The 72,089-nt window shown below is 34.5% G+C and overlaps 3 protein-coding genes and 2 long non-coding RNA genes across 7 annotated transcripts; 3 read left to right on the top strand and 2 right to left on the bottom strand.

The window, feature by feature from the left end:
* The first annotated feature begins 16,842 nt into the window (after positions 1 to 16,842).
* On the top strand, positions 16,843 to 29,084 carry LOC114177879 (phox domain-containing protein). Its single transcript, XM_028063468.2, has 15 exons — positions 16,843 to 17,274; positions 17,750 to 18,152; positions 18,238 to 18,415; positions 18,504 to 18,643; positions 20,408 to 21,239; positions 21,401 to 21,501; positions 21,809 to 21,953; positions 22,029 to 22,097; positions 22,239 to 22,284; positions 23,065 to 23,537; positions 24,341 to 24,420; positions 25,955 to 26,090; positions 27,855 to 28,047; positions 28,546 to 28,628; positions 28,740 to 29,084. The coding sequence occupies exons 1-15, from the start codon at positions 17,184 to 17,186 to the stop codon at positions 28,866 to 28,868; spliced, it is 3,099 nt and encodes a 1,032-aa protein (XP_027919269.1). The 5' UTR covers positions 16,843 to 17,183; the 3' UTR covers positions 28,869 to 29,084.
* Positions 29,085 to 34,866: 5,782 nt separating this feature from the next.
* On the top strand, positions 34,867 to 38,437 carry LOC114177020 (uncharacterized). Its single transcript, XR_003603093.2, has 2 exons — positions 34,867 to 34,999; positions 35,185 to 38,437. It is a non-coding gene; the product is annotated as an uncharacterized LOC114177020 (long non-coding RNA).
* LOC146887614 (uncharacterized) lies at positions 36,228 to 39,516 on the bottom strand. The gene is made up of 2 exons (XR_014993582.1): positions 39,214 to 39,516; positions 36,228 to 36,464 (listed from the first exon to the last, which is right to left on the bottom strand). It is a non-coding gene; the product is annotated as an uncharacterized LOC146887614 (long non-coding RNA).
* Positions 39,517 to 40,661: 1,145 nt separating this feature from the next.
* Positions 40,662 to 43,093, top strand: LOC114179450 (uncharacterized). The gene is made up of 5 exons (XM_028065796.2): positions 40,662 to 41,031; positions 41,441 to 41,680; positions 41,914 to 41,997; positions 42,107 to 42,236; positions 42,561 to 43,093. The coding sequence occupies exons 1-5, from the start codon at positions 40,739 to 40,741 to the stop codon at positions 42,729 to 42,731; spliced, it is 918 nt and encodes a 305-aa protein (XP_027921597.1). The 5' UTR covers positions 40,662 to 40,738; the 3' UTR covers positions 42,732 to 43,093.
* Positions 43,094 to 43,650: 557 nt separating this feature from the next.
* Positions 43,651 to 66,740, bottom strand: LOC114176036 (5'-3' exonuclease family protein). 3 transcript variants are annotated; one of them, XR_014993772.1, is made up of 15 exons: positions 66,472 to 66,740; positions 66,163 to 66,373; positions 64,481 to 64,560; positions 63,312 to 63,350; positions 63,130 to 63,148; positions 61,695 to 61,748; positions 58,709 to 58,836; positions 58,562 to 58,630; positions 55,192 to 55,277; positions 54,383 to 54,492; positions 45,340 to 45,390; positions 44,805 to 44,964; positions 44,624 to 44,668; positions 44,433 to 44,507; positions 43,651 to 44,116 (listed from the first exon to the last, which is right to left on the bottom strand). XR_014993772.1 is itself a non-coding variant. In XM_028060937.2 (15 exons), exons 1-15 carry the CDS (start codon positions 66,622 to 66,624, stop codon positions 43,997 to 43,999), a joined length of 1,299 nt encoding a protein of 432 aa, XP_027916738.1. In that variant the 5' UTR covers positions 66,625 to 66,735; the 3' UTR covers positions 43,651 to 43,996. The 3 variants fall into 3 exon arrangements, 2 of the variants coding, with proteins under 2 accessions (XP_027916738.1, XP_027916740.1); XM_028060937.2 differs by having other exon boundaries at positions 44,906 to 44,964; positions 66,472 to 66,735; XM_028060939.2 differs by lacking the exon at positions 61,695 to 61,748 and having other exon boundaries at positions 44,906 to 44,964; positions 66,472 to 66,735.
* Positions 66,741 to 72,089: the final 5,349 nt, after the last annotated feature.

The following is a 72,089-nucleotide window of genomic DNA, read 5'->3' as shown; positions in this document are numbered from 1 at the left end:
AACAAATGGTTTGATTAGCAAGTAAAAAACAAACCTTTGATTGATCTAAAAACGAACCTTTGATTGATCTAGCAACATGTGGTTATGTTCATGAACAAACCTAGTGACCCACCACTCACTTGAAAATATATCATGGTACTTCTGCAATGCAATTCATAAATGAGCTTTACATTCACATTTTGAGGAATCCCTTTTCCATTGTTCTTTTGATGGGTCTAAAAATTTCAATGAGACTCTTCTTTCTCGATAGCAAAAGAAATCACGCCTATTTATAATTCCATTTTGTTTAACAAATCTACCTTTTAAAACTGAGAACCCATGTTGATATGCATACCTCACGCGGGTGACCCGGGTTCGATCCCCAGCAACGGCGCCAAATTTGATAACGTTGTCGTTAAGCGATCAAATTAATACTACTTACCTATAACAACTTCAGTATTGTTAAGAAAGTAGCCAAAAAATTAGTATGGGTTAAGTTAACCCTAAGTTGTCTCCCAACGAACACGAAATTGATTCTAACAAATTAGTTCTTATAATATCTATACAAAAGAGTTAGTCAAATAAAATAATAAAAATATGAAAGATAAATATAAAAAGATAAAATAAGATAGAAACAATAGTAAAGAAAAATAGGTCGATTCCACTGCTTTTTCAAAATAGGATTCATCATTGGTTTCCTAAAGATTATTGTTGTTGATTTCTTGTTTAAGACTTCAAATTAATCAATGTAACTTCTCAATTAATTTGTTGGCATCCTTACTTTCAACCAAAGTAACTTCTCAATCAAAAGCAAGAACTTTGAGATTAATCTTAGTAAATTTAACCAAAGTAACTTCTCAATTAAATATTACTAATCCTAATCATCTCCATTCTTTTACCTCTTATATCTAGTAAAAAGCTAATTAACCAAATTAACTTCTTGATTAATTTTAATCTAAGTTTTCACCTTTAATCAAAGTAACTTCTCAATTATTAGTAAAAACTCATTCAATCATATGAAAGTTTCTAAAATTAATCAAAGTAACTTCTCAATTAAAATTTAAAAACTCTTGGACTCATACGATTGTTATGTTATGTAGATTTGACACCGTGCTAACTTGCTACGATGTAAAAATCATTACTTTTACTAAATTAAGAACCAAAAGACATAGATGAAAATAAATCTCAACAAGAATCAAAAGAACAAACAAATTAATTGATCTAACCTCAAAATCCAATTAAGAAATTACAATGGAATCAACCCAAGAAGTTCAGCACTCCATGAAATACAAAATAGAAGAAGAATAGAGAGAGAAAGGAAACAAAATTAGGCCCCCCTAAAGGTTCCTAAACTCCGAAGTCCTGAGCTTGTCCTTTATGTTTCTCCCTTGGCTCTTTATATAAGAATTGGACTGGGCTTTTCTGTTGCTAAAACCTCTCAAATATCTTTTTAAAATAAAGATAAAGATAAATATTCAAAGATATTTGGAGAGATATAAACTATTTGACAAATATAGTTGGTTAATAATTTATGATATAATTAAATAAATTAATTATTTAAAGATATCTGATAAATTATCACCAAATAATATTTGTATTAATTTTCTAAATAACCCATTTTCAATCTTGTAGTCCAATTTTGCAGAGACATCCAAAAATATCAATATTTGCAAATAAACCCCTCTCCTTTGACCAGTCTTTGACTTTTTGACCAGATTTGACCAACTTTTGACTAGTTGACTATTTGACTGTCCATTGACAGGATGACACGTCGTAGCCATCTCCTTCTCTCGTATCAGAGTTAGGGTTTTCGCCTCCATGTTTCTCCTTCCTCCACCATGGATTGCGGCTGACGGTGGTGTTGCCACGCTTGCTGGTGCAGATACGGTGGTCCGGCTCGGTGCGTGTTGCACGTGCAGGGAGGTTCACGGCGTTTCTGCTACGACGCAAGGTTTGTGCGTTTTAGTTGCAGGTCAAAGGAGTGGTGGAGGTACGTGGAGCAGAGGAGCATAGTTGCAGGTTGTTCACTGCGTTTGCGTGGTGGTTTGGAAGCTGTGTTCGCTGCTGTTTCGTGGTGGCGGCAGCGTGAAGATGTAGAAACAGTGTTGTGCTCTCCGTTTTCCGACAAGGATAAGGCTGCGTCAATGGTGGACGACGCGGTGGTGCAACTGCTGCCATGGCTGCTGCTTCGAGATATAGGTGCAAATCTGTCTCGCTGCAACGATGAAGATGGTGATTCCATGGTGGAGTTGCGGTGCCGGCGAGAGTGGCGACGACAGCGTGAAGAGGCAGGAACGGTGCTGCTGCGATTGCTCCGGCGAGAGTGGCGGCTACCGTGGAGGGTGGTCATGGTGGCTAAAATTAGGGTTAGGTTTCATGTGTGAGATGGAGGAGATGATGACGTGGCAATGTCTAATTGGTGCATATGTGTTTGCAAGGATCAATGTCACGTGTCAGCATATGGTTGGCCTGATTTGAAAGTTGAGGATTAAGTGGTAGGAGGGGTGTAAATAGACATATTAGGGGGTGCAGAATAAGTTTTTGGTGAGACCCATTTAAAAAGAGGGAAGTGTATAGGTAAAAATTGGGGGTGCATAAGTGATTTTTCCAGAACTTGCTAATTTCAGCTTTATTTAAAGGTGTTTTGTAATTTCAATCAATTTATTTTCCCACCTTGAATGAGCTTAATCTTAACTTCAGCTGCATCAACAAATGTTAAAATATCCAAAAATAATTTATGCAGCTAAAAATCACTTTTTAACACATTTTTATCACATAAGCTCAAATAGCCTAATTGTTAGAATTATCAATTAAATCACTCTTTAAGCACATAAATCCAATTAAATACTCAGAATTAAACACTGAATGAGGGCAAAATACGCACTCATCACATGCCTATTTATAATTCCATTTCGTTTAACAAATCTACCTTTTAAAACTGAGAACCCATGTTGATATGCATACCTCTTATAAAAGGAGTATGCTTCTTCCTCACTGAGAAAAATCTGGTGAACAAAAGGCACAACATTTGCGTCCTCAAAATTTCTAATTTCATCGATTTCTTCTAAAAACTCATCAACAACGGGATTTTGTTCAATTATTATTTCTTCTAAATCTTGAACATGCTTTAATATTCCTAAACAATCATTTCATGGAAAATTATCTTCTATAGGTAATTCATTCAAATTAAAATTTATTTCATTATTGCTCTTATATATACCATTATCTCCATCCAATGTGCAATTTACCATCTACAAAGCATATTCAAAACAAAAAAGGAAAAATAATTTGAAAGAGTAATAAAAAGACAAAATTTTTCCACAAAAAAGTGTAATAATTTCATCACTGAAGATTTTTTTTTTTGCAAAACTTAAAGACACACCTTTCAAAGGTTTACAGTCTTCATATTTGAAACTTTCACTCTCAAAATCTCTTGAAGTGCCACCAGAGATATTTCTTTTTCTTTTTAGCAGAGACATTAAAAAACATGTGAATAGTCTCCCACTTAAACCCACTCAAAAGGAAAAAACCCTTGTGCATTTGTTTTCAGCCCATCCCCTACACAAAGAAGCTTTTCATTCTTTTTTTGCGTGCAGAGCAAAAGTCAAAGCAAAATAGCAATGATTGCACCCATCCAAAAGGGACTCTTTTATTTTCTGGCAGCTTTATCTTGCGTCCCACATAGCAACGGTCTGACCCTCACTTCAATTTGATTTTTAAAATTAATATTAGACCTAGCGGGGGCCGACCCTCACTTTTTGTTTTTTTTTAATAAATATAATAAGAAGAGACCTTCTACCTCACTCTTAATTAGCTCTCACTTTTTGTTTCTTTTTTAAATAAATATAATAAATATCGAGGGCTTGACTCTCTACTTTTATTTTTTTTTTCTTATTCATTATGTAGTATTGGTTAGTGTTGCTTTATTACCATGTACACAATGTAATTTATTTTTATCCGCTAACCAGAATCTCCATTAAAAATTACATTTCACAAAACCTTAATTAACCACAAATTAGAATTATCTACAAATCTAATATAATTTATTTTTGGTTGATGATAAATAAAATTATAATAAGAATGCAACTTCATTGGGCAAACTTACATTTTAAGTGCAATTCCAAATTCCAAATTCACTATAATGGCAAACAATTAATTTCTATTTAAGACAAACAATAAACATAAATTTATCATAATTGAAAGGATATAACAGTGCAAGAGAAAATACTAAAAGTTGAAATAAGGCTACATGAAAAAGTATACATAAATATTACATAAAATAAGAGAACACAATGTTCTATTTGAAAGGTAGATCTCTGGGCAAACATCATAGTGGCCAGTGTGTTGAATTAGCTACAAAAACAATAAAAATACTTAAAATGAATACAATACACATAGAAATAATTACAATGAGTGATGATAATATGTGAAGAGCAAATTATCTAATTTCGTGGGAGAAAGATGATTTGGTTTGAAAAGAATGGTATTATTTGAATGTGTTGGGTCCATTATTGATGATCTTATGCATTTCCCCTTTGCACATAAAAGATTGTAGGGACACACTCTTACTAGACTCATGAGAAGTGTGAGAAATAGACACAAGTATAGTGCAAACTAGACTTTGCATTATGGATATTGTATAAATAGATCACAAGTCAAACAAACAAAACCTATTTGCAAAAAAAAAAGAATAACAAACAAAATAAATACAAAAGCATACCTAACAAATATTAAAAACAATACTTATTCATCTTCTTAACATAACAAATTCTTTAACCATATGCAAAAAACAAAATTTAAAATAATTTGCTCACTTTCGAGATAGTGCCAATGACCTCCATCATACACACTTCCTCTGCTCTGCACGACACATTCTTAGTGAGCTTCAACAATAACAAATCTAAATGCGAACAAAGGTATGAGAAGCATTTAATTCCAGATTTTATTTCCACAACATGACCAAATGGTTACAATGTACACTTATTTTCTAAAATGAAAGTATACTCTAATATAAAATTATAATCAAACTAAATTTTATTTTTTAAATTGTGTGATATAAATTATGTCATTATCACCAAATTTTACAATCTTAACAATTTAAACAAAAATATATTTTAGAATTTCTCCTCAATTTTAATTCCTTATTGTTTATTGGATTAATTATTCAAAATTTAACAATACAAACATGATGGTTTAGACCCTTACCATGAAACTTAACACAAACTGGAACACCCAGCTCTTTAGCAAGCTTTAGCAAAATCCGCCACCTTCATCGAGCTTTAACAACCTCCAAAGAAGCACAATCCAACTACAATAAACTACAATCAATCATCGGCTAATCACAATTTAGGTTTCTCAAACATATAATTTTTCTCAAACTCGAGATTGTTTACCTAATTTGGTATATTATAACTCAGATGTTAGTAGTAGCCATAAAGGACTGCAACTCTGGAAGCACAAATTCGAGGGGCAATTTTGAGACGACATCTTCGTGACAGAATGGTGGGAGCTTTCGCTTGCTTTTCTCTTCTCCTCCTCTAGCCTTTTTCTCCTCAATTCATGAACACTTCCTTGCCAAAAGAACCAGCAACCACCATGATATCTGCAATAGAAAGCAACTGTTAACTAAGATTAATAACATATTAACTACACATAGTCAACCAAACATACATATCGAAGAGGTCATCACGTAGTAGAAGGGAAATTTGGCTTCAACGTTATCAAAGTAAAAATATTCGGTCCCAACGAATCTTATGACTGCCTTAAAGAACCTAGTCTTAAACTTTTTAAGGGACTAGGTATAGGACGCCAGCAAGGAATGGTGGCTTTGGCCCACTAGGGATAACCAACTGACCAACTCTCTCGGTTGGGTGCTATAGTATTATAGAAACACTTGAGGAGAAGGTTTCAAATGGAACATATGGCAAATAAGTTTGGATGCTTGAATGGATGCCCAACTATTGGGATGTAGTTGGCTAGAGGCCACATTCAATACCCTCAAGATTCCCATTGTGAAGTCATCAAATGGCAGACATACATGTAAATTTGTTACTAAGGTTGAGTACATGTAGAAAAAGTCATGAGAATGACCTTCCCAGCCGTGACAAACATTATCCCCACTCTTGGCCTGCTTTATGCTTACAATGTGTTCATTTATAGTGCTAGCTATCATCTCAACTTTCTTACATAAGGCAACTATGGTTGAGGACTTTCGGAACCTAGACAATGGCAATTTGACTATAGGATCTACCCACTTATATCCTAGATGGTGTAATGCCGAAAACTCCTTGACACTAACGACGCGATCACTATTTCTGTAAGAACTAAAGCTACTAAGAGAGTTGGATACATTCCACTCTTCCTTTGAATCATTACGTCTACAGGAAAGAGAATAAGCAGAGGAGGATGACATACCTGGGGAGTGACTTAGTACAGTTTTTGAATGGGGGATGGCTCACTTCTGAAGCAGAATTCATGTTCCAACATGAGACCCCACCCCTATTTATAGTGGACCACGTGCAGACGTAATCTCCACTATCAGATCCAACTTCATTTAATGGTTGTCAAGGCACGACTTCCCATATTCCACTTACCACATCCTACCATTATGACCACAACCTTTAATTATGCGCTGGGTCAATACCTTTTCCATTTCTCTAACACAACTTGCTAGCTCCAGGAGGCATGATGGGATGGGAACATCTCGACCTCAATGCATAGTCCCTAGTAGGAGCAACCAGGCTCCCTATTCTCTCTCCACTTGACTACGCATGTCATAGACTCTTGTTTCACTTTGTTCACAACGAGCCTAGGGGCCTAGTGTATTACGAAGCCATGATAATCTCGGCCTAGTGGGGTAGAGGGAAGTCATGGAGCTAGCACATGGAGCAGTTCGGGTATATCTCGACCCAAATAGGGGAAAGGGATCGTCTCGGCCCATTTGGTGATGAAAAGGTCGTATATATCTCGGTCCAAACAAGGTTAAGGGAGCATTTCAGCCCATAACAGGGATAGTCAATGTACAAGTATGCAAGTGGGGACGCTCAATAATGCTCAATCCTAGGCGGTGAGAAATATAATGATCCTTGGCAGTTACAATGTAGTATCCATGAGGCATATCAGTTTTGATGAAAATAATAGGAACGATCAACAAGTAGTAATGATAAGATTGAGATCAAGTAATATAAAATAGGGTCTAGTGGATAAAGGTAGAGGTACATTTTACTCACATTCTTACATACAGATGATATTGAAGTGTTATCAATGTAACATCCCATCCGGATATTACGAATTTACTTAATAAACTAAGATAATAATATTATATGCTCATTTATTAAGCTCCATTTTCCAAAACATGGGAAATATAAAACTTTTATTCCATCTGAAGTTAACTCAAATCCATAAAATTTAAAACTCAATTATAATGTCTACGGGTAGTAATATGAAATATTACAAATTCTTTAAAAACTCATAAAATATAAAACTCTGAGAAAGTCCTCTCCCAACTAGCCCCGCTCTGGCTCTATGCCTCACCAAATCCACCTGCAACATCGACTACTCCCGTGTACCGCGTACACGATCATCGCCAAACACAAGCTGATAGGGTGAGCTAACAGAATAAAATATATGCATAAATTTATATAACAAAACACACACAAATCCAAGGATCATCATCCTTTGATCTCATATCACATGGCCACCACCATGTAATCCATGTTCTACGTCTTTGGTTGATAATCTCAAGCTATCGTTGTTGTCCAACCTACAAGCCACCACTGGTAGAACACATGCGGGAACACTCGTTATTTCCTGCCACAACTCGAAGAATGCTCGTGTTACGCTCCATCCTGAGTCACAACTACAGGAATACTCCAGCATCTGACCCTTGAGATATCGCCCAAGGCCTCGTAGACCACACACATCCAAAGCAAGCAAAACACGATGTCTGCTTCATCAAAAGTCGCCTGGCGCTCCACATGAGTCGCCAGGCGCAAAAGACTTCTAGATCGCTTGGCGGGGGATACGTGCCGCTAAGCGCCAAGCGCCTCTAATGCTACTGTTTCTACAACTATCATCTGGCGGGATAACCCTTATCGCCAAACGCCACACACTTCAATTCTCTACTGGTCTAGTAGCTTTCGCTTGGCGGTCGAACACCATCGTAAGGCGCTACACCAGTACTTGCGCAGTACTAGCTTTTAATCACCTAGAACAAAGTAAAATCAATCCATTCATATTTCATATATATTCTTCCCTTTTAAACCTATGCTAGCACTCAATTCTAACTTATGAATAACGCATGCTCAAACAAGTATAAGCAGCAGCATTCTAATAATTTAAGCACATGATCTTGGCACCAATGCAAATTAATATTGACACACACGCATTCACCAATAACCAATTCTCAACATGTGACTAACCTAAAGGGACATTCAAATTGATAGAGGTTTACCACACAACCCAATCCTGCTTCATTAGAAGTTACTTGAAATTATCAAGAGCTTATTCATGTATTTTAAATACTCCAAAATCAACAATATTGAGTAACGTATATCTCTGGCTACTGACCTCCAAAATAAATCTCCACCGTTCAAATTGAAGAACTACGTGTTGTGGACCACATGTCAAAATTTCACCTAAATTGCACGGTTAACGAACCGGGAAATGCAATTTTACGAAAATTGCGCGAACCAGAAAAATGGTGGCCCTTAGCGCCTAGAAATTAGGAAGGTAGCACCTGGCGGTACAAAAATGGCGCCCAACGGTTCCGGTAGTGCGAAAAGTACGAAAAACAGCGTTTTTCGTGAATAGAACACCCCTGCGTCGCCTGGCGAAAGCTCTTCACCACCAGGCGGTTTTTTAACAGTAACCCAAAAACTTAGTTGTTTTAACGTGAGTCGCCTGGCAACAATTCATGCGCCGCCAGGTGCTGCATACAATTCTGGAAAAAATCCCAAATTGTTCTACATCTGCGTAATCCCTAAAACCCCAAATCAACAATTCTAGCATTCGTCTTGACATAATTATATTGTTCCCACATCATATTTATTCAATTCGGATTATTTTTGTATAATTATCACGTGTAGAATTTAGCCTCATTCTCACAAAATCCCAAAGCGCGTCCCGTCAGTCACAGAATGTAATTTCCACTGCTGCAGCGTTTATCGCCTGGCGGCAAGTATGCGCCGCCAGGCGGCACATCAAATTCTGGGCAAACCCCAGATTTTTCCCGCACCCATGATGAACACTAAACCCCCAAATCTCGTTCTAGTCAATCAAGCGCATAAATTACAAACAAATCGATTTCATAAGTTTATACATTCAAATCATGCACATGCACCTTGCTCATTATCCAACCATCACAGAATCCATATTGAATCGTTGAACAAGAACACAAGGGTTCGTGTCGCTTGGCGGAGTCACCCTTGCCGCCAGGCGGTTCATCTCAAAACCTAGAAATGGGTGTCACTCTCAAGCATCGCCTGGCAGGCCTCCAAAGCCACCAGGCGGTTTTTGGAAAATTTTCAGAAACTCGACCAGTGGAAAATTAACGCAAAATAGGCACCCAAACATACATCATACAACTTAAATCATACAATTTCATATAGACAATTAAAGCAACTCCCCTAACCTGGATATCCTTGCTCCCAAGACAATTTGTTGCAATTCTTTATGATCTCCAATGGTCTCCCTTTGACTCTCCACCCAAAAACTCTAAATCTCTCTGTAATCCAAATCTAGTGCTCTCAAAATCTGCAGCCCATTACCCTCACAACAATACAGTGTTGTTTTCCTCTCTAATTCCCTTCTCTCTCACCATTAAAACCCAATAATTACCCCATTTACTCAAAAAAACGAAAATTACTTGGAGTAAGGTTAATGGTCATTCAAGAGCCATTATTAGATGGTTTTCCATCCCTTCCTTGGCTGCCTATTCAGCTAGGGTTTCCTCCACCCTTTCACATTCATGCCAAAAATTAGTTTAGCAAAAAGAAAGCTTAATTTGGGTTAACCAAGGTTTGAACCCATAACCCCTCAATCACAAAGAAAATTGCACAACCAATTCAACCAATTCATATTTCATAATAATTCTTATAATTCTAAGGTTTTGTTATCACTCAACATGATCATGCACATAAATAAAATATAACAATTAAATAACAGATAAATGGCATACATAATACTCAAACCTAAGTCCTCTCACATAAACCAAGCACTCTCAACCATTTGAACTAGTACTTTTCCACATCATAACAATCTCCATTAAATGCCATAAAGGCTCTCCTACCCGTATTTATTAAATAATTATTTATTTAATTATTTAAATTTCACGGGTCTTACAATCAGCTTGAGCGTCAGAATACCTATAGGTATCCATCCTCCAGATGCATCACCAGGCACAGTCCAAAGGCAAGTCCTGTTGACAAAAGGTGGAAGGTCGAAAGTTCTTGAAATTGCTTGGTTTCATACAAGAACAAATATATTGTTGTGGTTTTTCTTATATGATATATCTATGCTCTATTAATATTTATTAATACTTAATCATTTATGAAATTCTTGTTTCAAAGAATCACTCGAGACTAATATCATAATACTCATCAAACGTAAACGTGTGAATTTGTAAGAAATATATTGTTTCAAATAAACACACTCTTGAGCTAACCATTATCACTCAAAGGAACTTAATATATGATTGGTAGGATCCCATGGAAAATTGTGTCAGTCAATTTTGGTTTTAGCCTTAATTAGTTTTGATGTTTGTCTTTGTTAATTTTGGTACTTGTCCTAATCAATTTTATTTCTTATTCCAGTAAGTTTTTGTTTGCTCATGGTTCAACATGTTTAACCACATTATTAATATGCCTAACCATTTTAAGAGTAACAATTACCTCCAATAGTTAAACTACAAGCATTCATGTCACTCTTGGCTGCTAAACCACCTTAAAAACAACAATTAGCTCCTATGATGCAACTATCAACATTGTGGTCGCTCTTGACTATATGAATAAAATGATGGATGATACTCACTTAGTTCTAAAGACACTTGCGTTAATGTTTATACTTATTGTATCACTTGTGAAAAATCATCATCTTAACGATCATAGTTACATATAACAATTTAAGATATAATAATAATAATAATAAAACATCAAATTGGTTTAAAACAACATTAACATACTATTACTAGTTATAAAAGATAAGAATATTACATCTCCAAACAAGAAAAAGAAGAAAATTTCAAAACTTACTTAATATTTAATATAAAATACAAGTTTGGACAAAGAACTAAAAAGCAACAAGTAATAGAGAGGGAATGTTAAACTGATAGATGCTAGAGAACAAAGATGAATTCTCATTAGCATTTGTGTAGAGTACATATGGTGTTTTATACTGAAACAAGAAACTACTATAACTAATTGTAATAGACAACTAGTTTCTAACAGATAATATTTGGTTTATAATAACACACCCTCCTAAACCATATTATCTAGAAATATTAACCCCAACATGCTTCTCAACTTCTCGAATCTGTGGTGTCTTAATGGCTTAGTGAAAATGTCAATTCTGTTCTTCATGACTTGATCACACAGGAAGTGATATTTTGTCTCAATATGTTTGCTTTTTCTGTGGCATACTGGATTCTTTGATAAGTCTATGGCAGACTTATTATCTACGAACATTTGAATAGGCCTTTTATAGTTTATCTTCAAGTCTTTTAACACATATTCCAACCACAAACATTGGCACGCTGCCTCTCCAGATGCAATATACTCAGCCTCACATGAGGAGAGAGTAACTACACTTTGTTTCTTCGAGCACCATGACAATAGCGTAGTCATATACTTGAACTTCCTTTCAACTTTGTCACCACATCAATCTGCATCTGATCATGCTTCCAACATAATGTCACACTGTTTTATTTTCCTTGGGTAGAATAGAACCAATTTGGTTGTTCCTTTCAAGTATCTTAGGATGTGCTTTGATGTAAGAAGATGTGGAGTCCTTGGATCAGTCATGAACCTGCTCACAAGACCAACCCCGTAACTAATGTCAGGTCTGCTATTGGAAATGTACCTGAGTAATCCTAGAAGTTGTTTGTATAGTGTTGCATCAACATGTTTTTCATTCAATTCCTTTGTCAGCTTCAAATTTGCTATGACTGGTATTGGGACAACATTTCAATTTGTCATTTGGAACTTCTTCAACACTTCTTTTATGTATCTCTTCTGATGCAACATGACTCCAGTAAGTGTGTGCACTATCTCAAGACCCAGAAAATAGTCAATAATTTTCAGATCTGTCATTTCGAACGCAACCTTCACATTCTCCTTAAATTGCTCAATCTCAGCTTCTTCATCACTAGTCACCATCAAGTCATCAACATATAAACACACAACCAACAACTTCTGTTGTGAGCCTTCCTTTACATAGATTCCAAACTCAACACTGCATCTATTGAATCCTTGTTTCAACAAGAATGAGTCTATGCATTTATTCCAGGCTCGAGGTGTCTGCCTGCTTAAGTTCATAAAGTGCCTTCCGAAGCTTGTAAACCTTGTTTTCTACTCCAATAACCTCAAACCCAAGTGGCTGCCTCACATACACTTCTTCTTCTAAAGGCTCGTTCAAAAACTCGAATTTGACATCTAGTTAGCATATTTTCCAACTCTTCCAACTAGCTACTACAAGTAGTAGTCTTATTGTCTCCATATGTGCCACTAGTGCATAGACTTCAGTGAAGTCAATCCCTTGTCTCTGCAAAAAAACATTTAGCAACCAACCTTGCCTTGTATTTGGAAACTGTTCCATCTGGTCTGGATTTGATTTTAAAGACCCACTTCACATCAATAGGTTTCTTGTGTTTTGGCACATCTACAAGTTCCCATGTTCTATTTTTTTCAATAGCCTCTAAGTCCTCAATCATAGCTTTCTTCCATTCTCTAACATCAATAGCTTACTTCCATGAGATTAGTTCCATATCCGCAAGAAAAGCTAGATGTGTCAGTTTTCCACTGTCAGTGACTTCACTATCATGAAGAATTTCATGATCAGTGAGCCTTGTTGAAGGAAAACGAATACACTGAGACCTTCTTACTCCTGCACTAGCTATACTATTTTTTGCATTCCCTCGAGGTTTAGTAATTGCATCCTCCAAAACACAAGGAATGCTCGAATGATCTTCACCTTTTCAATTCCACTTGGCAGTTTCAATAACTAATGTGTCTCTGCTAATTACAACAGAATGTGTCACAGGATTGTATAAAATGTATGTGCCAGTTGGGTGGTAGCCAATGAAGATGAGGGCCTCACTTTTATCATCTAGCTTTTTCCTCTTCTCATTTGGAACATGTCTATATGGAAGAGACCTAAAAACCCAAAAATGATGTACCATTGGCTTATCACCAGCCCAAGCTTCTTTAGAAGTGCAATTCTGTAATCCTTTTGTAGGGTAACGATTCAGAATATACCCAATAGTAGAAACTACTTTAGCCTATAAATAGTGAGGTAAATTCTTTCCTCTTAGCATGCACCTTGTCATGTCTAATAGAGTTATGTTTCTTCAATCAGCCAAGCCATTATGCTGAGGGGTGTAGGGGGCTGTCACCTCATGTTCTATGCCTTTGTGTACACAAAATTCAAAAAACTCTTTGGAATTGAATTCACCTCCCCCATCATTCGTGAGAATCTTCACCCTCCATTCAGATTGTCGCTCAAACAAACTGCAAAACTTATTGAAATAGGAGAAGGCTTCTTACTTCTCTTTTAACACATACAACCATATCTTCCTAAGTAAATTCATCCACGAAAATGATGAAATACTTGTTTCCTCCGATTGAAGTTTCACTTAAAGGTCCACACAAATCTGAATATATTACTCCAAGTGGTTGTTTAGCCCTATGAAATTGTTTTCTTGAACTCTTTCCGATGGTGCTTGCCTATTACACATCCTTCACAAACCTTCTTGGGAGATTTTATGGTTGGTATCCCACTCACCATCTTACTGTCACCAAGCAATTGTAAGCTTTTGTTTAGGTGACCTAACGATAATGCCACAACCAATCTTCTTTATTGGTTTGGACAACATTCATACACTGCACTATTGTTGTATTCAGGTTAATTTTGAATGTTCGATTCTTTGACAAGGGTGCTGCAAACAACAACCGTTTTGTCTCATCATATACCTTGATACACTTCTTCTCCATACTCATCGTGTACCCCTTTTCCAACAACTTTCCTAAACTCAACAAGTTGTTTTTCATGGTTGGGACATATAGTACGTCGTTCATAACTGTAATCTTTCCATCTTTCTTGGTTAACACAACCTTCTCAATACCTTCTACATTTATTGAACTATTGTCAGCAAACTTGATGGTGCTCTTGGTACTAGAATCCAACTCCACTAGCCACTATTTGTTGCTTGTCATATGATTAGAGCAACCCGTGTCGAAGTACCATGTTTGATCACCTTTTTCATTATCCATGGTGGTCACCATCAGTACGACCTGATCTGAATTGGAGCTCTCTTCATCATGTACAAGTGAGCTTCTTCACTCTTCTTGCCCTTCTTGCTTTGAGAGGAATCATTGTGCCAACACTTAAACGAGTAATGTCTGAATTTATCACAGACATAGCACTCACTTTCTTGTGATCAACATATTTCCTCTCTCGACCTCCTCTGTATTGTTTACCACCTCTGTATTTGGAGCCTTCCTTCTATTCAGAAGCGTTATCAGCTTGATCTGACGTCTCTCTAGCTTTGCTCGAGCCTCTGCCACCTTTAAATCTTCCTCTATTCCCTCTTCTTCCTCTTCCTCTTGATCTATTACTTGTTCTTCTGGCCTGCAAAGCCTGTTAAGTCACTGTATCAATATTCTTTCTCTCAAGAATCCATTGTTCATGGGCTTTTAGGCAATTATGTAATTCTTCCACCGTCATCTTCTCCAAATCCCTAGTTTCCTCAATAGCAAACTTTATGTGATCATATTGAGGGGTTAGGGTCCGCAACATCTTTTCCACCATTTTGCTATCTTCAACACTCTCATCACAGGCCCTCATATTATTGACGAGAACATGGAGCCTCCTGAAGTATTCAGCCACCGTCTCGTGCCCTATCATTGCAAGTAACATGTCCCACGCTTCTTTGGTCGTGGTTGCCTTTGAAATCTTCTGACACACATTGGTTGTTACGCATTGGTGCAGTAGCATTCTTGCTTTGCAATCCAGCTTCTTCTTCTCTCGATATACTTTCTTTGCTTCGTCGTAAACATTCTTTGATGGTTCTTTAATTCTGACTTTGACAATCTCGTCCACTTCTTGAAAACCCAAGATGGCTTCCATCTTTACACACCAGTCGTTGTACCTCGTTCCATCAAAGACAAGAAGAGTACCTGACATCACACTGCCTGCAACCATAATTGTTCTATGCCGAACACCTGTTCTGCACCTTACTACTCTTGCTCGATCCCTCTTGGGAACCTTGCTCCTGATACCACTATGTTGGGACAAAGAACTAAAGCAACAAGTAACAGAGAGGGAATGATAAACTGATAGATGCAAGAGAACAAAAATGAATTCTCATTAGTATTTGTGTAGAGTACATATGTTGTACTGAAACAAGAAATTACTATAATTAACTGTAATAGAAAATTAGTTTCTAACAAATAATATTTGGTTTACTACAACAATACAATGTATACAAAACGAGTTTTTTTTTTTTCGAAGACTAAAGATGTAAATTTAGATATACAATATCTATCCCTAATAAAGTTCCATATTTTATTTTAAAATATTTCAAGTCCATATATATATATATATATATATATATATATATATATATAGAGAGAGAGAGAGAGAGAGAGAGAGAGAGATTTATACCAAATTCTAATGGATAATTTCAACAAATTTGATAGTTCAAATTAGCTAATTTAAAAGCAAAATAAGTAACAAACATAATGTGCAATTTAAGATTCTTTTTTTAATTAAACAGAATCATTGATTTTGATTAAAAAAATCTAATTAAAAAGATATATTTGTACAAATAAACTGTTTAGATAATAACTAATTATTCCTAAATTTGATGTGAGTTGGTTTTCTTGTTCTTTTTTCAATTAATGAATTATTTTTTCCCGTTTAAATAATTTTGCATATTATATTTAAAAAGATAAAATTAAACTGTTTATTTTTTTAATATTAAACCTAGGCTATACCATTAATATGTTAAAGTTGAATCCTAGCTTTCGCCAACAATAATAGAGAAACTTAAAAAGAATGGAGAAAGAAAGAATAATTAAAGAACATACACCAAATAAAAAAGAAAAAGAAAAAGTATCCCATTAATTTAAAAAGAAACAATTTATTTGACCACTATTAAGTACATAGGAAAAATAAAATGGTTTTCATAATCGTATGTGTTACAAACATTTTATTGGAAGAGACAAAAAGATCACTTGGTGTTTGAATCAGTGAATACAAAATTGTTCTATTAAATGCTTAAAATAGGAATTTATAATAATCCTAGTTGATCGAGCATAACTACTTTGTTTTGATTACGATCGTTAGAAAAGATAAGAAAAGAAGAGATAAAAAAATGGTTTGGAAAGAGATTTGTAGGTAATTAATAACTGAAATTCAAAAGGTGAAAATACCCTAATTGTTAAAAAATAAAAAAAAGGAGAACAATGTAACAGATAACAGTATACCATAATAATGATAATAAGTTTAAATAATTATAATTTATAATCAATAACAACGTAGATTATGGAAAAGTAAAACCAGTTAACCGTATACCAATAATAATGATAATAAATATATAATTATAATTTATAATCAATAACAACATAGATGGTGGACATGAATTATTGCCAAGCGAGAAGGAAATTATAATTTCCAAAAGATATAGACTTTGAAATTTTGTTCGCAGTATCTTCACCGTATGTTCAGCACGTTATCTTTAATTTTTTTTTTTTTTCTCATAGCTAGCTTCGATCGATGATCTTGCGCGAGTGACCAACTCATAAAGTCGTAAATAATATAAATTTATATTTGTTATAAACGTTTAATTGTTGGTGGGGTGAGGAGATATCAAATTCCAGCTGTTCTTGTTGTTTATCGAAACCCGCGAAGGAATCGAAATTGAAATCGAAGCGTGAACACAAGAGAACACAGAGGGTGATTTGTTTGTTCCAATCGGTGTTGTCGGGGGCATGGAGAGTGTGAATGATCTGATCCAAGAGGCCAAGCTCCGCACTCTCTGGTGGGCCCTATGTATATTTGCTGTTTCTTATTTCCTAACTCGTAAGTTTTCCTTCTTCTTCTGATTTCCTTTGATTTCATCTCAGAGTTTTCTCTTTAGTATAGTATTAGTGTGAAATTAGTGAATTAGTGAATGAATTTTATGTTTCCACTCTCAATTTTGATTTACTTTTTGGAACTAGTAGCTCCAGCTTTACCAATTTTGCTTCCTTGGACTGTATTAATGCTGCTTGAGTTCATTGGTAATGCTTAGGAGTGTGGACCTGAAATTATATGGATTATCTGAACTCATTGTGATTCTGTATTATATTTTGTTTTCAAGTGTGTAACTTGTCGTGTTCTGTAGAGAGTGGCTGTTTATGGTGTTCTTTTAGTTATGATTTCAATTGAAGTGTTTCTGTGATCTTGTCTTTGTTAATGGGAAAGGAGGGAAGAGTGTGCTATGATTCTTATTTAATGGGCCTGCTTTTCTTTTTTCCTTTGAGCTTATGTTCTGTATGGTGATTATGTGTTGTAGATACAAGTAAATCAATGTGGATGAATCTACCCATGTCGATCATATTTGTTGCGGGGCTGCGTATTCTTTTTAATAGGGTGGAGTTCCGTTGGAAGGTTCAACAGCCTAAACCGCTGACCTATTTATCTCATTTGGAGAAAAAACAGTTGTCTTTGAAGGATTCACGCCTCACTAGTTTACCTCCCCCTGCAAAATGGAAGAGAAAAATCGATTCCCCTGTTGTGGAGGCTGCAATGAGAGAGTTCATTGATAAGATTTTGAAGGATTTCGTGGTTGATTTGTGGTACTCAGAAATTACTCCTGATAAGGAGTTTCCGGAGCAGATTCGGGCAATAATCATGGATGTTCTAGCTGAAATATCTGGAAGGGTTAAAGAGATAAACCTGGTCGACTTGCTGACAAGGTATCTGGTTTTCCACTCCTGTATTTGCTGGCAGGAAAAGTATTATAAAAACTACTAATTGTCTTGTCTTTTATTTACATTTCAGGGATTTAGTAGATTTAGTAGGTGATCATATAGAACTTTTCAGAAGAAATCAAGCTGCTATAGGTGTTGATGTTATGAAAACATTATCTTCTGAGGAGAGGGATGACAGATTAAAATTTCATCTATTGAATTCTAAGGAGCTACATCCGGCACTAATATCTCCTGAGAGTGAGTACAAGGTGTGAGTGGAGTGTTCTTGTGTTATAATAATTTCCTTTTATAATGATGTCTTGTATCATATCTAATGAATGCTTCTTTTTTTTTCAGGTTCTTCAGCAGCTAATGAGTGCTGTTTTAGCTACAGTACTAAGACAACGGGAAGCTCAGTGTCCTGTGATTCGATCTATAGCTCGAGAATTATTAACTTGCTTGGTAATGCAGCCTATTATGAATTTGGCCAGCCCTGGGTATGTTGTTGAGTATTTTATCTTATATTTAACAATTCATTTTTGCTGAGGTTTGGTGGATCGTAACAGTATCTATTCTTTTGAAGGGTTGCTTCATTCAAGATTTAAAGTTGTGCGGTTTTGAGAAAAATGGTTTTTTTCCCTAGTCTTTGTTGATATCATATTTAAGTTTACTCGGTTAAGTAGGTTGAAAGTGGAAGTTGTAAAATGTAGGATGGAATGATAATTATGTTTCGAACTGTGTTAGGGCCCTTTAATTGCCAACCTTCTAATATTTTTGTATGTTATACCAAGCATGTGTAACTGTAAAGTGATTTTGTTTTGTGCTGGCTTTGTGCTTTTGAAGTTGTAGATTTAAAACTATTGGACTAGAAATGAAAGGGTAGTTATCGGGACAGTACCAAGCACGTTCATTCTGGACGTCTAAGCATAGGTCAAGTGGAAAGTATTATGTGATTTAAGGGATCTAATAGATCGAGTGATGAGTCTTTTTAGTATGAAAGGAAAATGAAAAAGAATATAATGACCTGTGAATTAGCACTTGAGATGAGATATTTATGAACCCAGTCTAACATATACTAACCATAATAATCTGTGTTTCCATTTTTAAACAATGATTTTGGGTTTTCCCTGTCTTTAAAGATTTGTATGTGGAGCTAAAAAACTTAGTATTGTGGAGTTCAAGTTAGAGAGGTGAAAGAAGTTCTTAAGAACTTGAATAATGGTTAAGTTGTGGGTCTTGATTGTATGATTTGGCTCACTATGTTATTTGATAAATTTTTTTTTTATCTAAGATTGTGTTAGATGAGTGAAGATGCACTTTGGTTTCTATATACAAAAACAAGGAAACATTCAAAATAGTATAAAGTATGAAGGGATAAAACTTTTGAGTTATATTATGAAATTATAAGAAACAGCAATTGAGCATAAAAGAGATTAAGCTTCTGGAGAATCAATTTGTACTTGTGTAAGGAAGGTCTTTGTCTTCTGTGGAGGTTAATGGAAAGGTACCACAACAAAGGAAGGATTTCATATGATTTTAATTCACTTTAAAAAAAATATGATCCAGTACCTAGAGAAGTGTTGCGGATGACTTTGGGAAAGAAAGGTATTAACGTTACTTATATTTAAGCTATACTGCCAATAATAATGTGATAACAAGTTTGCAAACTTTCGGAGACAAGACTTAATGACTTACTATAAGAATAGGTTTCTATCATGATTTCCTTTAAGGACTTCCTATAAGAAGGCATAGGATACAAAGTGATTGTATACAAGAATATGGCACTTGTTAAGTAAAAAATGAAAAATAATTGCTTAGGATGTGCAAATAAGGTATTGGAGGCACATGTAAAGAGAGTAAATTGAACGTTTTTAACACTGTGAAAACTGGTACAGGGGAGACCAAGAAATAAATTGGAGGAAGTTATTAAAACAAATCTCATAGTTAGTCATATCCTTGAGAATTTCATTCTTAATTAAGCCAAATATAGTTAGTGTGATTTGTGTAGTTGGCCTTACCCAGTAGGATAAGATTACTGTCACTGTTTGTTATATGTTGTGTTAAAAGGGTAAAGCATATTGTTTACCTGAGACAATTGAAAACATTTTATGCACAAATGTTGTTGAGCATTTGCATCTTAAATAATATATTGCGTTGTCAGTCATCTACAAGACTGGAAAAAATTGGAGTTATTTTAATTGCATTTCTTTATAATTTTTGTAATTCCCATTCATAATAACATTTTTTATTTTGATAATTAGGTATATTAATGAACTGATTGAAGCTCTTATTCTTCTCCTTCATGATGATGGTACGGAAGGTACGGATAGTAATCAGTCAACTAATGTAGCAGGTCATCATGGACATTCTGTTACCAATGAGAGTGGACACAACAATCTCACACCCTCTAATAAGCATTCATCATTAAATCAAGGAACTGATATGGTACTGGCTAAAATTAGTGATCAAGAAGGAGGGACATCATTACAAGGTAACGCTCTCCATCAAGAATCTTCACAGGCCAGGCCTGCTGATTGGGCACGAATGTTGGAGGTTGCAACTCAGAGGAGAACTGAAATTCTTATGCCTGAGAATCTGGAGAACATGTGGACAAAGGGAAGGAATTACAAAAGGAAAGAGAACAAAATTATCAAAGCTGGCTTTCAGGATCTTCCTGCTAAGAGTCCCTCTACAGACAGTTCACTGCCTCAGAGAAAATTGGCTCAGGAAACATCAGCAAGTAAACGTGGAAAATTTGAAGTTGCAGAGGGCAAGTCTTCTCTTCCACCATTGCATGCCTTGGGTTCAGATGCCCTACAAAATGTTGCCATTGCAAAAATTTCGGAATCTTCTCAAAACCCTGACAAGGAATTATCTTTTGCGAAAGATCTTGCTACTGATGGTTATAAAAGTCCACTGAAGAGGTCCAGTAGTGCTTCTTCCTTGGGAATGCTAACTAATAAAGGGGGTCCCATAATTCCAGAGTTTTATAACCCCGAATTTGAGAGGCATGGTGAAGGATTTTGGGGAAAAAGTTCTTCTGACATGGTTGTTAGGAAAGAAGGGCCGTTGGTTCCTAAGCTCCGGTGCCGGGTATGCACTTTTGGCTGTAATAGTTTTTGGATATAGTATTCTAAAATGTATTATTAATAGATATAGAATCTCTTTAGTCAGTTGGATAGCCTTTTATGAATCGGAATGAGTTTTGAGTTCTGTTGGTACTTGATTGTTGTTTTTGATATTTAAAATTGCAGGTGTTGGGAGCATATTTTGAGAAACTTGGCTCCACATGTTTTGCTGTTTATTCAATTGCAGTGACTGATGCACAAAATAAAACTTGGTTTGTAAAAAGAAGGTATACTTCTTTCATACTTTTTTTTTTATAACAGCAGTTGTTAACAATTTGTCTATGTTTGGTTTTGAAATTTAACAGACAGTTTAATTATACAAGGTGTAATTATTTTTACTTTTTAAGGTTGAAGCCCACAAAATTAAATGCAAGAATCTGAAAATAATATTTTTTTTTTTTCTCATCGTTCTTTCCACTATTGAGTTTAAACTGCTTCTTCATGGAGAATAAATTTGTTCAATCACAAAATTGTTTTATTCCATCCTTTATATCTGTGCTTTGACTTGTCATATTTTGTTTTGGTGATATTCAGATACAGAAATTTTGAGCGATTGCATCGGCACCTTAAAGATATTCCCAATTACACACTGCATTTGCCTCCTAAAAGGATATTTTCCTCAAGCACAGATGACGCTTTTGTACATCAACGTTGCATCCAACTTGATAAATATCTCCAGGTATCTTATTCCTAGTCCAAGAAATATTCTTAAGTTTCCCTTTTTACATGTTTTTAATAATTAATCTTGCTTCAGGATCTCCTATCAATAGCTAATGTTGCTGAACAACATGAAGTATGGGATTTCTTTAGTGTTTCCTCAAAGGTGTGTATCTGCCTGGTATTTCTTATCACAACCTCTTATGAGGGACCTTTATATAATTTTTGCTAGGCACTATTGGATGTGAAAATTGACAATGACAATCTATGATCTAACAACTATTTTTGTTCTGCTTTATCCCTGAAGAACTACTCATTTGGGAAATCTCCTTCAGTGATGAAGACCTTGGCAGGTATCTGGTTCTAACATTTTGATTTTATGCCATAATGCTGTTAAACGCTCAGGATGTGTAGCTATTCTATATAGTAGCCCTTACTGTTAATCTTCTAGGTTAATGGAATTTTTATTGGCAAATTTGTTTTTTTAATTTTTGAAGTCCTAAACTTTTGATGTTTGGTTACCATTAAAAAAGTAATTAAAGGAATACTACACTGACTTGTCCTGAGGTTAGCAGCAAATAACTTACACATTACTTGTTTCATAAATTACACAAACTTCCCTTGCACATTCCTTGCTTTGTTACTTTTAAGGGTACTATGTGTATTACATAAAAATAGCGGACATGTTTGCAATTTTAAAAAAATAAAAGGCGTCTATGCCAAAGATAATATATAAAATAAGGGATGCATGTATTCTTTTTGAATCAATTAGGGTCTTGGTGGAATTACTGCTAACCTTAGGGAAGTAAGTTCAATGATCCCCAAAAGGAAAGATTGAATAGAAGGGGGAGAAAAGCTTCCTGCTGTACCTATCCAGTGTGCCTTTTCTGGGTTATTTGAGGATTCAAGCCCATGAGTTGGAAACTTTTCTGTCATTGTTGTGGGTTGGTTGGGCATGATAGAATAGGGGACTAGGCAGCTATTCTATTGTAAGGTTGAGTAAGGTCCAGACTCACTTTCTATGTGATGTTTTAACTTAATCCTAATTTGAAAATGGTCTTTTACATCTAGACGTTATTTGTGCATTGCGTTGATTCAAAATTGAATATTTGAATTGAATTTTATTTTAACAGTCAATGTAGATGATGCAATGGATGATATTGTACGCCAGTTTAAAGGGGTTTCAGATGGTTTGAGGCGAAAAGTCGTTGGTTCATCATCCCTCATGAGTGAAGGATCTGCTACATCTAGTGTCACATGGAACTTGACCTTGAATTCAGATGAAATTGACAAAATCATTCCAAGGCAAGGTACTGCAGAAAGTGTGTTAAGCTCTGATAATGAGGAAGCTGAAAAGAACAACAATTTTGACGATGAGAGTATTGTTAGAGAAGTAGCACAAGATAGTGGATCGCATTATGACAATGCATTGATCTTAAAGGGTTACTCATCTCAATTAAACAACCGTGATGAAGAGTCCAGTAACTTGGATTTTGATAGAAAGCATGATATGGTGGTGGAAGCTAGGGTTGGCAATGATGTTCCTACTACGAATTTCATTCTGATTCATGATAATTCGGAGGATCCAGTTGGAGGGCCACCTGAGGTCTGTCTAGTTAGCCAAGTTTGCTTTTCTTTCTGATTTACAATTTGCACTTTAGCTGTTGACTGAGAAATTTGGATACCTGTTCTGGTGCTTGCTGATGTGTGCTTAGTATATTTTATTAGCTGGTCATTGTTTTTGGGACTAAGATGCATGCTAGAATACTGCCCATTTGGTCAAGCTGGGAACAGCCTTTACAACTGATAGTCTGAAACGTGATGAAAACCATAGAACATAGTACTTCTCTTTCTCTCTTTTCTTCCTTTTTGAAAAAAAATCTGATGATTCCTTAAGAAGTAAAAAGAGAAGATTCTACAGTTTTACTGGGTTCATTAATTAGTTGGAAAAATGCTAGTTTTATTCTCTTAAGGGGTTTTGTTTGTGCCAATAGGTTTATCCTCCAAATATTTTAAGCTTAGCTATTACCATGCATCCTAGCTTTCATGGACTTGTTCAGGTCTTAAATATTCTGTTACCTCAAATGTTTGAAAAGATTTTGTTTTCTGTAACTTTTTCTTTCATTATGTAAAAACGAGAAGCATGAAACAAACATATTGGTGTTCAAGAACTTACTGGAAGCGTGCTTAGTGGTCTACTGTAGCTGCTCACTCATTTTTGCTCCCTCCTCCTTTGGAAAGAATAGTTTTTTGAAAACTAGAGAAAATGAGGACTGTTTATTTACTTGGATTTTCATGAAGCAGAACATTGTCTGGATCCTTTCGTTTCATTCATTGATGAGAACCTTTTTATTTCTGGTTTAAAAGACATTAAGAATATTAACAAGTTTGTTATTTTCCTTCTTGCAGTGGACCCCATCTAATGTTAGTGTCCCTATTTTGGATTTGGTTGACAACATATTTCAGCTTAAGAAAAGAGGATGGATAAGGTATACCACTCTATCTGGTTGTTTTGTAACTTCCATGTAAGTAAGTGCTAGAAATAATGTCTGTAACTCTGAACATTTTCCAAAAGTATTTAATCCTATACCAATTTGAAGAATCTTATGCTTTGTCTATGTGTTGGTGGTGGAAATTTGTTTTGACTTTATATGTTTTGATTTAAATCAAATCTTGATGATGCCCTTCCACTTTTGATTCTAATAAATATATTTTCAAAACTTGTGAGTTCTTTTTGGTAAATTCAACTGTGGTTAACTTTCCGGTGAAAGGCATGCAATTATGTCAAAATCTCAATTCAATAAATTCTATTAAGAGTTTAATTATAACCTGGATTTTGTGTTTACAAGTATATATTGAATAAGTTTCGAGATAAACTAACCCTCCCTTTAAGACTAGTTGTTTAGGGGGGAGAACCAAACATTTGACTACTATATTGAGTCATCCCACACTATTATAGCGCCAATGCCTGGGCAGTTGACACTTCACTAGCCCTTTATCATCAGTCCCTTTGTAGGTAGCACTTTTAGAGACATTGACAATTTGCTCTAAGACCAACTTGTAAGTACTTCGAGAACCCTTCCTAAAAAGCTAGTTAAGGGAAGGGAAGAGAAGAGAATTAAGCGCTTAAATACTCTTTGGAGCATCCCATGCTACTCAATGTGGGACTAAGGTACCCCATAATGTCCAAGTCCCTATGAAGTAATTCAAGAAGTTGTAAAGAAATTAGAGCTTGTACCAATATTAAAGAACTGAAAATTAAATGCATAAATAGGCAGGAATAGTTTAAAGTGATGCTTTCAGAACTTGAAAAAATTCTTGACACCAACACCATGCTTCAAGATGAAAGGGCTCCCCCACCTTCTATTTTGAGGTGGGGAATGAGTCTAAATGCATGTAGGGAAAGATTCTAGATTAGGGTTCTACCAAGGAGTAGAGATTGATTGAGAGAAGAACGAGACACACACGACAAAAGGTTGGGTTCTTCTTGCACAAGAAACCAGGAAGAAATAAAGATTCTTGATAATTGTAAGTTTTATTTATGTTAAGGGCCGGTGAGGTAAAGAAGCCTTGTGATGGATACCTAGGTTGTATTTGTTATAAAACTTTCTAGACTTTTAGCTTACACCAGTTCTCTCAAACTTACACATAGATACTAAATCCACAATTATCAAGGAGTTCTGTTTTTACCTGTTTTGTTAAATCAGATGATCGAGCCCCTTGGCTTCCACTCTTTCTCCTCTCAGTTCCTCTATTTACTGATAGAAATCCTAGTGTTACCTTTCACCACCTTCATTCCTTTAACCCCCTGACTTGAAAAGAATAATTTACTAATTGAGCTGCTCATGTTAGCTTATTGTACATGCCCAGTAACCATCAACAGGTTTCAACATTCATAGCATGCCTTAAATTGTCTCTTAAGATAAACTGATTGACATTATAAAATATTAGGCAACATCACATTTTCAAATTGTTTTAATTTAGGGTTTGCAACTTGCTAAATTGCCATTTATGTTCATGCAGAAGACAAGTCTATTGGATGTCAAAACAGATATTACAACTAGTGATGGAAGATGCAATTGATGATTGGCTCGTGAGACAGATACATTGGCTTCGGAAAGAGGAAACGGTTGCCCAGGCGATTCGGTGGGTCCAAGATGTAAGTATTGAGCTTAAACTTCATAAACATTTTTAGATGACATTGTATACCAACTCAGAAAAATGAAGCTTTTAATACAAATAGAAAGTAGTGAAACTAGGCTTGGGTGTTCATGGCCTGATTAAATAACCATTTCTCTATTCGATGGGGGATATCTAAAACACCGGATATAGTTGTAATGGGCTAATTGCTGTTTGTTAATGGATATCATAATACCATAATTGAACAAAATGTTTGTCATATCCGTAGTACCTAAAAGAGAGCCACGATGACACGTTATACCAATTAATGAATAGTGTAACTGATTCGCTCCTTTTTAAGAAAACACAGAAGTCCCAAGAAAGCATAGATAGAACCCCTTTACACTGAATATTCCTCAATTAATCTGTTCAACAAACATCTATAAAGGAAACAATCTTCCTTTCATAGGGCATTCCCTGTTTACAATATTACAATCCACCCTATTCCCACACCCCCAAGGAATAAGACTATATATAGACTTTACAAAAGTCTCTGCCTTGTAATGTAACAGCTAACTACGTGTTATTCTTAAATCTCTTTCTATAGTATAGATTCCAAACCCTATCCTTTTCCCTGTCTATCCCACTACGGCTGGAACGTTCTACACATTCGGGTGTGCTCTAAAAGTGTAACGGCCATGCACATTTGGGTTGGCCTGTAAATCTTCACAAATTTTCTTTAAAATAGGGACGTGGTGCACTTAGTCATCAAATCTTAGTCATCAAATCATTGAACATCCTACCAGAATGGTTTAGATAAAACATTCAATTCTGGTTCTTCCCCCTCTAAATCTTCAATTATTTTTGTGACAGAACATCGATCACTTTGATTCTTGTGACACCTTTATATACTATCTAGCACGATCACTTTGATTCTTGTGACACCTTTATATACTATCTAGCACAGGACCTTAACTTCGCCAATGCTGCTAGCCATGTTACATCCAAGATTAAATCCACTCATCCTAATTCAAACAAAATCCTTGAACTTGTACTCTTGCAACTCTGCAACAGCCTTGTGTTTGCTTTTGGTATTTGTCTCCTAATCTTATATTGTATGGTGGTGTGGTTTCTACTTGCAGACCGAGTGACCACACCAATCCTAATGAAATGAAGATGTGACTTGCCCCGCTATCGATCAAAACCATCATTGGTCTTCCTTTAACTTTTTGCTACAGCTTGATAGCTTGGGGCTGGGTCATACATCCAGCAGAAAAAATGGCAAGTTCATTTGCTGACATTCTTGATCAAAGTGCTCCTTCCGTTTTTTCACCAAATACTCCCCATCCTCATTTGATCTTTCATCCATCATGTCTCCCAATTCCTCATCTTCAACCAAGATGATCACTCTCAAAATTTTTTCTGGGCAACAGTGCCCTGGGCTGGAAGCCCATTTGCAATGAAAAAATCTTCCTTCTTCTGTTCTCTGCACATACATGCATATGGCAGGTTTCTTGTTCCTCGGTTTTTCAGTCCCGTGGTTTCATTCCCTCCATTCTTGATCCTTGTGAATGCCTAGCGTTCCAATGCTCGTTGTTCTGCCCTTGAACAAGCTGTTGAGACTAATTTGGGCACAATTCTTTTCTAATAATACTCTTGTGCGAAATTTCTTTATATGAATTTACAGTTACCACTTGAATTTGGATGGAATAATCTACAGAAGACAAAGAAAAAAGGATAAAAAAAAAAATATTATTTACGCTAGTTTGTGCAAATATTTCATGTTGTATGGTCATGTTCTCAGGTTCTCTGGCCAGGTGGTACGTTTTTCTTAAGAGTAGGGACTCCTCGGACGATAAGTAGTGACAGTGATCAAATGCCTTCTCAAACAACAAGCAGATCAGGTGGAAGCAACATCACAAAATCTGAGTCTGGCTCTTTTGAGCAACAACTTGAGGCTGCTCGTAGAGCAAGTGACATCAAGAAACTGTTGTTTGGTTAGTTTTATTTCCTGTGGAATCATATATTGGTTAATTTGGGATTGCTGGTTACTTGTTAGATATCATTCTACTTTGAAATTTTATTCAACAGCATTGTTATTCATATGGATTTTGAGTAAATTAAAACTAATTAATCAGCATTTACTTTGAGTTCCCGGTAAGAGTGAGACAAATTTATCACCAGCCACATTTATGCTAGATGTAAATTTCATATTTATATAATCAAGTATTTTCCATTATTTAATCTCCTTTCCTGTATACAGAACAATAGTTTTATCTCACTAGGTTAAACTTGGTACACGAATCACACAATGTCATTTGACATGTTGTTATAAACCAAATTATAAGACATTCACTATGAGATCTCTTTTAAATGAGCCTCGAGTAGTCTTCTTTGCATTTGCAAAACCACCTTAATTGTTTTTCTGCCATCTCTCTATAGGAGGTGCATCAATATCCCAGATTTCTTACTTCTAAAATTTCAATTCTTACCAGATGGAGCTCCAACAACTTTAGTCAGCCTAATCGGCCATAAGCAGTACAGACGTTGTGCCCGGGATGTATACTACTTTAGTCAGGTTAGATCTCTACTCAATAACCATTGCTCTTTTCACTTGAATTTTTCTTTTTGTCTGCTTCAAAAGTTTTCGTCTAAACTAACAGCAATTGTACCATCTTCTTGTGTTCAGTCTAATACATGTGTGAAGCAACTTGCATATGCAATTTTGGAACTTGCACTTGTATCCATCTTCCCTGAGATGCGGAGTGTTGTGTTGAGCATTCACCAACCCTTAAAGACTTCTTCTTCTTCTATATGACATGTGGTGAGCATAGGTTTTGGCATTGACTAACACGTTTATGGCTTTGCTGCTGGTTTTGCATCAATGTGCAACTGTATAAAGCTTAGGTTTAGGGCGTGTACAGAGACAATTGTTTGGTGGCTAGGCATACATACATACATACCCATGGTCATGGGGATTTTGTATTGTTAAAGACTCCTGAAATGCTTTTAGTGAATATTCTTTATTCGTTGATATTTGGGATTTTATTTTATTTTATTTGCTTCTCTTTGTGCATACTCTATACATACCATAGTTTTTGCATCTCAGTACATGTTATTTTTTCATACTTTTAAGGGCTGATTCTTCCTTCCTATACCTCACAAATGTCTTCCGACCACTTTTTTCATTTTAAAAATATCAAAGTTATTTCATTCAAAATGTACTGGGTTTTCAACACTGTACTATATGCATGGGATTTTACTTTAAAAAAAAATATTTTTTGTTTACACGATAGTTTAAGCTAATAATTCAAAATAATGGAAGAATGTAATATACTAGTATTTGTACCCGAAAGATTTTAAAAATTGTAATATATTTATAAATTGATTTAAATTTATAAAAGTATAATTACAATTAATATAAGTATTTTTTTATAAATTAAATAATTATTTTATAATTATTTTTTATAAAAATGTATTTAAGTTATTTATATATATTTTTAACAAAATATATTGTATACAATTATTTTAAATAATATATTAAGATTGAGTTAATAAAAATTAATAAATCAAATTCAATTTTAAATGAAATATTAATTAGACAATGTAGAAAAATATAAATAGTAGGTTTCTTAATAATAAAAATGATGAATGATACAAAAATTATTGAGTTGACTCTCTAATATGATAATAATAAAAATTAAAATATAATATAATATAAAATAATAAATAAACAAAAGATTACACCATTATTAAAAAATAAAATAAATAATAAAATACTTGAAATAATACTATTTAAAATTATAATATATTTATGTCAAATTTAAATAATAATTTTAAAAAATCAATAAAAGATGATAATATTTTTCGATTGCTTTGCATCTACATTAAAAATGATACATTTATTATTGACTAAGAAAAACAAATGATCTATAGTAATAATAATCACATTGTGGCAAGTTTTCATCACAGCTAAAGATATTTCACAGCCAATCATTTTAGCGTCATTGTGAAACAATATGCATATTCAACATTAACAATATGAATGTATGTCAATTACTTCCTATTGTTTTCTATAAATAAAATTCTAATGTAACTTGAATGTCATGGACAGAAATCGAACATATACAAACTTGAACATATACAAACTTGACGCACATAGGTAGCACCTTTAAATTAAAAGTAAGGAAACAAAAATAAAACATAATTGTTGTACTTAATAATTTATTAATCTTATTTTTTATCTTCTTAAAAGAATATATTTTTTTGTTATTGCATTCTTGGAGGCATTTTCATTCATGTTCAAAGAAATAAACGAACACTATTAATATAATTAATAGTATTTGAATATAATATAATTAATGATTAAATTAATAATAATAAAAAAAATTAATGATTAAAAAAATAAATTAATAATTAAAGAATTAAATTAAAATAAAATATAACAATAGGTTATAACTATAATAACAATATTAATAGTAATAATAACAAATTATGGAAGATGAAAAGTAATGCAAGCTGAAAGCTTTTTAAACTTTTACGAAGCTTGTTGAAGAAGGTAGATAAATTTTTTAAAATAAATTAAATTAAAAAATATAATACAATAAATTAATTAGGTTATAGAAAAATTTGAAGTATAGCTTAAGATTTAGTAGAAGATTTGAACCTTTTCTAGAACGCATGGAGTCTCACAAAACATTACTCGTAGTCTTCATAATTAATAATGAAAATGTGTTAGAAGAGACAAAATTGGTTTTTAAGAACCTGCAAATTTATATTTGGCACAGACACAACATTTCTAATTACTCTGTTCATAATTAATGAAGACTTCTTAAAAGGCGAAAAAGCTTTGGTCATTTGAAAATCATACAAGTTTCTTCATCTATTTTTGTTAAGGATGACGAAAAAGCTTTGGTCATTTGGAAATTATACAAGTTTCTTCATCTATTCTCATTAAGGATGACGATGTGGGCTAGTCTGGCCCGTTTAGGCAAAGACCCGTATATCGTGGGCTGGCCCGTCCCATTTCGTATAATTTATGTGGGCTGACTCGTCTCGCCCCATCCCGCACTTGGTCTGTGGGTCCGCGGATTGGCCTATTTTTTTTTTATGATAAAACTTTCAATGTTTAAAAATTGGGAAACTTTAAGAAGTTCAAAAAATTAAGTAAAGACTTCGGAGAGTTGAATGATAAATTGATAATTCAACATTTTCATCATATTCATATTCATACTATGACATACACAATGTATTCTTTAAATTTTAGCATATTAAAAAATACATAATACTTGTCTTTTTTCAGTTATATGAGAATTTGAAACGTTAATGCAAAAGTTCATAAAAAAAGTAATTAATATACACAAATACAAGTTTTTTTGTATGCGGACTTGTGGGTCGGCCCGTGCGGGCCGTAGGCCAGTCCACACAGACTACAGGCTTATGCAGGCCGAGCCACTGCGAGCCTGCAGACTCACTATTCTAGCCCGCCCCACATTTTTTTTCGCAAGTCTGCGGACCGACCCGATGAACCAGGTCCATATTTATCCCTAGTTTTCATGGCATTGCATGGAGTGCTATTATTTTTATTCTGGGAAGTTATTTTTATTATTTCCAACATCAATTGATTTTTTGGAAACACGCAGTGTAAGTTTTAAGATGTGTAAAAAGCTTCTTAAAGAAGCTACTGTGAAAACCTATGATTATTCTGAAAAAGTTTCTACATCAGTTAAAGTTAGTTTTCAAAAATCAATTAATAAAAAGAATTTCAAATACAAATATACAATAAATAATTATATATATATATATATATAAACACGATAAAATATTTATTTATATATATAAATAAATACATAAATACGTTCTCTATAAATTTATATAAATATATGATTATATGTATATATAAATAAATAATAATTACATGAACATGTCTTTATATAATAACTTTTCCAATATATTAATTCATAATAATAATAATAATAACAATATTATTATTAAGATTATGGCTCGTACGGATGGGTTCTGGAAGATTATCCTCCTCGGTGTTAGCCGACGAGTTTGATAGTTTAGGGACAAATACAAATTGTGGTTTATATTGGGGAACTCCACTTGATGTTACGGTTATGACCGTGACAAGTTTATTGCCGCGTGTGGACTATAGGTGGTGGCTTGTAGTCGGAGGGGCGAGTAGACACTCGTGGTAGCAAAGATCGATCAATGTACTCATCAAAGGGTGTAGAATCAAGAAGTGTCCAACGGAGGATTTGAAAGTTGGGGTTTAAGGATTAAGGTTCTAACCAGGGTCATGGGTTTGAAATTATATTTGTTAATTTACATTGTATTTCCTTTTATTTGAGCTCACTCTATTTGTGTGTGTTTGACGATGATCATGTAACTTGTTACATGGGAGTAGAGGTTGATGCAGGTGAGCATGTGGACACTTAGAGACGAAGTGGGGCGAGCCATGGGAGATTTTATATGGAATTATCTTTATGGATTTTGTTTTATGGACTATTTTTGTAACCAATTACTATGACTTATTTTATATTTGTTGTGTGAACACATTTACAGATTTGATCTTTTGGCGCGTATAAACTAATGTTTAAATTTTTTCCGCATCTTTGGGAAAGTAATTTTATTAATAAATATTGTTTATTAATATTTTTATTATTTTAATTTTAAATAAGTAATTTCCAGCTAGGACGTTACAATAACCATGCTCAATAGTACACCATATTATTAGGTATTTAATTGGCACTATCACTCATGGTTTTTTCTTCATTACAGATGGATCATCACACCTTAAAGCCTACTTGTTATGCTAATTGGTGTAGATACCTTGACCCAAGAAAATGTACTAATAATCGGTGCATGTTGTAGGCAATTCTAGGATCTCTTGGAAAGGCAAGAAGCAACCTTAGTCTTTAAATCCTTCACTAAAGCAAAATATCACTCAATGTTTACAGCATGTTCTATGATTATTTGGTTAAGTGGACTTCTTTTAGAACTTGGTTTCTTACAAATAAGACCAACTCCACTTCAGGTTGACAACACAATGTTAGAATAAAATAGGAGGTTGAACAAAATCAAGAGAGGAGGTGAATTTGTTTGAAGTTAAAGTTCCAGCTTTTAAAACTTTTCAGCTATTCAAAACTTTTTTTAATAAATCTTAATTTTATATCAAGTTGTAGTAATAAATATCATAGTATTAAGGGTTAAATATATTTTTAGTCCTTAACCTTTTAGTCAAAATTGGAATTAATTCTTCTTGGAAACTTTGAACCAATTTAGTCCCTCAACTACGTAAATGCATGGATTTAGTCCTTTTGACAAAATTTTAATAAATTTATATGATGTTTCAAACACATTTCACTATAATATTTTAGTTTTTTTTACACCGTTTGACATATGTTCACTTCAATCTTAGTTGAGAAACACGTTTGAAATGTCAAATAAACTTAAAAGAATGGTTTAAAGGACTAAATGCACGCATTTATAAAGATAAGGGACTAAATTGGTTCAAGGTTTCCAAGAGGGACTAATTCCAATTTTCACTAAAAGTTGAAGGACAAAAAACATATTTAACCCTAGTATTAATCTTCCAGAAAGTGTATAAAAATTTATCTTTCACAAAAAGCAGAAAAATAAAGAGAACAAAGAATAAACAAAGTCACTCTAAAATATTTTATATTATTTCAGTTCAAAATAAATCCTATGTCAAGTTACAATCACTTTAAAAAAAAATGATCACTAATTATTATCTTAAACCGATTATGACAACCACTAAAACAAAGTGCAACATGCAACAAAACAGTTAAGAAAAAAAACACTTCCTTTGAAAAACCTACAAAGGATGAAAAAAAATCCTCTCTTGAAAAACCATAAGAGATGAAACTCACCTTCCTTGAATAACCAGAAGGGATGAACAACACCTCTCTTACATACTATAAAGGATGAAACCACACATCTCTAGAAAACCACAAGAGATGATGAACACTTCCTATAACAAACCTGAAAGGATGAACCAAGCATCAAAACCCTAGCAACAACAACACCTTCTCACTTAAGAACATTATTGACGAAACTTAAAAGCCACACTTTCAAAACTAGGTTAACCAAAGCTTGTCACAAAGCTAATTTTCACAATTTGACTTTTGTGTCACAAAAAATATAGAGCTTTGTTCAATTTATAGAAGAAAAACGCGTTTCGACCCATTTCAGAAGAAAAAAAACCATTCCAAGTTGATTATCACTTACAATAATAGATTATTCCAAATAGTATAAGGTTCAAAAAACATTTTTCTTCTATGATAATCGATTATTGATAGGGATAATCAATTATTATAGACTAGTAGCATATTTTACAAGAATTTCAAGAGTCATCAAAGTAATAATAAGGTAGGTGTGTTGTAGTTGTCTACCATTCATCATTTAAACTCTCTCTCTCTTACACTTATTTTATACAAAAATCATATTTCCAAGACTACAACACAATTTTCTACAAGACTAAAATATGCTTTTAAAATTTCAAGTATTTTTTAGAACTTAATCTTCTTCATAATTCATCATCATCAAAACTTTCTCTTGATGTGATTTAATTTTGGATACCCATCTTTATCTTGAATCAATAATCTTCCCTTTATTTATGATGATAAAAAATATCTTGAAGTCTTTTGTGATTGGATAATGATATTTTAATCTCCCTCGTTAATACTTTAATCTCACTCATTTTTACCCTTTTTTAACCTACCTGTAAGCTAAAGTGTCATTTTAATTTTATATTTTGATTACTTTTTGGCTTTTGTGATGTGGCAGTTGAAATAATATGTGAGGTGTGTGTGCGCGTGAAGCAGTTCATTTGGTAAAGTTGTTCGCACGAAAGAAAGTTTTGTTTCTTTCATCAAGCAGTTTTGTCTTTCCTATCCATAGAGGTGCTCGTTTGAAAGAAGAAAGGTTTGTCGCAAAACCTTATGCGTGTTTGCATTCCTTTTTCCCTCTTTCGTCTTTTGTCGACAATCATGAAACCCTCACAAACTCTTCCAATTAACAGTAACTTCTTCCCCTGGTTTGCCATTCATTTTCGCATCCTAGGGCTTCTATTTTTTCATTCTGTCTTTCTTTCGCTATCTTTGTTTCAGAAAATTGATATGGGACATTGCCCTAGGGTGCACTCTCTTCAGCTACGAAAAAATTATCCTTCTCGATCTATAGGGCATGGGTATTACAATCGAACCACAACACAACAATTTGGTTTAGCATTTAGGTCTTTTCAATATAAACTATGCCATTTCGTTGTACTGATTTTAAAGTTAAACAACGAAAAATAGGTAATAGTTTGCAATTCCAGTGTCATTTAGATGCAGTGGCTTTCTTGTGTTTGTGTTACCTTTGTTGCTGAATTGTTCTTAGATACGAGGAGGCGAAGGCGAAAGGGACTGATAGTTATGACAGGGAATTGGAGGATGTCATAGATAAGCTTATTGGTGAGTGTGATAGGAAAATTAGCAAGGCTTTCAAACGACTCGAGGACGAGGATGCAAAGGCTGTCGTTGTCATTTCGATCTCCGAAGTTACTTAAGTGAGTGTTGATTGTTGTGTTAGGTTCCCCTATGGCGAGTTGTGATAAGTAATTCTAATTTGTTTTTGTGTTTGCAAAGCCCTATGGTGCTTGAGCTATCAAAGGAAATTGAAGAGAAGTTTAAATTTGAAGAATATATAATTATCAATAAGAAGGAAGATTAAATTGGTCGTAATTCAAATGTCATAAACTTTTTTTGCCATATTTGTTTGCTCATAAAAGTGGTTGTTTGTTGAAAGAACATATATCATTAAAGTTTTTTTCTTTTTTTTTTCCCTTATGACATGCCTTTCTTTTACATGATCCTGAAATTTATGGATAATCAGTGTTTACTTTTATCAATTTAAAATCATAAAAGCATAAAGAGTGTCTTTGATTTAAGGAAAACATTATTTAAGTAGATGTTGGAACACTCTGTTTCACACCTAAACGGGGAGTTCTTTTTAGTGAAGTAAAACCAATATATCATTTATGAATTTGTTATGACAACTGCATACTTCTCCTGAAGGAAAGGTGATAAAGGATTGATCCTTACCAAGAATGATGGCCCATGATGTAACGTCCTAACCGAAAATTACTTATTAAAATAAATAAGAAAATAAATAAAATAACCACCTAATTTATTAATCATCAATTTCCCAAAAAAACGCGAGAAAATTTAATTATTAAAGTTCGACGTGCCAATACAGATAAAATAAATCGCATCAGTACGTGTTACAATTAAGATCGTCTATAAAATTATTACATATAAAATCATAGTTCATCATAATGACTAGTGATAAAACCCTGAGATATCCACACTCCGTCTATAGACATTTGTCTGCTCACCTGCATCAACATCTGTTCACATATAACAAGTTACATGATCATCGCCACACACACACAGATAGGGTGAGCTCATTTAAATAAAACCAAACAATATAATATTAAATGCAACATCAACAAATTTAAACTCGGGTTAGTACACTTTCCCCTTTCTTTTTACTCATTCACTTCCAACACTTAGACGTCTATCATCTTTATACCCTTTAGGTGAGATAAATGATCGATCTTTGTTGTACGAGTGTCTATGACATAATTTATGTTATTCATCACTGATTTCATCATAAACCCTAATCCCCCAATTTCAGATCAAAAGTCATGCCTTCCAACATAATCAGCATATGCACAGTCTATCAAAACATTACAATTCACATTCGAGCATATAGACATCACGACCACATCACAAGTACCCCAAAATACCAAAAATGACCAAAAACAGTGTAACTGCGTTCGTGCCACCTGGCGATTCATCCTCTGCCGCCAGGCGGTTCATAGTTGATACCCAGAAACTGGATTTAGTGCATGTGTCGCCTGGCGGTCACATACAACCCGCCAGGCAGTTTTTGGAAAAATTCTAGAAACCCGATTTCATCTATGATTTTCACGTAAATTACAATCCCAACCCCGCATACATCACGATTCAATCAACAATGAATAAAAAAAAACATCAAACAATCAATAGGAACTCCCCTAACCTGGATTTCCTTACTCAATTTGCTAAATGTGCTACTTCCTTCTTGTTTGCCAATCTCCTTCTTACTCTTCTACCAATTCAGACCCAGAACCTCACCCAACACTCATAATTACTCTCCTTTCGTGCTCTATTTTTGGTATAGTCTCAGCCTTGGCAAAACCCTTCCTAATACTCAACTTTTACCTTTTAAACAGTGCTTAAATTTAGGTCAATAATACAAAAATGGGATTCCCACTTAATTAATGGTTAATGGCCATTCATGGTCCCTTTATGGCTATTTTTCAGCCTCCCTTGGCTGCTAGATCAGTTAGGGTTTCCTTTAACCCTTCCCATTCCACCCAAATCTAGCATTAGCAAAAAAATATAAAGTTTAATTTAGGTTTTCCCCAAGGGTATAACCCATAACCACGCAATTACTAAGTTAATACCAAACCATCATGCCAATTGATATTTCATGCCAACTAGTATAACCCAATTGCTATCTTCTTACTTACACGCACATACATAGGACTCAAACCCAAGTTCTCTCACATAAACCAAGTACTCTCAACCATTTGAACTAGTACTTTTCCACATTATGAAGGTTAGCATTTAATACCTTAAAGGCTTTTGTCACTCGTATTAATTAAATAATTAATTATTTAATTATTTAAATTTAGCGAGTCTTACACATGGCACATGCTTAGAAGAAAGGGAGTTCCTTGATTCCTTCTTTGCTTTTATTTTCTTTAGTTTAAAATTTCATTAAGTTGGCTTGGTTGACTATTTTTAAGTTGACTTGTTGACCTTGACTTTGGGTTGACTTGTTGATTCAAAGGATTAGCTTAACCTAAAGCTAACATGCTAATTCAAAATTAACTTGTTTCGTAGGTTTATTAAGAGGTGGGACAAGGAAGGACAAGTGGCGCATTTAGATGGCTTTTGGAGAGCAAATGTGGAAGAAAGAGAAGGAGCAAAGCTTTCTAGAAACATCTAGAAAGGATGACCACATGCCTTGGCCACCAAGAAGTCTAGAAACATCTAGAAGGAGCATCCACATTGCCTTGGCCAAGAAGGCTTCTAGAATGTGTTCATGTGCTCCTTTGTTGACCTACTTTCTAAACTCTAGGTTTTGTTATTTGCATTGTAATCCTTTTTAACTTATTTGTTTTTTGCTAAGAGGCCCCTAGATACTTCTATATAAGGGGACCTCTAACACTTGTACAAGGGTGGATCATTTTGGAGAAATTAAACACATTAGTGTATCAACCATTGTGAGAGTCTTCCTCCTTAGGGGGTGAAGTTCTTTTAAGTCTTATCTTGAATCTTGATTCAAGTGGCGGCACACATCCACTCATCTTCAAGGTTGTCATGGCTTCTTCTAACCTAGCCTTGTAGTGACGTGCTTCTCACATTTTTATCATTCCTTTCATTTCCATTTTATGCTTTATTTTTCCTTATGTGTGTGACATGGGTTTTACTCTTTTTATGTGGTGTCCACTCTTATTTGTTTTGAATCAATCCATTCTTCTCTTCTCTAGAACCTTGTAAAGGAACCTTCACATCTAGATAGCTTGCTATCTTAATGTCCAGTGGGGATTTCCTTGGTTTTCTTAATCAATCATCACCATATTTATTAATCTTCCAAAAAGAACAGGATAATCCTACATCAAAAGGTGAATCAAGAAGAGCCACTTATAAGGTGGTTGATATATTAGTTTTATTTCATGGTCCACCTTTTCTAGATCTATCTTTCCTTCAAGAGAAATATGCGATTGTCATAACAAATTAAAATGATATATTAGTTTTACTTCACTAAAAGGAACTCTCTGTTTGGGTGTGAAACAGAGTGTTCCAGCATCTACTTAAGTCATGTTTTTCTTAAATCAGAGGCACACACATCTTTATGCTTTTGTGATTTTAAATTCATAAAAGTAAACACTAATTATCATAAATTTCAGGATCATGTAAAAGAAAGGCATACAATGAGGGGAAACAAAAAGAAAAAGAACTTTAATGATATATGTTCATTCAACAAACAACCACTTTAATGGACAAACAAATATCACAGACAGTTTACGACATTTGAATTACCACCAATTTATTCCTCCTTCTTGTTGATGATTATATATTCTTCGAATTTCAACTTCTCTTCAATTTCCTTTGACAACTCAAGCACCTCAAGGGTATGCAAAGATAAAAACAAATTAGTATTACTTATCACAACTCGCCACAAGGAACCTAACACAACAATCTACACTCTCTTAAGTAACTTCGAAGACCGAAATCGCAATGGCAACCTTTGCATCCTCGTCCTCGTGCGAACAACTTTACCAAATAAATCGCTTCACACGCACACACACCTCACACATTCTTTCAACTACCACATAACACAACCCAAAAGTAATCAATATATAAAATTAAAATGAGATTTCGACTAACACGTAGGTGGTTTAAAAAAGAATAAAAATATGAGATTAAAATATAATTATCTTTTGTGATTTCCTACACTTATAATTCTTTATGATTCATAAAACGAAGTTAAGCACATTATAATCGGATAAACCACAAACATAAATTTTAGAAATTTTCTTTCTAAGCATTTAGAAGTTAACTCAAAATTTTAATCACAAGTCCTTCTAAACTTTCTGCCCCTTTTTGTTAAGAAAAAAAAAATAGCTAAGAAATTTCCCCTTCTTGTTGTAAAAGAATTATTCCCAGAACTAGTAATCCCCCTGACATGTAATTTTGGTGAATGAATGAGAACAACATCGAAGATTGTAACCTTAACCCTCTATGCTTGATTTTCAAAAGATAAAAACTTACTAAAAGTTTTGAGCCAAGGATTCTACGGAACAAAAATGAAATAATTTTAGTAAAAGGAAATTCAAGAGATAAAGAAGAGAAGATATGAAAAATTACACTACTTGAATAAAGCTAAGACGAGTGAGAATTTAAAATATCACTCAAAGTTATAAGATGTCAAGATAAGATCCTATTACACTCTTAAAAGGACTCAACATTCTCATAATTTCTCAAAGAAATCTAATTTATTCAAATATTTGAAAACAAAGTTACACGTCTTATATAAAGCAAGGTTATGGATCACTTAACTTTTAAGTTTGAAATTCCAAATGTTCTAAAAAAATCCTAAAATGACGTGAGCTCATAATACGATGTTTACTCTATGTTTTTCTTACTTATATTTGTCACATTCAAAATTGAAAGAACAAATTAAATTTAGAGAAGGCTAGAAATGAATGATTTTGCATGGTTGATCTCCTTATCAAACAATAGTGGTTGAATGAGAGTTTGTTTATATGAAGAGTTACTAAGAAAAATCAAAGGGGGTAAATAACAAAAAAAAAAGAGAAAAATTTCAAGGCATTGATCCAAATTTTGAAAAATCTAAAATGAAAAATTAGTGTGAATAGTTAATGTGGTTTCCAAACTACCCTACTCCACCTAATAAATTAATTTTTAATCAAAAGATAATCGCAAACTGATAAATTTAGTATTGGAATATTTCCGAGGTTTTGGACTCCCGCCATTTCACCTTCCCAAAACCCATAACAAAGGAAGTCCCAAACCAAAAAACACAGACCATCCCAGAACGAGAATGGGCACTCGCAAAAAGAAGAGAGAAGAAGAAGAAGAAGAACCCCTTCCTTCTCTTTCCCACGATAATGCTAATGGTAGCGACTCCCAAAGTGAAGAAGGGTCCGAAAGAGGAGATGATTCTTCACGTTACGAGCAAGCTAGGAACCAAAGGATCAAAGAGAACATGGAGAGAATGAACAAGCTTGGCTTGTTCGACTTGTCTCTCAAACTCAAACGCCCAAAACAAAACCCTCTCCCCAAGAAGAAGAAGGCCATCCAACCCAACCATTCGCCCCAGAGACGTTCTTCCAGGTATGCTTTTCATTTTTCTCTTTATATTTGTTTTTCTCTTTGTGGAACGTCAAAAGGAGCAACCTTTCTTGGTGGGTATGTTCCTTTCTCCCCAAAGATGTTACCTTTCTCCTTTCTCTTTGCAACTGGAAACCCACTTCCATTTTGGAGGCAAAGGAGACGTGAACATGACTCATGAGCATAGAGTTAATGTGAAAAACAAGTATATTGATGTTTTATAATTTAATGTTAGAGATTGTGTATTCATACTAAGATACACTTTTAAAAGTAAATTTTGTCTAAACATGAAGTGACTTTATGTAGATGCTCCTTGTCACCTTTTTTACTTGTGTTGAGATGAAGATTCAAAGAATACTTCAGAAATATCTTAAGTACCTAAAATGTAATTGACAATTTCATGGGTTTGCAGAATAATGAGCCTGGTACCAATTAACTATTCTGAGAGACGGAATCGTGAATCTGCAAGTAAGGAAGACGATGTAGTAGAGATTTATATACCAGAAGGTACAAACCCTGAAGGTTACACTGAAGAGCATGAGGAGCATCTGGGAGACTGTGAGAGTGCTTGGGAATTGTATGTGGATGGATATGATGAGGATGGGAACCGTATATATGATCCAATCAAAGGAGAGACATGCCATCAATGCAGGTACTATTTTAGACTGCAATCTTCTTTAATATGCTTAGTATATTTGACCTATTCTTCTATGTTTGATCTAGAAAAAGTTGGAATGAGAAGGTTTTGCAATTTAGCCACTCCACTGGCTTTTCCTGCAAATAGTACCAGTATGCCATTTGAATGGTCTTGTACCTTGGCTGAGGAAAACATGTTTTGATTGAAGACCATTTGAATGTTTTCATAAGTCTTTTGTTTACATGCAGGCAGAAAACTCTTGGCCAGCACACTCATTGCAGCAAATGCGAATTACTCCAAGGGCAATTTTGTGGAGATTGCTTGTACATGAGGTAAGTGTTTAAGCTGAGGTTCAAATTTTCCACATTCAGCCTTGTGTTGTGTCAACCACTGTCATTGTGTGAAGTTTGATGCTAGTTCCTTTCTGTTGATATTTTATAGATATGGAGAAAATGTGATGGAAGCCAACCGTAATAACAAATGGGTTTGCCCTCCTTGTAGAGGAATATGCAACTGTAGTCGTTGCCGCAGGGGAAAAGGTTGGATGCCTACTGGCAACATATACAGTAAGGTTAGTGTTGCAAAACATGGTTATTTGGACAGAATCTTATAATTTATGATTTGAATCGTAAAATTTGATGTGTCAAGGTTAGCTAGTTAATGAATCATTACAATTCTTATTCTATCTTAGTTTACAACTGAGTCCAATCTTATGCGATCCATGTAGTCAATATAACTTGGTAGGATATGATTCCTTTGTTGTTGTTTCTGTTCTATCTTCATAGGTATATGGGATAAAAACAACTTGAGGTCATTATAAATGAGTGCATAAATTTACCTCAAGAAAAAATCTTCACCCTTTGTTTTGTTGCCTCTTAATTTGAATTTTTGTAAGGTGTCAAAGCTGGGTTTCAAATCTGTGGCTCATTATTTGATTAAAACTCGTGGCACTGAGTTGGAAGGGCCAGATGCTGAAAATAGTGTTGCTGATGAAAAATCAGAGACATCTGCGGATACCACACCGAATAGACCAACTCGCACGAGGGCATCAAAGAAGAGGTCTTAGTTGCATTACATCTATTTGAAGATGATGATACTATTTTTTGGAGAAACATACAAGTTTTGAGATTTAAGCAAGTATGGTATAGATCCTGTGGATTATTAAAAGCTGTATACAAACTATTAAGTATACAAATTTTGCTTCTTCATCTTTTATTGAAATGTGAACTTAATAGTTTTATATTTTCTAAACAAGTAGCACTATTGTGATTTTTTTTGTTTTTCCGTGACCCATATAGAGAGAAACCATTCATCTAAAGCCTGTGTAAACAGAATAGACTAATTAACAACTAATACATAGGGTGTTCAAAGGGATGGGTGGTGGACTAGTTTATTTCTTAGTTTAATAGAAAGAGTTGAATTGTGTCAGATTTCCTAGGTTATAATTTATTTTATTATTAAAATTTGTTATTTCAAGTATGTTTTGCTAGATATTTTATAATATCTTCAAGAGCAGATTATATTTATTTAATATTTAGTAATTAAATAATGTAATATTTTAAAAATGTATATTTTGTTAATTTAATAATATTTATATGATTATTATTATTATTATTATTTTTAGTATTATTTAATATTAATAATTTTGATTGGATTGAGTTTTTTGTTCAACATAAATAATGTTACCCAGCATATAAAAAATTAATCAGGTTCCATCTAATTCATAAAAAATACTTGACCTAATTTATTTGAATTAGGTTAGGTGGGATTGAGAGATATTGGGTATTTTACCTAATAAATACCTCCTACTTATCAAAAAGTGTGAATGGCCAAAGTAGTCCCAAGTGATTTTTGAACTTACAGTTTTGCATCTTACAAAATGTTATCTCTGTCGAAAAAGTTGTCACATGAATTTAACATGCATCTTAATTTGTGATTAATGCTCTTGATATGAATCAAGAGGGACTTAAAGCAACATCAGCCACTCATTATAATCCTCCTGTAAAATGAATTAAGCGCAAATCAGTATTGTGTAGTGTAAATGCCATGTAGCAACAAATAGCATTTTCGTAATGCTCTAGCTGGCATGAGTGTGTGAAGGCATAGACTTTGACTTCTCACACTTCTTCCTGCTCTACCTAATGCCCACTTTATGATTTTTACCTCCAAAAATATATACTTTGCGTGCCAAATTACATCAAAATTACAAATACTTATACGATAGTTGACAAGAACAACCTACTCTGCTTTCTGTATACACTTTAATACCCTCATGTTGTGTAATGTTGAAATGTTCTAATAAAAAATTCCCCTCTATACATGAACTCAATTTCATCTTGACTCCAACTTTCTCCACAAATGAACTGCTCTCCTGATGAGGGGATCAGCTGAAAACCCTTCTGCGTAAGCACTGATGGCTGTTAATAGGCTGTTGAATCTACTACCATTGTCCTGTACACCATTATTTTCGTTGAGTTAAAAAAACATGCAAAAAATTACACTTCTAATATAATATTCTATTTAAATTAATAACTAAAATATCATTTGATCACAGGGAAGAAAATCAAATAACTATCATAGCCTTTTTTGCTGCTGCTTATCACAATCTCCATTGCATTAATGGCAACGACCAACCCGTTTATAGCACAAAAACTTGATACTGATATATGAGCTTTAAATAAAATCTATAAATGGACTAGAAAAATCAAGCTAAAACTAACTAAAAAGATACAAATTGAAAACTTGAACTGCTTTCAATGCCACAAACCTCTGGTTTATTGAACGAGAGATCTTCTACAGCAAATGGTACCATGTACAATGGAAGATCAGACCGCAACAGGGCCTGTGATAATTTAGGTACTGACGCATGAGAAAAAAATTGTAGATAACATGACAAATAGATGCTAAAAAAAATAAAGGTGTAGATCCATAAATAAATCAAGAGACTGAGATGCTTGCCAGTTCCTTGCTTAAGAGGGCCTGCTCAGCATTTTCAATCAAGGCCTAGAAGGAAAATGGCAAATGTAACACCAATATTAGTGTTGGCTGGGAACAATTACAATAGCTTTGAAAGGTAAAATCCTAATATCTTTTACAGAAGATAACTAAATACATTAAGATGGTAAATGCAACAATAAACCTCACTAATCATGTTGAACCAGACATATAAGTTCCGATGAGAACATTTTAATAATCATGTGAGCAAACTTGCACATGAAGCATAATATCAGTCAGGAAAACCTTTCTAATGCGATCTTCTTTAATTTGATCAACAGATTCCAACAACCTCTCCAATGTGCCTGTTCATAAAGGTGAAGAGATATGATTACAACCATATATGGATTAAGAAATATACCAAGGTACAAGATCAAAAAACTACATAGAAAAATCTTTTACAAGTGAGCGAGTTCCAGAAAGTTAAATTATTTGGACTACTATATTATAACACGCCAACCACGCACTCAACCAATAAATTTGAAAGCTATTCAATAATTTTTAAAACAATCTACAGACAGAACAAGAACGTCACTGAAAAGGAAAAACAATCCAAATATAGTACTGTTACATCTGCAACAATATAGATTATTTAAGCTAATAAAACACTAGATGAGAATCCTCAACTTAAGACAATTTAACCTTTTGGATAAAATAAGACAAAGTTAATAAAACCTCACCAAATCGACTGAGTAATTGCACAGCATAAACATCTCCAATTCCATTAACTCCTGCAGATATAAAGAATTTTGTTAAAATTCCACAAGCTTATTTAACTTGTCCCTATTCCATGGGAATTATGATTCATAAGTTTGGCTATAAAAATGCAAATAATGATGTTTCAAATCCTAAGAATACAAATGAGAATGGCCACTCGAGATGGGATTCCTTCTACAGTATAATCAATTAATGGTTCTTTTTCTAACATATTTTAATTAGTTATAAACTCATAACTCCATAATTACATATAAAATCCAAGTACAAAAAGAAAAGCAGAATGGAATATAATAAAAATAAATTTCCTCCTGACCAAATCAAACTTTGCAAAAAGAATTATCATTCCAGTAATCAATTCACATGTGTCCAAATATTAGCATGGCGAACCAAATCTCGGAATTCTGTTTGTTTTCCCCATTTCCGGGAAAGACTAACTTGAATTTTTTAAATTACAACAGCTGTTGACCAGTTTTTCTACATTTAAAGAAACCCCAATTTTAGGAATTGGTTTCTTTTCCTTCACATCAAGGTAAGTATATTAAGACATTATCAACTAAATATGAGAGAAGCCGCATCAAATAATTTTTATTAAGATATACCGTAAAAATAGTGAGTAACATCTAGGTAAGATATACTTCAAAGATGCCAAAGACATGGTGGTACAGGAAATGTGTTAAGGGCATACGCACACTGAACTACTATTTATATCTTATGTTCCTATTTGCATTCAACCTAATCAGTTCAAATCTTCAATAATCATATCATCAAGATTTCCCCTCAAGCTGATGGAGCGTATACGTCACATGTCAAGCTTATTACAAATAAATATGATCAATGCGAGATCCCCAGAGAAAAACTTTAGCATATCTGTCAGCTGATCAGTAGAACTAACAAAGTCAATAGTGATTTTCTTAAGAGCACTTTCTCTCTCTCAAAAAAAAAAAAAAGTCTATCTCTAGTGTTTATCCCATTTATTAAAGACTAGATTAGATGTAATACGAAGAGCACCTTGGTTATCGCAATAAGCTTAGCACCCTGAATGTTCCCCGATCACCTTAGCCATAAAATTTCATTTGCAGTGGCTGCCAATGCGCTACAGCACCGATCTATAAACTATATTTTGTTTTTTTCCCCTCCGTGACATTAAATTACTTCCAACAAGAACACACAATCACCCGAAGTAGGCCGTCTATTTGATGGTGATCATTCCTAATATGCATTAGACAACTTTGGAATTGTCTTTGTTCTTGTATACTATTCTGCAACCTTTCTTGATGTAATGGAGGATGCACATGACAGAATTCCAATGACTATCACAAGGGCCATTGAGGAATTGGCTTACTACACCAAACTACAAATGCAATATTGAGCCTAGTGACTGAGGTAATTGAGACAGCCAACAACTCTACAATATATTTTGAAGTCTTCCAAAGCTTCCCCCTAACTCAGAAGACGTTTAAGGCATAGGGATGTCATTGGGACAACACTCAAGCATACCAATCTGGATGAGGATATCCAATGCATAATTTTGCTGGGAAATGGCAATGCCCGAAGTAGATTAAGCAAGATCAATGCCAAAAAAATATTTAAGCGGACCAAGATCCTTCATCTAGACCTAATTCTGAATATGAGACCTTTGTCGGTTGATACCCTAAGAATCTTCACTAGTAATAATGATGTCATCAACATACACCACTAAATAAATGGATAGGCTATGTTAGATATTTAAATATTATTAAAATATTTTTAGATATTGTTAATTACAATATCAAACAATATCTTTTATTTACTCTATTTATTTTTAGTTATTCTTTTTAGTTGTACCTCTCTATTATAAATAGATTACCCTATGTGTGGTTTATACACAAGGGAGATTAATCTCAAATCCTACTTTCTCTATATTCAACATGATATCAAGAGTCCTAAACGATTCAGGATTGAGAAGGGATCCTTGCAGTAATTCCTCTTTCCTAAACCCTTAGCCCTTAGCCTCTTTCGCAAATTTTATGATTGAAAAGACATTGTTGCAGTAGTTCCTCTTTCCTAAGTCCTAAGTCGCAATCCTTACGCCTCTTTCAAAAATTTTCAGATTTCACGTGATCGCAATTTTGCAATTGTTTTCTACTTTGAGGCGTTTATGAAAGTTCTGTCCCATGTTCTTTATGTCATTTTAAGGAACATGCAATAATCTAATATTGCGATCTGTTTTGTTCATTGCTTCCGCTGTGTGATTCGCATTTTTGTTTTGTATTCGATTTATTATGACATCTCACCGTGATAACCGAACTCGTCCTCTCAAACAAGGAAAAGGACGTCCTAAGTATGAACATTGTGAGAAGCTAGATCACAAGATTGACAAGTGTTATGTATTATATGGTCGTCCTCCTCGATCTGCTGCAGTTGTTCAGACTGAGCTTTCTCCACCTTCGTTTGTTGGGGATCCTCCTTCTTATGTTTCATCCGATACACATGCTATGTTCAACAAATTTCTGAAATAGTATAAGGATCAACAATCTTCTAGGTCCACTGCGTCTATCGCGCACACAGGTACATCTTTTGCTGGTCTAACCCAATCTTCTTCTCCTAATCCATGGGTTTTTGATTCAAGAGCCATTGATCATATTATTGGTAACAAATCTTTGTTCTCTTCTTTATCATTTCCTAATCCTTTACCTCCTGTTACACTAGTTGATGGCTCTAGAGTATCATTTCATGGTGTTGGCACTGTTAAACTTTTCCCTTTTTTAACCATTGATAATGTTCTTTATATCCCTAGGTCTCCTTTTAACCTATTGTCCATCAGTCGTTTAACTCGTTCTCATGGTATTTATCATCTCCATCCCTCTACACATGTTGGTGCAGTTATGGAGTCTCCCTCTCTTCTTCATGCTCAGTTAAGTCATCCAAGCCTTGCCAAGTTAAAACAGCTTGTCCCTACCTTGTCCAAGTTGTCTCGTTTGGTGTGTGAGTTGTGTCAATTAGGCAAGAATAGTCGTACTTCCTTTCCTCGTAGTGTCACACGTAGTGTCACACGTGGCTTCATCCCCTTTTGTCATGGTTCACTCTAACATTTGGGGACCTAGCCGTGTTAAGTCTACTTTAGGTTTTCAATACTTTGTTACTTTCATTGATGATTATTCCAGGTGTACTTGGTTATTTTTGATGAAAAATCGTTCTGAATTATTTCATATCTTTCAAACTTTTTTTGATGAAATTAAAACTCAGTTTGGTGTTTCTATTAGAGTTTTGTGTCGTGATAATGGTCATGAATGTCTTTTTCATTCTTTTAAACAATTTACGACTTCTCACGGTATTCTGCATCAAACTTCTATGCTTATACACCTCAACAAAATAGTGTAGCTGAACGTAAAAATAGACATCTTATTGAAACAACTCGCACTCTTTTAATTCATGGAGAGGTTCCTGAACCTTTTTGGGGTGATGCTATTCTTACTGCATGTTATCTCATTAATCGCATGCCTTCTTCGGTTTTAGATAATAACATACCTCATTCCATTTTATTCCCTTATGAACCTCTTCATCCCTTACCTCTAAGAGTTTTCGGGTCTACATGTTTTGTTCATAATTTCAGTTCTGGTCTTGACAAGCTCTCTCCTAGATCACATAAGAGTGTTTTCTTAGGGTTTACAAGATCACAAAAAAGATACAAATGTTTTTCTCTTTCTCTTAACCGTTATCTTGTGTTTGCAGATGTCACCTTTAATAAGTTCTCCCTCTATTTTAAGAGTCAATTTTCACCTCTGTCTTCATCCAATCCTGTTAACACTCCTAGTACATTTAATGTTCCTATTGTTTGTGACCCTCTTACTGTGTCTTCTTCACCATCAGTTCCTGCTCCACAATCAACTTCTTCTTTGTATCCCCTTCAAGTTTATCGTCATCGAAACCGATCACAACTACCACCATGTGACTCCAATCAAGTCTCGACTACTCTATCTCCTCCGACTCTGACACCTTAGTCTGACCTTCTTATTGCCCTCCGAAAAGGTATGCATTCTATATGTAATCCCTCTCCCCATTATAGTGCTTTGAGTTATCACCGACTGTCATTACTTTTTTATACATGTCTTTCCTCTATTTCTTCTGTGACCATTCCAAAAACTGTCTGTGAAGCTTGAGCCCATCCTGGTTGGCGTCAAGCCATGACAGATGAACTAAGTGCTCTTCATAACAGTGGAACTTGGGAACTAGTCCCGTTACTGTCAGGGAAATCTATTGTTGGTTGCAAGTGGGTGTTTGCTATCAAAGTTGGACCTGATGGTACTATTGATTGCCTCAAAGCTTGTCTTGTGGCCAAAGGTTATACTCAAATTTTTAGGTTGGATTATGGAGATACATTTTTCCCTGTGGAAAAGATGATTTCTATTCGTTTATTTATCGCCATCGCTACTCTTCAATAATGGCCTCTTTATCAACTAGATGTTAAAAATGTTTTCCTCAATGGTGATTTGCAAGAAGAAATTGTTAGGAATCCAAGTGTGAGTCTAAGTCCCACATTGACCAGAAATGAGAAAGTAGAGCACTATAGAAGAATAAAGAAAAATAAACCCATTGCCTTAAGGTTTTGGGTTGAGAGTGGTGTCAGTGTCTTATGTGGTTAGACTCAGATCTCATTGGTGATGTTCTCTCTAGTGAAACCCCCTCCTTAAAAACCTAACAAGTGGTATCAGAGCCGATGGTTAATATCGGCTCAGATGAGTGCAGTATGGTCCTAGTATCGAAAGTCTTCCTGGCAAGAGTCCCAGGTAAGGGTTCCAGATAAGCGTGTCCCGTTAAGAAAAGAACGGCGGTACAGAAAAGGGCAGAAAAGAAGTACTTGTGGTTGGGCAGCTTCCGCTGGAGGGGGAGTGTACCAATGCGGTTGAAGGGACTCACCCTTGAGGGGGAGATTGTTAGGAATCCAAGTGTGAGTCTAAGTCCCACATTGACCAGAAATGAGAAAGTAGAGCACTATATAAGAATCAAGACCCATAAACCCATTGCCTTAAGGTTTTGGGTTGAGAGTGGTATCAATGTCTTATGTGGTTGGGCTCAGGTCTCATTGGTGTGTTGTATCTCTCCAGTGAAACCCCCTCTGTAAAACTTAACAAGTGGTATCAGAGTCGATGGTTAATATCGGCTCAGACGAGTGCAGTACCAGTATGGTCCTAGTATCAAAAGTCTTCCTGACAGTGTGGGTCAGGTAAGCGTGTCCCGTTAAGAATAACGGCGGTACAGAAAAGGGCAGAAAAGGAGTACTCGTGGTTGGGAATGCTTCCGCTGGAGGGGGAGTGTACCAATGTGGTTGAAGGGACTCACCCTTGAGGGGGAGATTGTTAGGAATCCAAGTGTGAGTCTAAGTCCCACATTGACCAGAAATGAGAAAGTAGAGCACTATATAAGAATAAAGACCCATAAACCCATTGCCTTAAGGTTTTGGGTTGAGAGTGGTGTCAGTGTCTTATGTGGTTAGGCTCAGATCTCATTGGTGTTGTTCTCCCCAGTGAAACCCCCTCTATAAAACCTAACAGAAATCTATATAGAGAAACCTCCTAGGTTTGTTGCTGAGGGGAGTCTTCTGGGATGGTATGTCGTCTTCGCAAATCCCTATACAGCCTAAAACAGTCTTCTAGAGCCTGGTTTGGAAAGTTTAGTAATGTTGTCCAACAATTTGGTATGACTCGGTGTGAAGCAGATCATTCTGTCTTTTATCAACACTCAAGTGATGGATGTGTTTACTTGAGTATATGTTGATGACATCGTTCTGACAGATAATGACAACCATGGCATCTCTCAGTTGAAACAACATCTCTATCACCACTTTCAGACCAAAGATCTTGGCAAACTTAGATATTTGTTGGGTATTGAGGTAGCAGAAACCAATGATGGTATTGTTATATCTCAAAGGAAGTATTTCATGGATATTTTGGAAGAAACTAGGTTGGTGAGTTCAAAGTTTGTTGATACACCCATGGATCCCAATACTAAACTTCTACCAAATATGGGGGAGCCTATATCTCAGCAGTATAGAAGACTAGTTGGAAAATTAAATTATCTTACAATTACTTGTCCTGAATTTCCTTTGCAGTCAATGTGGTAAGCCAATTTCTTAATTCCCCATGTGAAGATCAATGGAATGCAATCATTCGTATCTTGAATTATATTAAAGGATCTCCCGAAAAAAGGCTGTTATATGGTTCTAATAATCATACAAGAGTTGTTTGTTATTCAGATGTTGATTGGGCAGGATCTCCTTCTGATAGAAGATCTACATCAGGGTATTGTGTCTCCATTGGTGGTAACTTGATCTCGTTGTAAAGTAAGAAACAGAGTGTTTTGACAAGATCCAGTGCAGAAGCAGGATATAGAGCTATGGCCTCAGCTACTTGTGAACTTGTTTGGCTCAAGCAATTGCTTAGAGAGTTACAATTTGGAGATGTCACTCAAATGATACTTGTGTGACAATCAGGCTATTCTTCATATTAGCTCTAATCCTGTCTTTCATGAGAGAACCAAACACATTGAGATTGATTGTCATTTCATTTGGGAAAAGATTATGTCGGGAGACATCAAGACTGAGTTTGTTAACTCAAGTGATCAGTTAGCAAATATTTTTACTAAGTCTTTACGGGGTTTTAGAATTAATTATATTTGTAACAAGCTTGGCACATACGATTTGTGTGCTCTAGTTTAAGGGGGAGTGTTAGATATTGTTTAGATATTGTTAGATATTGTTAATCACAATATCAAACAATATCTTCTATTTACTCTATTTATTTTTAGTTACTCTTTTTAGTTGTACCTCTCTCTATTATAAATAGATTACCCTATGTGTGATTTATACACAAGGGAGATTTAATCTCAAATCCTATTTTCTCTATATTCAACAAGCTATATGAAGAATGAAGAAAACCAAGTGGTCAACTTCGCAACAAGTTGTACCAAATTGAATTAGAGTTCAGTTGAATCAACCAAACAAGGCACAAAGAGATTGCTTAAAGCCCTATGCAAGCAACAAAGAAGGTGAGAGCCAACAGGGGCAAATTATTCTGAGTGTTAATCCACATAAACCTGTTCCGACATCTCACCATGTAAGAATGTCTCTTTAATATCTCATTGGTGAAGCAGCCAATAGAGAGCAACAGCCATGGCCAGAAATAGACAAACAAAGGGCACATGAGAAAAGTGTCCTCATAATCAAGACCAAAGATTTGAGTATACAGCCTTTAGCCACTAGACGAACAGATCCATATTAAAATCAGGTCCAACCTTCACTATATGCACCCAACAACAACCAATAACAGTATTCTCTAGAGGCAATTGGACCAGCTCCCAGGTGCCACTAGTATGTAAAGTATCCATCTAAACTAATAGTTGTCTCCAATGGGGATTAAATAGCTTCACCTATAGAATTAGGAACAGACACATAATCTAAAGAGGATATAAAGGAGAAAAGGAAGGAGGTACTCAGTGACACTAAGGCGTACAAGCATATTTAGATTAGGATTGCGAGGGTGAATACCTTTTCTCAAGACAATGGGAAGCTCTGGAACAAGAGATGTGATTGGAGGGTTGTTTAGAGCAGAAGATGGTGTTGGGGCATCAGTAGTTGCAACCACTAGTGCATGTTGTGGCCTTCACTGATAGACAACTAGTAGAGGTGGATTAGTGATAGTGGACAGAGTCAAAACAACAGGTTGTGCAATCAAGGAGCATTGTTGACAGCAGTATCCAAGAAGAATGGAGTAGATTCGACGAATGTAACATCAACACAAGTAAGATACCATAAGAGTTGTGGACAAACAAAAGCAATGATATCCTTTCTGGGGATGATAATAACGAAGAAAAACTTTAAGAGACTTGGCAGAGAATTTATATTTACCTGGAGTAAGATCATGAACAAATCAGATACAACCAAAGATATGGAGAGGGACAATATACAAGTCTGGTTGTAGATACAAAATAGAGTATGCCCGCCTAATGATTGAGGAGAATCAAGGGCACGTGATTTATATTGTATTAAGAACATGCTTTAGAAGTGCATCACCCTAGAAGCAAAGGGAAACATTATAGTGAAGAAGGGCCCAAGCTGTTTCAACTAGGTGAAGGTTGAATTCAATGACACCATTCTATTGTGGTATGTGAGAACAGGAAATTTGATGAAGAATGACCTACGATTTGAGAGAAGACTGAAATTGGGAAGACAAATATTATAATACATTATCGTTGCATAAAATTTTAATGGGTGACCCAAATTGAGTAGTTATTTCACGTGAAAAACTTTGAAAAAATAGAAAACATATCAGAGTGATTTTTCACCAGGATAACCCAAGAACAATGAGATAAGTCATTAATGCCCGTGAGTAAATAGTAATATCCTAAATGTTGAACCAACTCAACTAGAGCTCCAAATACAGGAGTGAACTAAAACAAAAATTAATGCACCAGCAAAATGCAGACAATACGGCTGCTGTTTTGTAGCTGGAAGTATTCGCAGTACTGTTCATCACAAGCTGCGCAACAGGGGATTGAACCCTAATCTAATATCATGTAGGCGTACAGGAGTTGGGTGTGTTGTGGGCATAAACAAACTAATCTATTTATAATCATATTTACAAGATAATTAAGGCAACAAAAAAAAAAGTGAAATCCCCATATGTCTGCTAAACATATCTTATATCCCTATTTAAGTCAGATCACATCTTCAACACATTTTTCTCTTTACTATAATGGTGTGGGATATCACAAAAGATAAAAGATCAAAGGAGAATACATTTTACTAAAGGGATTGTGGTATTACATATGGCAATAAATCACTGACCTAATACAATTTTTATACTAATAATATATATCAATACTTGTACAACTAAAGAACCAGCACTCCTGACAATCCTAATTCTAACAGGCCCTAATTAATACATACTGATTTCATAGGCGTAAACCTGATCTATTTTATTCCTCTTGATTTGGGAAAAAGACCGTACAAATAGAGGAGCACAAAATAACCTGGAATATTGTCAGATCTATCCCCTGAAAGTGCTATCATATCTGCGAATTGGGATGGTTTAAGCCCTCCATATCTATTAGCAAAATCCTCGACACCAAACGATACCATCCTGTTGAGAAAAAAGAAACCATAAAACATAATAAACTACATAGTAAATTGCAACCATAAATAACTACACAGATTAAAAGGCTATAAAAATTTTAAGAACTCTGGTAGCCTTGTTCCACTCCACTATGTTTTGATTTGATTTATGAAGCATATTATTGAATTGTTATTAAGCATGCAACACCGATTATGTTCCATGTAATATAGGTTTTTCATCATTAGTTGATTATAAGTTCATGCAATACTCAGAAAGCAATATATATATATATATATATATATATATAAAGAGAGAGAGAGAGAGAGAGCAACATGGGTTAGAATTACATTCCTAATAAGGTATAATTTGCAATCAAAATACTATTCCATTTAATATTGGTTTTTCACTATTAGTTTACAAAAAAAAAAAAAAAACTCCATGCAGTATTCAAGAAGCAATATCAAGAGAAAGGGAAAGATGAGTTAGCATAATGTTTTACATTGCCACTCTGTAAAAGAGAAAAACCAGGGAGTTCTAAATGTAGCAAATGGATCCATTTGTTATCAATAATTTTGCTCTGGTAATATGAATTTCCACATATAAAAGGGTAAGCAAAGAATGGTTATTAGATGGTTCTCGTTGTAATAAAGTCAGAAAAAAAGTGCTATCAATTATTGCATTGCATGATTAGAAGCACAGAAAACAGAGATTAAGCCGGATACTAACTGATCACCACGTGGAGCAATTCGAAGGAGACGTAGGGAAGGAGACAATATCTGAAAAAAGTCTTTATCGGGGGAGACAACTCGTACCTATCATCAAGATAAAATAGTATCAGTAGTGGTGACTTAGTAATTTCATTGGAGCCATTTCCACAATGAAAACATAAATATCAAGCTATTTAAAACTTTGTTCAAGCACAATTAAAAGAAAGTGCAATTGCCCATCCAAGGAGATTAGGAAACAAAAATTCCTTCAAGTCTCATCAACCACAAACATAATTAGCACAACAAGGCTAAAATGAACATCAGTAACTTCAATACCATCAGGAAACTAACAAATATAAATATCAAACAGAAACAGAAAACCAATGATACTTTCACTTATACTAAATGATAATTACTACCAGGGAGAGGCAATTGGCAACAGAAATAAAAATCTTCAACTGTCAAACCACAGGAAGGTAGTAAAAAGAAATTCGATTGCACAGCTATTCAGCTGAAAATTTGTAACCTTCTTTCTACCCAAGCTTCCATAACACTACTTTTTCTTTCTATACCCATTCAACTTTATTTTATAAAACTCAGGCTAGACATCACTAAGCTCCTTGACATCTCAGCTATACTAACACTCCAAGATACATCTATCATTTGTCATCACATGAAAATATTATTAATAAAAAAAGAAGATAAATAGAACTCATGGGGGGACTAAACCAAAACCCATGAACAGAATACAAGTCCGCTAGAAAGCTATTCACAATCTAAATAGCCATATACATAGGAAAAATAAACCTATTATGAAAAAAGTCCAAATTTATAAAAATTGGCATAACCGTATACCATTTAAACACTTTTCTAGAAGACACGCCTAAACTCGTCAACTTATATTTCCTTCCTGAAAAATATGTAACACCTTAAAACCAATACGACAGTACAACCTCTTGATGAGAGAAAGCTTGACAAATCAAAGTTGAATCACATTCCAACTAAGTCTTGTAAATCCGGAACATCTAGCATACTCAATGACGTGAATAGCTCCCATATTCAATTTAACTACAATGAAATTCGTACTTATGAAACAGTATAAAAAATTTTGTTCAAACCCAGAAAACTGAACATGTCAAATTTCAACTGATTGATAAACTCATCATGCAACAAGAAACACTATTCTAGAAGAATTTCTTTTATTTTACAGTAAAATTTTATATTTTAAACAATGATCACTTTATTTAATAAATGGGGTCGCACATAGAGTAATTTTATATGTAGGATTGGTTAAAGGAAAGTAAATCATTCTTTTGTAGATGCCTAGACACAAGCTTCATGTTTTTAAATAACGTTACTAAAACTATAAGAATAATTTTGACTGAACTGATGTTGGTAAAACCAGAAAATGTTTAACAGAGAGTAACTCTAAATTACGATTGGTTAAATTAAACTAAATCAATCTTTAGAAGTATAGATACCTAGACACAATTTCATGTTTTGGAATAAGTTTATATAAAACTAGAATACTTCTGATTGGACTGATGCCAGCAAAGCTAGAAAAGGTTTACAAGTTACATTATAACACATTAGGGTTGGCAAAGCAATCTATTTATCCATCATCCACCTAGTCCATCCACAAGAAAATTCATTCAATCCATCCATTACAATAAAAAAAAAGTAAAATAAAATGGACTGGATCAAACCCATCCATTTACTTTTAGAAAATCTGAATGATCCTTTGATCAATAATTAATAGATCAAAATTAATCCAACCATAAATTTTTCAAAATTAATAATTTCTTAAATTTTGTTTAATTTGAGCATTGTCTAGTCAGCCTCAACTGAGACATCATCAACTCAACCTCAAATGGGACATCGTCAGCTTGGCCTCAGTTAGAATGTCATCAACTCGACCTCGTATAGGAGGTTGATAGCTCAGCATAGATTGGAACATCATCAGCTTGACCAAGATGTCATGGCTCAACTAATATAGGGACATTGTCAACTCAACCTCATTTGAGATGTCATCAGCTCAACCTCAACCAACTTGGCTTGGTCAAGGCATTGTCAACTCAATTGGAGCATAATTGATTCATCCTCGACCCAGGGCATTGTGCAATTTATTCTAATTAAGGGCATCATCGACTTGGTCTCAACCAAGGACATTGTTGACTCAACTTTGATCAAGGGCATTACTATACTATTGTAACTTTTTGTGGAAAAAGGACATAAGCTATATGTTTATTGAGATTGCTCAAATAAAATTGAAAAATTAACTAAATTTTCATAATTCTTTTATCATCTTCATAATAATTTTTGTTGTCATATGCATAAAAATACTTCTCATATAAAACAAGGAATTTAAGTGTTTGGGTTCTTAGAGCAACATAGCTCCAGCCCTTACTAGAATAAAGAATGAATTGTGCTTAATTAAGCCCCAAACTCTAACTCAAGGTATAAGGATTGCTCGTAATTATACATTCTTGGCCACGTATGTAGTCATGAGATCTTGACTGACCCATGAATAGAAATTTAGAGCTCAAGGCTTACAGACACCTACAGTGTCCCAACCTCAAGACTAGATAGGCTGTAATACTAAAAGAGAATGGAGAATATATTGGCTTTAATTCAACCCAAAGCTAGCTCAAGGATGAAAGATTACCAAAGTAATATATCTGGAATATTTTGACCATATACCTAGTTGATGTGACATCTTAACAATAACACTGTTAGTAAACTGAATAACACAACAATGGCAATTAACCATATAAAAATGGTTACAGTACCTATAGAGATTTTGCAAATAGCCTCTCTCAGCCTTTGGTTGGGAGAAAAGAAAAGAAGACAAATAAATGAGAAATGAGTGGAAAGTGAGGTTGTTTGGTTGAAGTGAAGAAGAGTAGAAAAGGGAAGAAATGAATGGCAATTATGAAAGTGTGTTTGGTTTAAATGAAAAGAAAAGAAAGTGATAACTTTAATGAATCATAAGTTTGCACCTGCTTTATTTCAAACTTACTACAAATGTTGTTACCAATTTAAAACACCATAATTGACTATAGTGGAGTATAACTTGATTATGGGAGCTTTAAAGCAAGTCTAAATTTGAAGCTATCAAAATGATACACGAGGGTAGATAAGAAGATAGCTCCTTGTGTCACTAACGTGGGCTCTACTTTTTTTTCCACATTATCTGCTAAATCATTTCTTCCAAACAACCTTCAAAATTAAAATTCCCAGAATTCTAACCACACAACTTTCCTTCTTGTGTTCCAAAAGAAGTGTTGAAGAGAACTATAATTATACTTCATTTGGTCAAAGAGAACACTATTTTGTCAAAAATCTGAAATGTGCATCAGAGTAAGATTCAAAATCATTAGGGAGATCACCTTGTACCCAGCAGCAACACTCCTTAAGGCTAATGTTCCAATCACATCATCTGCTTCTACACCTGGAACCTATCATTGAATGAATTTTGTATCAACTATATTACACCCTTAATCTGTAAGCAATAGGAACTCACATCATCTACTCACTTCGATGACTTTTATGGACATAGCCTTGATGGATGCTTTTAAGTATTGAAGTCCCTGAACAATGGTATCAGGAGTTGGAGGACGGTTGCTCTTGTATGCGGGGTATAGATTGTGCCGAAAATTCTGACCTTCAAATAAAGAGTACATAAAATTAAGAACAAATAACAGTTTAAAGATTTAGAGACTTGGTCAAAGAACAAAGGCAAATCTCACTTAAAAAGGTAAATTAATCAGTTAGACATTCTAAAAACACAGTAAAACATATATTAACTACCCCAGCTTGATTTGAATTGAAGCCCCACAAATCAACATGAGACAAATATGACCAGAATAGAATACCAAGGCAATGCAGAACCAAATTATTACAACCCACAATTATAAGCAGATAGATATTGTGGTCCTCAAATGAAACTTGAGAAAGGAATATAAAGAAGTGACAGAACAGTCCAGGAAGACTTTTACACATGGCCTTTATTGATATGAAAAATGTGAAAATTAACGTGCCAAGAGATGGTGAGTCCTCTTCATCAAGTTATTCACCATCTTCGTTCCATACTACATCTCCTAATAATGAAGATTCTAGTTGGCCTATACTCATTTGCAAAGGAACTCGTTCTACATGAGACCCTCGTCCTATTTATAAATTTCATCCTAAATGTAAAGAATGTTTTTCTACATGGCGATCTTGAGGAAGAAGTCTACATGGAACAACCACCTGAGTTTTTTGCTCTAGTATGGTTTGCATGTCGTGTCACTCTCTCTATGGTCTTAAGCAATCTTCGCACGCTTGTTCTGGAAAATTTAGCCACATTGTTCAAACATTTGGGAGGAAAAGTAGTGAGGCAAATCAGTTTGTGTTTCTATGGTCACACCTCCCCTAGAAAATGAGTACTTAATGGTATATGCTGAAGATATAGTCATTACAAGGAATAATGTTGCTATATTATCTCAATTAAAGAAACACCTATGTAATCATTTTCAAGACCAAGGATTTTGGTAGTCTCAAATATCTCTTGGGCATAGAAGTAGCTTAATCAAAGGAAGGAGTTGTAATTTGTCAAAGGAAATATGCTCTTAACATCCTAAAAGAGACAAGCATGATTGATTGTAAAATGGTGGACTGTACTAAGGATCCAAATCAGAAATTAGTGGTAGAACAAGGAGAAGCTTTCTTTGATCCGAAAAGATATAGAAGATTGATTGGAAAACTTACTTATCATTACTAGACCAGATTTGTCTTTTGCAATAGGAGTTGTGAGTCAGTTCATGCAAAATCCTTGTATTGATCATTGAAATGTTGTCATCCATATTCTTAGATATCTCGAAACAGCTCCATGTATGAAGATAAAGGAAATACCCAAGTCTCTAGATATTGTGATGTTGATTTGGTTGGTTCTCCTATGGACAAATGCTCGACTACAGGATATTGTGTTTTCTTTGGAATAAATACTATCTCTTGGAAAAGCAAGAAACAAAATGTTGTACGATTCAATGAAGATATATAGTGATAACCAAACTGCTCTCCACATTGTTTCCCGTCCAGTACTAAACACAAAGAGATTGATGGTCACTTTGTTTGACAAAAGTTGTTGTCTAAGGAAATTTATAGAGTTTGCCAAATCCAATGATCAACTTGCATATGTGTAAATAAAATCCTTAAGGGGACCTCAGATTGAATTTATTTGTTCCAAGATTGGTACATACAATTTGTATGTTCCAGATTGAGGGGGAGTATTAGAATATGTATTAAATATAGGTAGTTGTTAGGGTGGGTACTTAATGTAGGTGGTTAGCATTTGTACCTATGAATTGTTAGCATTAATTACCTAGATATTCCTATGTAATTTTTTTCTACAAATAACAAAGGTCATCTATGAGATAATCAATCTCTTAAGCTCTCTTTCTCATACTTTCAATCTTAAGTGCCTAATTTGGAAAACAAGGATATGTATGAGGGGATCACCACTAGTATGAGTATACAAGTTAAGGTCACAAGTAACAATAGTCAACTTTGAACCCCTATCTTTATGCTACAAAGCATATTCAAGAGCATTGCCATGATAATGATGCATGCTTTTTAGCAGATGATATGATCCTCCTAGGTGGATAGTTTAGATGGAGATAAATGCAAAGTTTGTGATGTGGAGCTGGTTTTAAAAGCACATGAATCTTGTTCAAGTAGACGCAAGATAGATGTATGCATTTAAGTTTAGCAAAGGAACATCAATCCTGGCATAGATAAAAATTACAACATAGCTCATCAGCACAAATCTCATGGTTCAAGTATCTGAATCCATTCAACTAAAGACAGCTAATTTGAGAGAAATGTAAACCATAGGATTCAAATGAATAAAGAGTCTTAAGTTTAATTGCAACAAAAAGATATGTAGCACTCAAACTTAAGGAACAAATTTACCACAACTATAACTATAATACTTGCAACGCTATATAGAACTAACTGTTGGACAATAAAAGGACCAATAAAATATACACAATGATTTTTCTATGTACATTATTCACAATAGAACACCTTTGAGTCATTTGATCCATTAAGCCAACCCATCTTAGAGAGAAAAAGATAGGTGTACTTGTAATTTGGCTTACAAATATAACAAAATGCTTTATATTCTCCTAAGTCCCACCCAACTTGCTTGACTAGACCCCAGAACAGTTGAGATCATTATCTGGATAGCCTCCAACCTTATGATGACAGGTATTATTTGTATTAAACCTAGACTTATAAATATCAAAGGGTACATATACATAGAGCAAGAGGAGTATTACTAAGGGTGAGTGGACAAAGTAAGAGTACACTTTATTTGAGAAAGTCAAATCATGTAATAAAAGATGCATGGAAAGAAAAAACAGATAGGCACACAATTCCACCTGTGCCCACATATAACAACAAAAGAATGAGGTTCAAATTCTGATATCGTTCGCATATGCCAATTTCATCCAAATAATGAAACTCAAAATACAAACATACCTTTTGCAGTAAAACTTTCTTTTGATGAATTATAAGTATGACCAAAAGGAAGTCCTGAAATGAGAAGGTTTTCTCTATTAAAATTATATTTGAGAGCGGCTTTACAAGCCAATGAACCTGAGAATGCAAGTTAGCTGCTAGGAAGAAGAGACGCAAAATGATGTGTTTCTATATCCCCAGATACCACCAGAACATCAACAGCTTCTAGAACTAGAAGCAGTATGTACTTGACTGAACATAGTATTCTTCCTATGCTACCAACTTCACAGATCATGACAAGTTCAATCTAAATACAACATCCTAGAGTATAAGAGCAAGAATTTGGGGGGAATTCATGCAGCAAACAGTAATTTAATCTTTACTTATCTATTTATACTTTCCAGGTACAAAAATCTTCCTTCCTCTTCAACTTCTAGCGAAACTAAAGGATGATGCTTCCTAAAATGCTAAGAATTAGACATCAAATTACCTATATTTCAGTTACATTTGTCTCTTCATTTCATGACTAAGGTAAGCCTGATATGAATGCTTTACTACAAGATGTAAAACAGAATGAACCCAAATATTACAAGAATAGCATAAAAGCATTCAACTCCATTAACTTTCACCACAAAGTTCCTATTAATTTTAATACAAATGCTAGCATGTACTGCAAAGTAGTGCAGGAGAAATAGAGCATAAGCATAAGTATACATTCCAAATTTTAGTGAGGTGTGCAGCACAGCGATCTTTAGCCAACAGGAAATCATTAAACATCATATAAAAGGAAAGCCAGTAAAGAACCAATATGCTAACGGAGGAATCTATGAGGCTGAATATTGTGACAAAATGAATCCTTTAAGGCCAGTCTGAAATTCAGAGTAAAAAGATATGCATGGGTTTAATCTTTTCTTAAAACTTCTCATTAAGATATTGTTGTAGTATGAATCCAATTCTTTTATGGAGGAACCATTTGAAAATGCATACCTAACTGAACAGATCTCCTGTGTTAAAACACAAACAGTACCAGAATTTTGTGTATGTCCACTCTTCTGTTTCCTCTCCAACCACATCACCTATTTAGTGCTGCATCCATTATGCCCATTGTGATATCCTATATTTCAATACATGTTTTGCCTCCCAGCATCTTTATTGTATTGCAGTCGATACTTTTTAACATTATTTGGTAAATAGAGCAATCCAAATTCAGTCATGGAAACCAATACTATCGCAATCAAAACATAAGGAGCACAGCAAAAAGCCGCACCAAAACTATAATTCATAATTGACTATCAGTTATCAATACCATGCATTATGCTTAAAAAAAAGTAAAATAGTACAAAAGGAAATATCACAATGGCTAAAGAAAAGCTAAATTTCAACTAGCATGAAGGATATAAAAGAGGAAAACAAAAAAGCATACTGGCAAATATAGAGGCCGTATTTTATAACTCACCATCATGGTCAAACACTACCTGCGGGTAAAAGAAACCAAACAACAGCCATAAGATTAACTGATTATAAAAATGAGAAGAAAGAATAAGATTGAAATAATAGGGAAAAAGATACTAACAATGAAAATGTTTACGGAAATACATGCTTCAGCACATACATAAATACAAGATGGGCAAAACTTACCACCACATGAGAGGGGATAAATTCCAGAACATCAATTATCTGCAAGAACAATAACAAATAATGACTACAAGTTAAAAACAACACATATCAATCGCACAAGATGAAAATAATCTGTGTAATCAACCACATTTAAAATCACTATATACATGCTGCATTGTCAATTAAAAGTAACAAAAAAATTGTGGCTCAATTCCAAGAATCTGCACTATTTTTCTCCATAGTTGATTAAGAAAAGTGAACTACAAAGCTTCTTCAATACAAATTAAAATTAAGTCTCTAAGACTAATCAAGAGGAAAACTGAAAAATAACACAGAAAAGTTGAATTATAGCTCTTACAAGTCTGCATGTTTGAACTTGCTGGCACATCAAAAAGGATTATTTAATTAGACAAATGATTATATTATAAAGGTGTTCATATTATAGTGAAACCATAATGTAAATCAGGAGAAAATAATATAAGAATGTAAGATATTATACTAAGATTATACTCAGTGATACTTTGACGAGAATCGTATTTATATAAAAACCTAATAATTTGACTTAAGAGGTTAATCTTTTACTCTAAACACACTGATCAGCTTATCCAGAGTGACTTTAAGCCAATACCCGCACCTTTCTAATTGCTCTCCAAACTATCTTAAATTTTATTTAACTTATTTGGTTTGGAATAAACCTACAAGTCTATCATGGTTATCATTTTTCTTTCTCAATTCTGCATTACTTTATTTCACAGATTGCAATCTATTATTTTAAAGACTCATGACTCACCAACTTCAATAACATAAATACTTTACTTCAAAGCTTTGATAATCACTACTCCATGTGATCATATAGTGATTAGTGAAAGAGAAACTAAAAGTTCTCACTAAAAATAACAGAAACACGAAAAAAATCTCGATATATGTTTACAGTCTTGTAAAACTTAATTCCAAAAATATATTATAACAAACTATCTGAACCGAAGCCTTACATATTACTTATTGTCTGCCCTAATCATTATATTTTTTAAATGGGCACTAAAATTAGTATCCACTGTTATATATTTATATTTTTTCACCAGGATGACAAAACAAATTATGCAAGGAACATAAAAAGCTTATGAATTTACTGATTAAAATAAGAAAATAAATGTCAAGCATCCACATTTATGTCTATGCAGATAACTTACAAGCGATAGAGCCGTAAATATTGTTAAAACCCAATCTCCGTTTCCATCAGCATGTGTTAGATGACCATGGTGCAACTTTGCTATTACACCATGCAAAAGATTAACAGCAATCGGTTACACACACTCTACTCCAAAAAAAACCCCAGATTAATTTAGAAAAAGAAAACACAGCAAATAATAGGAAACCAAAACAGCTGTAAATTTTATCAATAACAGAACATACACATAGCAGCACAAGTTATATCAAACACGTGACATATTTAAAAGAGTTTAAGTTCCATGTCTTAGTGTAATTTTTTTTGCAGTGTAAACTAATCATAAATTATTATGTCAATGACTTTAACTAATTATTGTAAAAGTATTTTATGGTATGATTTTATGGAAGCTTTTGCACAGCAGACTGCCAGTTGATAAGGAAGTGCAGTACAGAGGGGCTGCTCTGTGTTCCATGTGTTCTCTATGTAAAAAAATATGAAGAATCAATTCACCATCTATTTTTTGAGTGTGATACTGCTGTTTATCTTTGGTCTTGGCTGCAGGGGATTTTACTGATATGCATTGTTTGAATTCAACTCAGCTTATTGATTTTATCTAGTCTCCAAGTAGTGTTCTAATAACTTGTGCAGTTAGCAGCTGTGACTTACACTGTTTGGATGATTTGGAGATTTTAAACTGACAGATTTCAGAAAAAGATTTCACCACAAACAACTGTTCAAAATATAAAAGGGTTAGTAAGTTTGACCAGTAACTCTTCCCTTGAACATATGCACAATGATATAAAGGATTTTTTGGTTCTGAAATTTTCTGACAACAATACTAGGCCGAGGAGAGGCACAACTACTATACAAGTTCTTTGGCGGTCTTTGGCGGTCTTTGGCGGTTCTTTAGAGATTTCTGGATATAGGTTGGGTTAAAGTGAACACAGATAGAGCAGCTTGTGAGTGTCCAAATAATGCCGCTTGTGCTAGGTTTAGAGGTACTAGAGGTGAATACATTGGAAGTTTCTCATCAATTTTGAGAGTTGCATAAGTCTTTATATGCCAAGATAATGGGGGCTATTTCGGCCATAGAACATTCTCAGGTCACTGGATATAGGAGCCTTTGGTTAGAAATTGATTCATCTTTGTTATGTAAGACATTCTTGGATATTCAAGTTGTTCCTTGATCACTTAGACAAAGTGTTTGGAGATATGTAATCAAATGAAGTTTAAGTATTATCATACTTTAGGGAGGGTAACCACTGTGCCGATAAATTAGCTTTTTTGGGCTTAGATTATAAAATTCACTATAACTGATATGATACTATGCCACTAGAGATTCTTCTTGATTTCTTTCATAATAGGTTTTAACTTCCTCTATTTAGAGTTGTTTAGTTCTTTGATAGGAAGTTTGCATTGTATTTGGTAGACGGACTCGTTCGGCTCCCTATGCTTTCTTGTTCTTTTTTTTCTTTTTCTCTTTTTGATAAATATTTCATGTGATGGCAAATGCCTGGGAAGTTACATAATGTCTAATATAAGTTTACTAAAACAATTAGATGAGTCTGCAGAAACCTTTTATGCCGTTAGCAACTACTCAACACAACACGTTGAAAAACTCATCGGATAACATGCACCACACTCTAGAAAAGTGAACAGCGCAATTATGCGCCAACAAAAACGAGCAAAGAAAACGAAACGTGCCTAAGAGCTTGTAGTACGCCCGGTGAATAATCGAAGTACCGTCAACAATCATAACTCTGCCATTTAAAGGATCAGCGTTCGTCACACGTTCCGCTTTGGCAGCTGAACCTAGCCGCAGTGCTTGACCGGTTCCAAATGCAGCGTCAGGAACCAACGTTGGCGAAGTTGCAGGAACAGCTCCTGACGAATCTGCAGCAGCGCTGCAATAGCCCTAACGTGAAAACGCAGAGTGAGGGAAAGAGAAAGAGAGATTTCAACAGCGACAATGGCGCAGTACAGTGCAGCGTCAAATACTGGTAATTTCTTTACCTTCGACTGTAGCGCGCCGGAAGAATGAAACAGAGTGGGGATTCGAAGATTGCGAGAGAAAGTCGCGGTGGAGCTGTTGTGCGGGAGTGGAAGCTTTCTCCACAGGGAATGAGAGTGAAGAAACAGATAGTGGTACTTGTAACAGCACGCCATTTCAGAACTTTGGTTCTATTGCATTGAAGCAGAAGCAAGGCACGGCATAGGGAGGGAGAGCGACTGCCAGATAAATGGAAAACAGAATGAACCTTGAGCTTTGCTGTGTCTGAGTAGGGAGCAAAAAAATATCAATTTTGGGTTGGCCTGACAGGAAGGTCCATTATTGCTTTTTGCACGCTCCTTCTGTTTAGACTGCATCTTCCTGCACCTCTTTTTTCTTGCTGCGGTCTTCTCCCTGCACCTCCAAAGATTTTTCCTACACCCCCAAGCATTGAGTGTGTTGATCATTTCGACCTTTTGACTTAAATAGGTAAAAGTAATTAAGATAATTACTGCTCAACGACATTTTCCTTTCTCAAATGTGTTTCGAACATTGAACACTTGATTTTTTCGGTTGCATCACTACATTAAGGTTTATCGAGATTTTGTTCTGTTTTTCTTTCACTTGCATTATTTCATTAAGTTTTATATACACAGATACGTAAGTTATTGTTTCATATTCATTATATATTTTATACATATTGTTGCTAAAATACATTATACATATATTTTATACATTAAGCTATGTATGTATTGATGCATGATTATAGATGATGATTCTTTTTTTCTAAATGAGACGAAAATGTTTCTAAATTATAACGGAAAAGGGAAAAAAACTCAAAAAAATTTACCAGAATTATAAAAAAAAAAATTCCATGTCTAAATAACTATATTAATAATAAAATTTAGATAACTATATTTAAATAACAATATTAATCAAAATTTTAAAATAACAATAACCATATTAATCAAAACTTTAAAATAAATATATAAATATAAATAATATATTAATTAATATTAAATAATTATGTCAATATAAAAAATTAAATAATTATATTTACATAATATATAAGTATATATAATATATTAATAGATATTTAAAAAAATTATATTGACATTTAAATAATATATAAATATAAATAATATACTAATTGATATTTAAATAATTATATTAAAAAATGGTTAATTATGTTTTTCGTCCCTCAACGGTGGATTTTGGTTTTAGTCCTTCATCTTAAGGTTGATCTAGTCCCTCACGTTTTGAATTGCATGAAATTTGTCCCCAATTTTAAACTTTGTTAGTATTAATTGACACATAGCTAATGGATGGTCACGTCAAAATCCCGTTTAAAGGTTTTTTTTATGACACTATTTTGCACGTTTTACTTATACATTAATAATGGTTTTAGGGCACGTGGTAATTAAAGAATGTATCATGTAACCATTAGATGCAGTGTTCTGTTAAAATTAGAAAGGGGTTTTGTTGAGAACCCTATCGATTAAACTTGTGTTGGTGAACAAAGATGGAAGTAGTGATTTCAATTTGTAATCCAAAGGTAGAAACTTCATTCACAGAGCGAAGAAGAAGTGGGTGGTCAGTGGTTTGATTTGATGAACGAAATCACCATTTATGAAGTGAGGTTAGTTGTATTTTTTAAAATTTTTCTTTCATTGAATGTCCGTTTTGCTCTGGTTTGGTTGTTTTTAAAGTCTGATTATGGTTGTATTTTTCTGGTTTGTGTTTTTATTTGAAACGTAGGGCTGGAAATGGGGTTTGCGGTCGCGTTTCATCATATGGGTAGGTTTGAAAGGAATAGGGGATTGAAATACGTTGGGGTGAAATCCGCGTTCTTAAAGGGATCGATCCAAATTTTTTGTCATTCTTTGAAGCATTAGGCATCGTGAAGGATTTTAAATACATTAGAGATGTGAAACTTTGGTGGAAAGGTTCAAAACAGAAGTTGTTAAACAATCTAAGATTGTTGAGTGATGATAAGGAGGCATTAGTGTTGGCTAAGTATGCAGAGGATAGGACCGAAGAGGTTGATATATTTGTTCAACATGTTCCTTGTCAGTCCGAAGTGGTGCATTTTATTGTTGGTGCTGGAATGGATGAAGAAGTGGGTCAAGCATAAGTGGGGGGTGAAGATGATTTGGTTCATGAGGCACCTATAGGGGGTGAGGTTGATGTGGTTGGTGAGGCAGAATTGATGGGTGAGGCTAGAGTGGGGAGTGAGGCAGAAGTAGGTGTCACAACCGACGGGACGACAAACTAAAAATAAATTGGTTTGGAAAAAGAGATTAGAAGTCGTCACCATAGTTTATTCTGAAAAACTATGAAAAAACCATAAAAATAATATAAAGTCTGTGAAAACCAAATTTAGGGTCCGGGAGTCGGTTACGTGTAGGGAAGGTATTAGCATCCTACAACGTTTGTCCAAAGGCAATACCTTTAACTAAATTTGCAAAAGAGATGTGTTTATTTTAAATATTTATTTTCCCTAAAAGTAAGAAATAAATTGAACAAAATATGTTTTGAGTGAAAGGGACCTGACAAGGGTTAAAACCTTGGTCCTATGTATTCTCATTAAAAATGAGAAATCAGGACTACGTAGTTCTTTATAAATTTGTTTGATTAAATGATTTAATTTTTGAAAGTTGTCCTTTGACATATTTGAAAGGGAGTGCCGTGCGACGCGAGCAGCCGATTAGACACAAAACACATTTTTTATAACTTATTTATCGAAAAAGAGTGTTGTGTGAGGCGAGCGATCAATTAGATACCAAAAACAATTTCTAATAATTTGTTGCATTTTAAAAGAAAGTGTCATGCGACGCGAGCGGCCGATTAGACACCAAATACATTTTTTTAATAATTTATTTATTGAAAAAAATAGTGTCGTGTGACACGAGCGGTCAACTAGACACTAAAAGATAAAATAAAGAAAACAACTTTAAATTTTATTTATCCTTATTTGTATCATATTAATAAAATTACTTTAATTCCTATTTCAATTTTAAAATACATTTATTATTTTTGAAAATGATATGAGTGAAATGTGAGATTTAATTAAAAAAAGATAAATGAGAAAAAAAAAAGATACACGAAAACGTGGTGCATAAAGAGAAACGCAGGGTGCATAAAGTAAATGTGGGGGTGCATAAAGTAAAATGTGATGTGCATAAAGTAAAATGCGGGGTGCATTAAAGTAAATGCATCCTAGCCTGACAATAAATTAAAGGAGTGAGGTGTGTGCATAAAGTAAGCTAAAACTTAATGTAAGGGGTGTGGGATTATTACATTGGGGAGTGCATAAAGTAAATAAATAAACAGAATCCAAATTAAAAGTAGCAATGCACAAACTGAAATATGGAGGTGTGTGAAGAAAAAGAATCAGCTACCCTAGTAAAAAAAACAAGGGTGGTATGTGAATGAATTGTGGTGGTGCGTGAAGAAAAAGAATATGCTACCTTAATAAAAAACAAGGGTGGTAAGCGAATGAATTGTGGTGGTGCGTGAAGAAAAAGAATTTGCTACCCTAATAAAAAATAGGGGTGGTTTGCGAATGAATTGTGGTGGTGCGTGAAGCAAAACTTAAACTTGCTAACTAGGAATGGCAAAAATACTCGCACCCGCAGATATCCATATATAAAATCCGTGGCGGATACTTACTACCCGCAGGTATTTATTACCTGCGAGTAGCAAGTAGCGGGTATTTTAATACCTGCTTATATATGGGTCGGGTACAGGTATCATAATATCTATACCCGCGGGTACCCGTTACTCACAAAAAATTAAAATTAAAATTAAATTTATATTTTATTAAGTTAAATTTAATTAAAATTAAAATTAATAGTATATTTTATTATGTTAAAATTAATTATAATTTAATTTAATCTATATTTTATTTTTATAATTTTATATTAAAAAATTTATAATATATATATATTTATTTAATTTTTTTAAATATTTGCGGGTATCGGGTATCGGGTATCGGGTATCCATGGGTACCCGCGGGTTTTAAAAATATCTGCGGATATTTTTTAAGCAGATATCCGGTGGGTAAACGAGCGGGTAGCGGACAGGTTTTTTTTGTGGGTCAGGTTGCGGGTAGGCACTATCCGTGTCTGACCCGACCCGTTGCCATCCCTACTGCTAACCTTAATAAAAGAACAGGGGTGGTGCGCGAATGAACTGTGGTGGTGCGTGAAGAAAAAGATTAAAAACCCTAAAGCCATATAAAAAACGCAGCATCTAATTAGCAGCTTTATATGTAATCACCATTTTCTGCAAAATCTTCTTTATATTCTTATTAGCAGCTTCAACGGCCCCTTTCATTTTCGGGCGATAAGGAGAAGAATTGTGATGTTGAATTTTGAATTCTTCACATAGCTCTTTCATCATTTGATTATTCAGATTAGTTGCATTATCAGTGATAATTTTATTAGGCAGCCCATATCGACATATCAACTCCTTGTTTATAAACTTTACTATCACTTTTTTGGTCACATTGGCGTAAGAAGTTGCTTCCACCCATTTGGTGAAATAGTCAATTGCATCCAGAATGAAACGATGTCCATTTGACGCTTTTGATTTTATGGCTCCAATAACATCTATTCCCCACATCGCAAATGGCCATGTTGCAGATAGAACATTTAAGGTTGTAGGAGTTATATTAATGTTATCTGCATAGGTATGACATTTTTCACATCTTTTCACATGCATGTAACAGTCATTCTCTATAGTCAAACAAAAATAACTATCTCTCAAAATCTATTTAGCCATAGAGTGTCCATTCATGTGTGTACCGAAAGCTCCTTCATGAATTTCTTTCAATATCAACCTTGCTTCTCTTGTATCGACACATTTGAGGAGTACCATGTCATGATTTCTTTTATACAAGACATCCCCATTTAGAATAAAACTTGAAGCTAACCTTCTCATGGTTCTTTTATCATTCTCAGAAGCTGTTTCAGGATATTCTCGGGTCTTAAGATAACGATTTATATCAAAATACCAAGGCTTACCATCTAATTCTTCCTCTACTAAATAGCAGTACGTTGGTTGTTCATAACTCCTCATTTTGGTCATCGACATTTTCTCATCTTGACTAATTTCAAACATTGACGACAAGGTGGCCAAAGCACCTGCTAATTGGTTATCCTCTCGTGGAATGTGATAGAACTCAATGAAATCGAAATGCTTCATCAATCCTTTAATGTATGTTTGATAAAGGGATTAACTTTTGGTCTCTAGTCTCCCATTCCCCTTTTAACTGATGAACCACCAATGCCGAGTCACCATACACCTTCAACACCTTCACCTTCGACTCCATAGCTGCTAAAATACCCATGGCACATGCTTCATATTCTGCAACATTGTTGGTACAACTAAAGCACAACCTTGTTGTCATCAGAATGTAATGATTCTTTGGCGAGATGAGCACTGCCCCTATTCCATGTCCAAGCGCATTAAATGCTCCATCAAACAATAATATCCAAGCCTTTTCATGATGGCCACCCTGCTTTTCACCAAATAGGACAAGAATGTCCTCGTCTGGCAATTTAGGTTGCATAGATTGATAATTTTCAATGGGTTGTTGAGCCAAATATTTTGCTAAAGCGCTTCCCTTTACAGCTTT

This window comes from Vigna unguiculata, chromosome 3, assembly GCF_037176805.1.
Source record: "Vigna unguiculata cultivar grain cowpea cultivar isolate G323 ecotype 2 chromosome 3, ASM3717680v1, whole genome shotgun sequence".
Lineage (NCBI taxonomy): Eukaryota > Viridiplantae > Streptophyta > Magnoliopsida > Fabales > Fabaceae > Vigna > Vigna unguiculata.
The sequence above is the reverse complement of the archived record's forward strand: the minus strand, read 5'-3'. Positions and strand labels throughout refer to the sequence as shown.

Bases quoted from the DNA above. Each gene is read 5' to 3' on its own strand.
- LOC114177879 (XM_028063468.2), top strand. From the start codon at position 17,184: ATGGAGAGTGTGAATGATCTGATCCAAGAGGCCAAGCTCCGCACTCTC. The intron at 17,275-17,749 runs GTAAGTTTTCCT...TATGTGTTGTAG, and splicing joins TGTTTCTTATTTCCTAACTC to ATACAAGTAAATCAATGTGG. The intron at 24,421-25,954 runs GTATACCACTCT...ATGTTCATGCAG, and splicing joins AAGAAAAGAGGATGGATAAG to AAGACAAGTCTATTGGATGT.
- LOC114179450 (XM_028065796.2), top strand. From the start codon at position 40,739: ATGGGCACTCGCAAAAAGAAGAGAGAAGAAGAAGAAGAAGAACCCCTT. The intron at 41,032-41,440 runs GTATGCTTTTCA...ATGGGTTTGCAG, and splicing joins CCCCAGAGACGTTCTTCCAG to AATAATGAGCCTGGTACCAA. The intron at 42,237-42,560 runs GTTAGTGTTGCA...AATTTTTGTAAG, and splicing joins CTGGCAACATATACAGTAAG to GTGTCAAAGCTGGGTTTCAA.
- LOC114176036 (XM_028060937.2), bottom strand. From the start codon at position 66,624: ATGGCGTGCTGTTACAAGTACCACTATCTGTTTCTTCACTCTCATTCC. The intron at 44,669-44,905 runs GTTTTCCTGACT...TTTTCCTTCTAG, and splicing joins AAGAAGATCGCATTAGAAAG to GCCTTGATTGAAAATGCTGA. The intron at 44,508-44,623 runs GCAAGCATCTCA...AAATTATCACAG, and splicing joins CCCTCTTAAGCAAGGAACTG to GCCCTGTTGCGGTCTGATCT.